At 33.7% G+C, this 72,089-nt stretch overlaps 19 non-coding genes across 19 annotated transcripts; all 19 read left to right on the top strand.

Moving 5' to 3' along the window:
- The first annotated feature begins 15,491 nt into the window (after positions 1-15,491).
- Trnad-guc (transfer RNA aspartic acid (anticodon GUC)) lies at positions 15,492-15,563 on the top strand. Its single transcript has one exon. It is a non-coding gene; the product is annotated as a tRNA-Asp (tRNA).
- Positions 15,564-17,039: 1,476 nt separating this feature from the next.
- Positions 17,040-17,111, top strand: Trnad-guc (transfer RNA aspartic acid (anticodon GUC)). The gene has a single exon. It is a non-coding gene; the product is annotated as a tRNA-Asp (tRNA).
- Positions 17,112-19,397: 2,286 nt separating this feature from the next.
- Trnad-guc (transfer RNA aspartic acid (anticodon GUC)) lies at positions 19,398-19,469 on the top strand. Its single transcript has one exon. It is a non-coding gene; the product is annotated as a tRNA-Asp (tRNA).
- Positions 19,470-21,018: 1,549 nt separating this feature from the next.
- Positions 21,019-21,090, top strand: Trnad-guc (transfer RNA aspartic acid (anticodon GUC)). The gene has a single exon. It is a non-coding gene; the product is annotated as a tRNA-Asp (tRNA).
- Positions 21,091-23,307: 2,217 nt separating this feature from the next.
- On the top strand, positions 23,308-23,379 carry Trnad-guc (transfer RNA aspartic acid (anticodon GUC)). The gene has a single exon. It is a non-coding gene; the product is annotated as a tRNA-Asp (tRNA).
- Positions 23,380-24,945: 1,566 nt separating this feature from the next.
- Positions 24,946-25,017, top strand: Trnad-guc (transfer RNA aspartic acid (anticodon GUC)). Its single transcript has one exon. It is a non-coding gene; the product is annotated as a tRNA-Asp (tRNA).
- Positions 25,018-27,231: 2,214 nt separating this feature from the next.
- Trnad-guc (transfer RNA aspartic acid (anticodon GUC)) lies at positions 27,232-27,303 on the top strand. The gene has a single exon. It is a non-coding gene; the product is annotated as a tRNA-Asp (tRNA).
- Positions 27,304-28,897: 1,594 nt separating this feature from the next.
- On the top strand, positions 28,898-28,969 carry Trnad-guc (transfer RNA aspartic acid (anticodon GUC)). The gene has a single exon. It is a non-coding gene; the product is annotated as a tRNA-Asp (tRNA).
- Positions 28,970-31,169: 2,200 nt separating this feature from the next.
- Positions 31,170-31,241, top strand: Trnad-guc (transfer RNA aspartic acid (anticodon GUC)). Its single transcript has one exon. It is a non-coding gene; the product is annotated as a tRNA-Asp (tRNA).
- Positions 31,242-32,767: 1,526 nt separating this feature from the next.
- Trnad-guc (transfer RNA aspartic acid (anticodon GUC)) lies at positions 32,768-32,839 on the top strand. Its single transcript has one exon. It is a non-coding gene; the product is annotated as a tRNA-Asp (tRNA).
- A 2,207-nt stretch (positions 32,840-35,046) lies between these two features.
- On the top strand, positions 35,047-35,118 carry Trnad-guc (transfer RNA aspartic acid (anticodon GUC)). The gene has a single exon. It is a non-coding gene; the product is annotated as a tRNA-Asp (tRNA).
- A 1,563-nt stretch (positions 35,119-36,681) lies between these two features.
- On the top strand, positions 36,682-36,753 carry Trnad-guc (transfer RNA aspartic acid (anticodon GUC)). Its single transcript has one exon. It is a non-coding gene; the product is annotated as a tRNA-Asp (tRNA).
- Positions 36,754-38,952: 2,199 nt separating this feature from the next.
- Positions 38,953-39,024, top strand: Trnad-guc (transfer RNA aspartic acid (anticodon GUC)). The gene has a single exon. It is a non-coding gene; the product is annotated as a tRNA-Asp (tRNA).
- A 1,493-nt stretch (positions 39,025-40,517) lies between these two features.
- Trnad-guc (transfer RNA aspartic acid (anticodon GUC)) lies at positions 40,518-40,589 on the top strand. The gene has a single exon. It is a non-coding gene; the product is annotated as a tRNA-Asp (tRNA).
- Positions 40,590-42,885: 2,296 nt separating this feature from the next.
- Trnad-guc (transfer RNA aspartic acid (anticodon GUC)) lies at positions 42,886-42,957 on the top strand. The gene has a single exon. It is a non-coding gene; the product is annotated as a tRNA-Asp (tRNA).
- A 2,107-nt stretch (positions 42,958-45,064) lies between these two features.
- Trnad-guc (transfer RNA aspartic acid (anticodon GUC)) lies at positions 45,065-45,136 on the top strand. The gene has a single exon. It is a non-coding gene; the product is annotated as a tRNA-Asp (tRNA).
- A 12,771-nt stretch (positions 45,137-57,907) lies between these two features.
- On the top strand, positions 57,908-57,979 carry Trnad-guc (transfer RNA aspartic acid (anticodon GUC)). The gene has a single exon. It is a non-coding gene; the product is annotated as a tRNA-Asp (tRNA).
- Positions 57,980-58,792: 813 nt separating this feature from the next.
- Trnad-guc (transfer RNA aspartic acid (anticodon GUC)) lies at positions 58,793-58,864 on the top strand. The gene has a single exon. It is a non-coding gene; the product is annotated as a tRNA-Asp (tRNA).
- Positions 58,865-63,192: 4,328 nt separating this feature from the next.
- On the top strand, positions 63,193-63,264 carry Trnad-guc (transfer RNA aspartic acid (anticodon GUC)). Its single transcript has one exon. It is a non-coding gene; the product is annotated as a tRNA-Asp (tRNA).
- The last annotated feature ends 8,825 nt before the right edge of the window (positions 63,265-72,089 follow it).

Below are 72,089 nucleotides of genomic sequence, written 5' to 3'. Positions count from 1 at the left end.
GCGTTCTAATTACGCATTAAGCACTGTCGAAGTAAATACTGAAAATAATAATCTAATATATAAAAAGACTGTATGTCGGTCTGTCTATATTTTCAAACTCTATCTCCGCTGTAGCTAAAAGTAGCAGAGTGGCGCTAGGGGGCTCAAATGATTGGTTTTTTACGGACCGTTCTTTAATGTTTTTTAGCCGGTTAAAATATTTTTAAGGGGTGAAAAATCGGTCAAAACTGAAAAAAAAATCGTTATATATTTTTATTTATTAATCTTAGTTTATTTTAAATTTTTAATCGGTTCATATGCGTGTTACGTTGATACAGTGGTAACGTTATCAGCCTTGAATGTTTCGGTTTCTATTCTAGCTGATGGCACCCAAATGCATATTTTTTTTTAACTTTTGAAATCACGACTCTATAATGATATATACGAAATCTGGACAAATTAAAATATCATATTTAAGCGTATTTTACGTCCGGGCGAAGCTGGCTGCACCTCCACGCTAGTATTTATATATGGCAGAGAAAAAGAGAAAGTTGTGAAAGAAAGAAAAGTAGCAGAGACCGAAAATATTATTACGTATCGACTAGATGATGATCGAACACCATTGTGACATGAACCGTAAAAACCCATTTCACAACTTAAATTAGAAATTAAGTTTTATTCATAACAAAATTGTTATGTCAACTTACATCGGGGTCACCAGTTTGTACCTGAAGTGATGGAACTGGTGACAATGCCCAGAGCGGAACAACCCAGCTTACACAAAAAAAAAATTAATGAATACGTGTGATGACAACAAATGGATGATAAACTCGAATTAGGGTTGCGGTAGCGAGAAAATAGAGTGATTTTTTTTATTTTCTGGGAAAAATATATATAATAAGTTTTGTTTTTTTTAATCTCAATTTTCACCCCAAACAAAGCACAATGCCACTTTGAAGTAGGGGGCTACTATCGGAGACATAAGTTGCAGGGGCATTATGAAGGGAGATGAGTAGCAAGATGTCTGTTCACATTACACTTTAACTTATGCATTGCAGTACAGTTGGGAAAGTAGAATCCCGGAAGAGAGTTCCAAAGTCTAGTGGTTCTGGGGAAGAAACTATTAGAGTAGAAGGCTTTCTTACACCTAGGGGTCTCTACTGTGAAGGGGTGGGATTTAGCTGCTTGTCGGGTTTGTTGGGGTAGTCACGTCGAGGGGGTACAAGTACTTGCAGTTCGTAAGTTCATTAAAGTACTTGTAGAACAGGCAGAGGGATGCAACATTTCGTCGCTGGGACAGGGGCTGAAACCTAGATGACAGTTTCAACAACCATCTCGATATGAACTTCATATAAAAAAGAGCTCATTGAATGAACTTAAATTAGAAATTAACTTTTATTCGTGACAAAAGCAATAATATTCACGTTAATGATTTCTGTATTATGGATAGCATGCATAATATTAAAGTGATGAGTTGTGTGTAAGGATCGTTTTTTTTTTACTAGGGTATCCCCACTTATCAAAGTTCAAATGTCATTCGAGGATAAAGGTTAAATGAGTGTCAAGTGGGCAGTGAATCAATGCAATCATAATTGATGATTAGAATTTGATTATTTTGAGGGAGACTCAACGAAAATTTGTTTACATTGAACTTGAAAACGACCATGTTTTAGTCAACTGAAAAACAGCCCCGCGGTATTGTGTTTCACAGACGGACAGTATAGTATAGAAATTTTATTCATGGAAGTTTCGTTTAGTTTTCGATTGAGAAAGAAATTGGAAGCAATTGACAGTGGTTGTAGTTATACGAGTTTTGTGGTGAATACTTTATATGGGAAGAGCATATATTGAAGCTGTCGAACTACTTTAACCAACGATTTCCATTTTTTATAAAGGAATCAAATGACTTCAATGATAGTTCAGGGAAAACTTTCTCAATATATATAACCACTGCATTATAGTTTTTGAGTACTTTTTTCATGTAACGTAAATTTTGATGTCTTCAAGTCCAATATAAACAAGTTCCTGATGAACTGCCTCCTTAAGTAAGACAGTTATCTCCATTACTATCGATTACTACGATTTTGTCCCATTGACACGCAATAACCCTTATCCCCGAGTGGCCTCTGGGTCTTGATAAGTGGTAACATTATTGCAAAAAAAAAAGAAAAAAAAGTAAAGTTAATAGTAACACAACGTGGAAAAAATGGTTCAACAAGGTACACAATGGTTACCTGAAATTGAATTGTTAATCAATAACGAAATGATATGACAAAAAACTGGACAATTTATTTTGAGTTTACAATCAGTTTTAGTAGTAGGAGCAAGTTTTGCGACAGTTTGCGAGTTTACAGACAGTGTTTCGTTTGCTACTGCTTACGGGAGGTCTTAAATTTGGGACTGTTGACGACAGCTAACAGTTGGGGACAGTTGAAGATGTGGGCACTGGGATTTAGAAGGTCGATGGTATCACACATCCAGATTCAGATTACAACGAATATCTACAGAATGTGTTGAAATCTTTTGTTTCTCTTGGGTTTGCGTTTTGAGTTGTTGTTTTTTGTTTGTTTGTTTTTTGTTTTTTTTGTTTGTTTTTTTTTTTGTTTGTTTTTTTTTTACTCGTGAGCCAATTTGAGTGACAGCGATACGCCCAGAAGAGAAGATGAAAGAAAAGACGACCACAGGAAAAACGTTCGGGTTGGCAAATGTTGCCGAGCAGGGGAGTGCGTAGTGTCACACAACTTACAGAAATTTAAATGAAATGTGAACAGACTTGTCACCAAACACAATCGCACGCACACATACGCAGGTACACACACACACACACACACACACATACACATGCACACAGTTTGGTTGGTTGATTAGTTGGTTGGTTGGTTGGTTTTTGTTTTACGGCATATCAACTCTTTTCCGGTTAAATAATGCCGAATCCAGTGATTTTGAAGAAAAAACATTTTAATAGAATATATTTGCTGTTTTCAGGTCGGTTTCTATTTAACCCATAGTTGAGACCCTAACAAGTACTACCACTCCGGGTCAGAGTGGACCTGGGAGCAATGGCAATTAAAGGGTGGCTCCACACTCCCCAAAGCCCACAAGTTGGGGCCTCACTATCGGATACAGTTTAAGGTCATATCCAGGACCTCACACAGTTTGGATGCAATTATAAATATGGCATTGGTTCACAGTGGTCACTCATGTAACAATGGCATCGTGCCTTGCTTTGATTGGTTTGTTTTACGGCATATCAACCTCTTTCGAGTTATTTAATGAAGAATTCAGTAATTTTGGAAAAATTACATGCTTCAGTTTCTTTATATCTTCAAATCTTTATTCATGTTGTTTAGTTTAGTTTGTTTTACGGCATTTCAACCATTTTCGGGTTATATAATGCGGAATCCATTAATTTTGGAAAAATTTCTTCTTCAAGTTCTTTATATCTTCAAATATTTATTTATGGTGTTTGGTTCGATTGTTTTGTAGAAGAAAATTCTTGTTTTTGTTTTTAACTTTGCAGAACATGATTGAGTTTTTCAAAGGGAAAGAATAGCATCAATGTTTGGTGCATTTTAGGTCAGAAAGCCAGTATCTTCAGACAGCCAGATATGATAATCCCAGATAACCTAACAGGTATTACTACTTTGGGAGCAATAGTAGGTAAGAGGCAACTCCGCATTCCCTACAGCCACCAAACAGGGTTTTATCACTTAATATTCTTTAACCATAACCAGGCTTTTGTTTTGGATGAATAAAAAAAAAAGAAGCGAATGGAAATTTAGAGAAAATGTTCGACATTGGTTCCCTGCGCATCATCGCCCCGGAAGACGATCCAACTTCGATTATCGCAAAAAAAAATTTAATTTCACTGAATCTTCCACCCATTAATAAAGATCAATATATATTTATTTATTTATTTATATTTATATCTATATAACTATCCAAGTTAGCTTATAAGTAAAAAAAAAAAAAAATGCTGGGCGAACCCATCCCAAGTATTTAAGGAAATGGAGAAAAGAAATTATAAGCTAAACAATCCCATCTGTGTGAAATAAGTTTCAAAAGGAAATCATTAACTCCATAATGGAGCGAGGGGAAAGTATAAAACACGTGTGGAGTTTGTACATTCAGAAAATGGGGATAATGGGAAAAATAGCAGCCCGGTTGGAAGTGCCCGAGGTGTGGACGTAAGAATTAATGACGTCTGATTAAGCAATGATTATCTCTCCCCTGTGCACTGGTCAGTGATGTGGGTGACAGTCAAATGAATAAATCTTTTCTGTCTTCCGTCAGTCTTGAGAATTCATCTTCCCTTTGAAAATCTAAATAAGGGAATTTGATTTCGGGCAGAAATTTCTCAGTGAAGGGGAATCACCACAGAAGCACGTACAGGAAGAACCCCCGGAAACGAACGTTTGAATAGAATTTATTTTGATGTTCTTTTTACGATTGCGAGAACTTGATTCTCAGCATGTATGACGCAAGGTTTAAACCCAGTTCTGTTGGATATTGGCAGGCGAACCGGAGAAGAGAAGCATCCGATGAGTTGCACACACGCATATAGATTCCATGTGTGGAATGCAGGACTGTCCACTGTTGTCCATTGGAATGCATAATTTGACTCAGAAGTATGTGATAGGATAGCGGTAAAGGACTGAAACAATAGACAATGGGAAATATTGGACATTCCAATGAGAAAAGAATTTTTATATAAATCGTTACAACGAGTAAGCGGGTCAGTCGATCAGAGATAGAGCAATTTTGACGTTTCTTCACCGCCAACATCCACTATCACTTCACAGAGATGTCAAAATACCAGATATAACTTTAAATCTGAAGCTGATTGTGGGTGTGACAGAAAAACAAAATATTGTATATATAGACGACGATAGTGATGATGACGACGAAAATGATGATGATGATGATGATGACGATGATGACGATGACGACGATGACGACGATGACGATGATGACGATGATGATGACGATGATGATGACGATGACGATGACGATGATGATGACGATGACGATGATGATGATGATGATCTGCTAATAAACCTGCTGAATTCAATTTTTGTTTCTGGCTTTAAAATATTGCCACAAAGTTTTCATAAAAAGGCCTTTACACAATAATTTCATTTATTAGTGATAACTTCCGTAAATTAAATTAAGAAATGATACGTTAAATGTCAGAATTTTTAAAAGTCGAATAACACTTGCTGCCAAACTGTGTTTCCTTGTCCCACCTGCGCCACTTCTTTTATCACACATCATAACATGTGACTCATTTTCCGAAGGGAATAAGGAAGAAATATTTAATAACTTGTGTTAACTGTCAAAAGAAAGGCTATATAAGAGGAAAATAGCAATGCCTATTTATACAAAAATATTGTAATTCTTATATCAATGTATAAGACGCCTGTACCAATGTATTGAAGTGATTAATAGTATTGAAATGATTAAAAGTATAAAAGTGATTTAAAGTATTGAAGTAATTAAAAGTATTGAAGTGATAAAAAGTTTAAAGTGATTAAAGGTATTGAAATAATCAAAAGTATTCGAGTGATCAAAAGTATTGAAGTGATTAAAAGTATAGAAGCGAACAAAAGTATTAGAGTGATTAAAAGTATTGAAATAATCAAAAGTACTCGAGTGATTAAAAGTATTGAAATGATCAAAAGTATTGAAGTGATTAAAAGAATTGAACTTATTAAAAGTATTGAAGTGATGAAAAGTATTGAAGTGAATAAAAGTATTCCAGTGATAAAAAGTTTAAAGTGATTTAAATACCTTATGTATTTATTTTTATCACCAAGATTTTTTCAGGCTGTTTACATGTAATCGTTTACAAGAAGTAGAATCTCGTTTTGTTTTTCCTTGAACTAAGTGCGGAATTACAGTTATACTAAACAAGCAGTTCAGCCCGGCTTTGCTCGAGACCTATGTATATTTACAACTTTATATGCATAGGTATATATATATATATATATATATATATATATATATATATATATATATATATATATATATATTAAAATGTTTGACTCATGTCCAGGTAACCTACATCTAAAATTTCAAGTGTTTAGACACAAAATTGGCGAAGGAGTTGGGTAGTGTCCGCAAAGATAAACTCTTTCAACTTTTACCTCTTGGCAGCCAAATTTTCGTCCAAAAACTGATTTAAAAGCGTGCCGCATATCTTAATATGCTTTGTGTAAAATTTAAAAATTTCAGACCCAAAATTGGCTGAATAGTTTGCTAGAGACGGCAAAGGTCAAATCTTTTGAATTTGTACCCTTTGGAAGACAAGTGTTTAGACCAAAAATTGGCTGATTAAATTGGTAGTGACTGTAGAGTTGTTTTTTTTTTAATTTGACCCTTATTTCGACCTCTTAACATTTATTGTTTTGAACTAAAATAAAATTAAAAAGTTTGATCCATCTCTAAGTAACCTACATCTAAAATTTCATATGTTTAGACCCAAAATTGGCTGGGGAGTTTGGTAGAGTTTTCAAAGGTCAAATCGTCGAACTTTGACCTCTTAACAGCCAAATTTCTAGCCGGAAACCGATTAAAAAGATTTTCCCAAATCTCAATACCCCTTATGTCAAATCTCGAGTCTGTAGACTGAAAATTGACAGAGTAGTTTGGTAGGGAAATCTACACAGACACATAGAAATCGTATGTATAATTTCGTACGATATACTTATATACGTATATGTTTATCGATGTCAGTATATGTGCCCGTAGGAATTTATATATATATATATATATATATATATATATATATATATATATATATATATATATATAAAAGCCTGAAAATTGTGGGGTCTGCGTTCGCGCCTGGTCCACAAAGTATAGAAATAAAAATTTTAAATATTAAAAAAAAAAAACGTTTACAAGTGTTTTTGATATAGATGTACATAAGAATACTTTGATAAGTATGTTTTAACTTAAATAGGGATGGTATAATAAAATTGTGAAGTCTGCGTTGGTATTATAGTAAATTCGAGAGCGAGTTGATACAGTTATTGCAGGTGATTAAATGACTTACTGACTAGATGGTTTTCTAACGAATGATAAAAAATATTTTTTGTATAGTTTTAAAGGTTAAAAACTTCAAAGACTATATATATATATATATATATATATATATATATATATATATATATATATATATATATATATGCAAATACAGTTTTTAGAAAAATATGCCTTAAGAATGTGTTTTCAAACAAATATTTGTAGAGTCAAAACCTATTCTTTTAAATTATAAAAGTAATGTGAAGATAACAACATTTTATTTTCATGTAAAGAAAAATAAAATACACTATAAGGCATTAAACATCACACAAAACAGTGTGCTCTCCCCGGCGGGGAATTGAACCCCGGTCTCCCGCGTGACAGGCGGGGATACTTACCACTACAGTGGGGGTCAAAAGAGTTTGCAGACCTATTTTTCCTCGGTTTCTTTATACATTTTGCTTTATTTTTCATTTTGGACTCTTCAATCATTTGCTATATTACTACATTTTACGATAAAAGCCAGAATTTAATTTAAGTTTATGCAGGTAATCTTAATTTATTGATAATGGCTAAAGGAAAGATGTTGGCGAATAGGGAAAAGGGTGAAATTGTTACATTTCTTGCTGCAAAGAAGTCTACATTGGAAATTTCGAAAATTTTGAAACAAGATCATCGAACTGTGAAACGTTTCGTCATGAACGGCAAAGATGGAAGAAAAAAGCATAAAAGTGGCAGACCAAAGATGACTTCACCATGAGATATTAGAAAAATCAAGAGGAGTTTGCTAGCAAACCCACACAGCACAAGCAAAGCTATTTTCGACCATGCAGGAGTGTCTGGCATCTCTAAAAGGACCCGAAATCGGATTTTGAAACAGATAGCCGACCAGAGAACATAGACAAAATGTCTTCCTTTGAGTAATATAAACTGTCAGAAGCAACTAGCATGGGCCACTAAATATTTGAAAACTAATTTTCAAAATGTTCTCTGGACTGACGAGGCCAGAGCAACCCTCGACGGCCCTGACGGTTGGGCCAAGGGATGGTTTCTTAAAGGCAATAGCCCACGCTTGCAATTCAGACGTCAACAGGGAGGAGTGATGATTTGGGCTGGTATTCTTTTCTTGTCCCTGACTGTGTCAAAATGAATTTTGTGAACTACTGCAAGTTTTTGGGAGCAAATTTAATGCCCTGGTTGAATTCACAAAATGATGCTCTCAACCAGAATCTAATTATCCAACAAGACAATGCTCCAAGCCATGCTTCTCAGTTCACAAAAGCTTGGTTTTTAGACAAGGGGATCTCTGGTGAACGTCTGATGGACTGGCCACCTCAGAGCCCGGATTTGAATCCGATAGAGAACCTCTGGTCGATTCTGAAGAGGAAGGTTTACGAAAACGGGCATCAATTCCATAGTAAAAAAGACATTTGGGAGAGAATCAAGAAGATATCTTCTGAAATCACACCTCAGCAAGTGCATACATTATATCTGTTGATTGGAGGCTGATTGATTTGATTAAAAATGGAGGAAAGCGAATAAAGGGTTAAATAGTTTCATAAATTTGTATTGTTCTCTTAATTGTTATTTGAGTAATAACTGTTTTCCTGTAATATGTTATCAATATATGGTACTATAATCATGATGACACAATTTTTCGAATTATATCATGTTTAAAAATGGTATTTGTTGCCGATTAATGAGTGCTTGCAAGCTCTTTTGGCCCATATTCCTTCCTGAAATTATTTAAAGATCGATACCCCCTCCCGAATATGATTATTTGGTTTCCGTTTCTATGAATTTACTTCATATATTTGCATATCAAACCGTGAGTAACATAGTTATTCTATTGGAAAATATTGAAGCATAAATTTATCAATTTATACAATTTGCAAACACTTTTGACCCCCACTGTATACTACCGAGGAGTAGCTACAGTTTCGCTAAGACAATATGTATTTATAAGCAGTCTAGTATAAAACTGAGCCACTTAGAGTAATTGATATTTTTGCTGAAAAAGGTTTTTAGTGGGAGCTAAAAATACACTGTTGTCGGCGATTGTATTTTGCCCACAAAACAACCAAATTTACACAATTGAGTTCGAAGTTGCTGAAAAATATATATCACATGAAGGGTAAACGTAAAAAGGTAAATCCGCAGTTTAGCGGCCTGAACAGAATGTGATGAAAAAGTGTGCGCATGTGTTAAAATAGGGTTTATGTTTATTGTGATGGACTCTCCCGTCGACTTCGACATGATCTTCTGCCACAACTAAGTTGCTTGGAAATTCACACAAATGATTTGTTTATAGTGGTGAAGGCTTTGTGTAGAATCAACTACTATTTTTCGAATTACTGCTAATCTTTGTCGATGCAGATGACTGCCACAGGACAAAGCATACAGTACAACACAGGTTTTTATATCAGAGTTACCTTCTCCTAAATGTATGTCTTAACGAAGACTAGGACTGCATCTCTCCCAGCGCTCCCAGATACCAACCTGGAAATTTATACGACTCGGCGAGGTACGTACAGCGCCTAGTCTTCCCAAATGTTCACCCAGCTGGTACTGGCCAGAACTTTGACTTTGTGTGCATAAGTTTGTTTCCTATGGATTTTTATAAAATTCCACATAAATGTACTTTATGTATCTGGCAGTCTTCTGAAGTTTGGTATTGGAATGTGTTCGATAAGTGTCATAAATCGATAATTGAAAATCCGATGAAAGAACACGCGATATTGACCAAAGTTAACGTTTTATACGTCACTAACATCAAAAGTACATTTGAAGAGTTCCCCAGCCGAGTTTGTAGGACAATAATACAATACACAAACTCGACTAGGGATATTTATCCTAGGCACCCAAAATCAACAGAGATTAGACCATTCCTGCAATGATCAGGACTCTGTTGATTTTGTGGAGGGAGTTTAGTTCTGTGCAGTTCTAGAAGGTAAACCCTCCCTCGATCTTTCTTCTCTCTTTGAGAAGGAGTTAGTTTATTGCTAATCGTCTGAGGCGCCCTCGCTGGAGAATGCCGACGAGGCTACCCAACCACTTTTTTGCAGGTCAGAATGGCCCTCCTCGACGGCGCAGACTTTTTTTTTTCAATTTTCACCCCAAACAAGGCACAGTGCCACTTTGAAGTAGGGGGTGCGCGAGCCTTTTCTAGTCTCACACAAAAACATGCGTTCACATTTCAAGCCCTATTACTTGTCACATACATACGCGCACACAAACATACGCTCCCACGTCCACACACGTACAGATATTCACGTTAACGAATACATACACTCACATTCACGTGTATATACACACACGCTAAAGTACACACGTGTACTCACACACGCGCACACGTACGCACACAGATGGACGACGTCACTTCCTTTCAATGGAAGTCCACACATGCGCAAAAGACCACCGGAAACACCTATAAAAGAAAGAGCAACAAGCGGCTTCTTCCTTTTTCTGACCTGCCTTTCCGAGGTGGTTGGTCGGCGCACCAGCCGCCGCCGTTTCGGTAGGCGCACGCGCGTACCTCACGCCATTTACTACTATGTGGAACAAAAGGCCAACAGACGGTACGTACACTTTTTCTCTCTCTATCTACTACTTGCGCTAGAGAATACCACCGCGTAGCTGACGGCTAACATGGCGCACAGTTTAACTCTATCCTTTGTCCTTGTCTACACGCTGGACTATCATTCTCATTTCTACTATATTACTCACTTCTTTTCCCACGTGAGAACAAACGATAGCGACCCGAACGTGAGATGAAAACACATTTCATTTTTCCTTCTATAATATCAATCCCGCAACAAACGATGGTTACACCCGCGCGGACATGAACACATGTTATATCTAAAACATTCATTCTTTCAACAGTAAATAAACGACGTTTATCTTATCCCTGATGTAGTTTTTGTTTCCTTCAATTCCATTCGTTTCATTATTTTCTTGTGGCGAGTTAGGGTATTATTATATCCTGGTCCGCAATAGGGGCTACTATCGGGGACATAATTGGCGGGGGCATTGTGAAGGGAAATGAGTAGAAAGATGTTTGTTCATATTACACTTGAACTTCTGCATATCGGTACAGTTGGGAAAGTAGAATCCCGGAAAGGAGTTCCAAAGACTTGGAGTTCTGGGGAAGAAACTATCGGAGTAAAGGGCTTTCTTACACGTAGGTATCTCTGCTGTAAAGGGGTGGGACTTAGTTGCTTGTCGGGTTTGTTGGGGGTAATCACGTCAAGGATGTACAAGTGCTTGCGGTTCGTCAGAACATTCATCATTAAAGTATTTGTAGAACAGGCAGAGGGATGCAAGAAAGGGATGCAACATTTCTTAATCCCATTTTCCGACCTTGGTGTCTAAGTTCTTACAGTGTGCGAGAACTAAATGATCATATCATATGAACCGTATGTTATTTTGTACAGTAGAGACGTGCTCAAGATAAATGTTTCTGTTTAAAGCACAATTGAATTATGATTCTTGACTTTTTCATTTTAAACTTAATTTCAAGTCATTATACAGGGTGACCCCAAAAAAAACAAAGCTAAATGGAGGCCATCTAGAACATATGCTGTAGAACGGAGAAGAAAAGGCCAAAGACCCTTGTGTTTTGATGTGATGTTTTGAATATAATAAACTAGTTATGGCCAAAGTTTCATTTCATTCGGACAAAACACTAAGAAACGGGGCCTAATTAGAGTTGTCTTTTGGGTCACCCTGTATATAAAAATAATTTTATTTTAAAAAAGTAGGTTCTCTACAGTGCAACTACTAATGTATTGTGGAATAAATAATAGCTAGTAATATGTTAGTTTTTCCCGGTGCACCGCGAAAGGTCCCCAATCGATCAATCGATTTGATTGAAAAATGGACGATTTTACCGATTTCGATGAGAATAAAATATGGACGTGTGAAACATTCGTTGATCATCATTCATTCCCGGACAACTATGGGTCTCCCAACTAGTGTGTATATATATATATATATATATATGGGTGTGTGTGTGTGTGTACGGATATAGATATAGATACATATATATATTATTAGTAATAGTAGTTGTACTATCATAATCATTAGTAGTAGTATTAATAATTAATATGATCATTGGTAATAGTAGTAATAATACAATTATCATTAGTGGTAGTAGTAGTAGTAGTAGTAGTAGTAGTAGTAGTAGTAGTATATTTTACTTTTTTTATCTAATTTTATTTTTATTTTCCACTTTATTATCATTTAATATTTTATTGAGAACGTGAACAAACATTTTCAAATTTCTAAACAGCTATATGTGTGTGTGTGTGTGTGTGTGTGTGTGTGTGTGTGTGTGTGTGTGTGTGTGTGTGTGAGGGAGAGAGAGAGGGGAGAGGAGATTTGATATTTTATTTATATATTTTTACTATTTCAATATTTCAAACACGCTGCGTTCTTCGTTTGGGATTATTAGTGCCGCTAAACAAAAGGAAATACACGCGCGCACCCACACCCACACACACCCACACATACACACACACCCCACATACACATACACACACACACACACACATCTCTCTATATATATACATACATGAATTATATAGATAGATAGATAGATAGATAGATACATACATACATACATACATACATACATACATACATAGAGAGAAAGAGGTCAGTTTTTTTCTGTTTAAGAGCTGACATTTACTTGTTGATCACAACTTCGAGAAATGTTTACTTGATGTGGTGCCATCTCAAGTTGCTTTTTTATAAGTTCATAGAATTTCGTGTTTTGTGCATAGTGTCACGTAGAAGACCAGGATTCAATTAAAACAAACTATAAACTCCATAGCAGAGAACTGAACCCCAGCTTCCTGCATAACAGGTAGAGATACTTTTTTTTAATTTTCAAATAAATTTTGCTCTCATATACAGGCAATAAAATGCGTACTGCGTCTGAATAAACATTATCTAGAAGCATCGACCTCAGTTATGTCGGCCTGGTTGTTTTGTAAGGAAAATATTATCATCCATAGCAGTTTAGTTTTAGTTGAGGATCGGCACGTTAAATATTTACTCTTACTGACACAGTTTACTACTCTACTGGTTATAAATAAGTGGCGTCTTTCGACCTACATTGACTTTCCTCGGTAGTATAGTGGTAAGTATTCCCCGCCGAGGAGAGAAACTGTTTTTACATTAAGTATTTAGATTTGGACACAAAAATACCACGCAAGACATACTTTCGACGTCAGATTATCTCCCTTTTTAATAGATAATGGTAAATTATTTTTAATGCAAATACTTTCAGCATGTTATAATCTGTTAAAAATATATAATTCTGAAAAACTATTACAAATCGTCTTTCTATGATCAAAACTGGAAATGATATTCCAACTTAATGTAATAAAAAAGAAAACCAAAATTAGGCGTGTAAATTAAAAACACAAATGTTTTACATGTGAGATGTGATGTGAAAACGGTTTATTTTTTAATTTTTTTTTTTTTTTGTGATGTGAAAACGTTGCTTTTTGTTTTTGTTTGTTTTTTTTGTGATGTGAAAACGTTGTTTTTTGTGATGTGAAAACGGTTTTTTTGTGATGTGAAAACGTTGTTTGTTTGTGATGTGAAAACGTGTTTTTTTTTTTTTGTGAGTGAAAACGTGTTTTTTTTTGTGATGTGAAAACGTGTTTTTTTTTGTGATGTGAAAACGTGTTTTTTTTGTGATGTGAAAACGTTTTTTTCTTGTGAGGTGTAAACGGTTCTTTTTTTTGTGATGTGAAAACGATTTTTGTTGTTGTTGTTTTTTCATTCGTGCGGAAAATGTTTTTTAGAATTGAATATTAGTTCTCGCGCGAAAGAGCAGGGCACAAAATGTTATGAATAATAGAATAACAATAAGAAAGACTTTCGCTGGCGAGGACTACTATTGACCGTAACCAGTTATACAATCCTTTTGAAATTTTCATCTCTATTTTTCTCGTTATGTACTGAATATTTGTTAATGAAACATATATGAAATATGTTTCTTAATAAATTTTAAAGATTTTCTATATTGAAAGAATTTTAAAGAAATTTTATCTAAAAATGTTATTTTAAAGTTTTTGTTTAAAAAAATCAGATTTCTCATTATTCAGACCTGTATTACAAAGAGGGGGTAACAAAAAATGAGTTGTGGTGTGAGGAGAAATACAAACTGAAGCAGAGTTAATATTCAGACCTGTAATAATACAAAGAGGGGTTTTGCAAAAATAAATTGTGGTGTGAGGAGAAATACAAACTGATTTAGAGAGAAGGAGAGTTTTAAAATATAAACGTAAAAAGATAAGATACAAATTAGAAAAGCATTTCATTCAAGTAATGAAAATTTTAAACAATAAACAAATAACGGTACAAGATTCCATAACAAATAAAGGTACAAGATTCAATATGTAATTTATTTATCTTCAAAGTGCTATTTTATAAATTTTACAAAGTAAGGTATGAAAATCTGATTTAAATTGAATAAAAAAAAATTATCTTGGATTTATTTTATGTAATGTACATTTGGTTGCAATTTAAAAACATTATCTTTCATCTAGCAATTAATGATATAGATATAAAATTTTCGATGATTTTTTTTAAGTGCAACAAAATGTACATTACATAAAATAAACCCAAGGTAATTTTTTTATTCAATTTAAATTAAATTTTTATACCTTACTTTGTAAAATTTATAAAAGTGCACTTTGAAGATAAATAAATTTACACCTGAATGTTGTACCTTTATTTTTAAAGCCCATAGTAAAAACATTTTTTTTAACAATTTTGATGCCTTGGATGAAATGCTTTTCTAACTTGTATGTAATGTGGGTGTGTTGTGTTGAAAGTTTATATAATTTTTCAGCCAACTCATAGGTGGTCAAAATCAAAATGTGATGCAATTAAGACCTCTCTCTCTTACTCTCTCTCTCTCTCTCTCTCTCTCTCTCTTTCACTGTCTCTCTCTCTCACTCTCTCTCTCTCTCTCTCTTTCACTCTCTCTCTCTTTCACAAATTCCAGTGGAGACCAATAGCTGCTGCTAGTGAGAAATCGCCGGTAAGCTACTGTTGCGATAATGCAAATTAATGTGCAAATGTTATCAGAGGAGGTGGAGAGCACTGGAAAACTGGGGAGATTTGTTGTCACTCACTTTCCAGAGAACGATATAAGCAGTTTTTAAGGAGAGATCCCTTATGAACTGTGTGAAAGCTCCTTTGTGAGCCAATAATATTTTTTTTTATTTGTAAACTTATTTTTTTCTCAGTTAAGTAAATAGTTCCCGAACTAAATATATATAAAATAGTAAGGAACTCATTTGTGTAAGTCTTGGTAATTTTTATGTGAAATGCAATCGTCCGTAGCAATTTCTTTCCAGTTTCGGCGTGACAAGTACTTTACATCGTAGATATCGTTTACTTTTCATGGCACAGTTTTCAGTCATACTGATTATAAATTAATAGCGTGTCGCGTCGTTCATCACCGCTCCTCGGTAGTATAGTGGTAAGTATCCCCGCCTGTCACGCGGGAGACCGGGGTTCAATTCCCCGCCGGGGAGGTTTAACTTTTAATTAATTATTTACGTTTGGATACAGAAATGCGACGTAAAGCATTTTTTCGACATCAAATTTTCACCCTCTTTATAATAATGGTAAATTATTTTTAATGCAAATATGTTCAGTATGTCAGAATCTTTTAAAAATATATGATTCTTCAAAATTATTACAAATCGCTTTTTTATGATCCAAACTGGAAATGATATTCCAACGTAATGTAATAAAAAGAAAACCAAAATGAGGCGTGTAAATTAAAAACACAAATGTTTTAAATGTGAGATGTGATGTGAAAACGAGTGGGGTTTTTTTTTGGGGGGGGGGGAGAGGGCTTCTCTTTCGTGCGGAGAATGGTTTTTAGAACTGAATATATGTAATGTGGGTGTTGTGTTGAAAGGTCATATAGCTTTTAAGCAAGCTAATAGTTGGTAAGAATCATAATGTGATATACTTAAAGCATTTCTCTCTCTCTCTCTCTCTCTCTCTCTCTCTCTCTCTCTCTCTCTCTCTCTCTCTCTCACACACACACACACACACTCTCTCCATCTGTCTGTCTGTCTGACTCTCTCTCTTTCTCTAATTCCAGTTGACAGCAATGGCCGCTGCTAGCGAGAAATCGATGGTAAGCGACTGTTGCGATAATGCAAATAATTTGCAAATGTTATCAGAAGAGATGGGCTACACTGGAAAACTGGAGAGACTTTTCACTCAGCTTCCAGAGAACACCACAGGCTGTTTTCAAGGGGAGATCTTTCATGACCTTTTTGAAAACTCCTTGTGAGCCAATAATAAGGAGAGAGAGAATACCCCAGGAGAAAAAGTAAATCCCTGGGAACTAAATCATATAGCAGAAACCTAATAAAAGGTCTAAATAAATGGGCACTTGTAAGATACTCTGGACCGTTCATAGGGTGGACTAAAGAAGAACTGAGACAACTCGATCAGAAAACAAGGAAACTCATGACCATGCACAATGCACTATCCAAAAGGGCAATGTTTAATTGCAAATGTTATCGAAAGAGTACAAGAGTACTAGAAACCTAAGGAGACTTGTAATCACTCAGCTTCCAGGGAACAACACCGGCTGCTTTCAAGGAGAGATCTTTGATGGCCTGTTTGAAAGCTCCTTGTAAGCACCCAATAATAATAATACTAATAATAATAATAATAATAATAATAATAAACAACCCGATTTAGCGTATGTGCACACTTTTTCATCGCATTTTGTTCAGACACGGCCACAACTCGGTGGCCTCGGGTCAAGCTGCTTAACTGCGATTTACTTCTTTACGTTTAGTAACTTCAAAATCAATTGTGTAGACTTGGTTTTTCAACAGGCGAAATACAACCGCCAACAAGAGTTTATTTTTAGCTCAGAGTAGCAACCTACTTTTTCAATAGAAATATCACTTACTTTAAATGGCACAGTTTTATACTGGCCTTCTTATAAATAAATAGTGTCTCTATTAAATTCCAGGCGCTCCTCGGTAGTATAGTGGTAAGTATCCCCGCCTGTCACGCGGGAGACCGGGGTTCAATTCCCCGCCGGGGAGAAAAGTTCTTTTTTAATGAAGTATTTAGATTTGGACACAAAAATACCATGTAAGACATACTTTCGACCTCAAATTATCTCCCTTTTTAATAGATAATGGTAAATTGTTTTTAATGCAAATACTTTCAGCATGTTATAATCTATTAAATATACATAATTCTGAAAAACTATTACAAATCGTCTTTCTATGATAAAAACTGGAAAAGATATTCCAACGTAATGTAATAAAAAAGAAAACCTAAATAAGGCGTGTAAATTAAAAACACAAATGTTTTACATGTGAGATGTGATGTGAAAACGGTTTGTTTTTCATTTTTTATTTTTTTGTGATGTGAAAACGTTGCTTTTTGTTTTTGTTTGCTTTTTTTTGTGATGTGAAAACGTTGTTTTTTGTGACGTGAAAACAGTTTTTTTGTGATGTGAAAACGTTGTTTTTTGTTATGTGAAAACGTGTTTTTTTTTGTGTGATGTGAAAACGTTGTTTTTTTGTGATGTGAAAACGTGTTTTTTTTGTGATGTGAAAACGTGTTTTTCTTGTGAGGTGTAAACGGTTCTTTTTTTTGTGATGTGAAAACGGTTCTTTTTTATGTGATGTGAATGCGATTTTTGTTGTTGTTGTTTTTTCATTCGTGCGGAAAATGTTTTTTAGAATTGAATATTAGTTCTCGCGCGAAAGAGCAGGGCACAAAATGTTATGAATAATAGAATAACAATAAGAAAGACTTTCGCTGGCGAGGACTACTATTGACCGTAACCAGTTATACAATCCTTTTGAAATTTTCATCTCTATTTTTCTCGTTATGTACTGAATATTTGTTAATGAAACATATATGAAATATGCTTCTTAATAAATTTTAAAGATTTTCTATTCTGAAAGAATTTTAAAGAAATTTAATCTAAAAATGTTATTTTAAAGTTTTTGTTTAAAAAAATCAGATTTCTCATTATTCAGACCTGTATTACAAAGAGGGGGTTGCAAAAATGAGTTGTTGTGTGAGGAGAAATACAAACTGAAGCAGAGTTAATATTCAGACCTGTAATAATACAAAGAGGGGTTTGCAAAAATAAATTGTGGTGTGAGGAGAAATACAAACTGATTTAGAGAGAAGGAGAGTTTTAAATTATAAACTTAAAAAGATAAGATACAAATTAGAAAAGCATTTCATTCAAGTAATGAAAATTTTAAACAATAAACAAATAACGGTACAAGATTCCATAACAAATAAAGGTACAAGATTCAATATGTAATTTATTTATCTTCAAAGTGCTATTTTATAAATTTTACAAAGTAAGGTATGAAAATCTAATTTAAATTGAATAAAAAAAATTTATTTTGGATTTATTTTATGTAATGTACATTTGGTTGCAATTTAAAAACATTATCTTTCATCTAGCAATTAATGATATAGATATAAAATTTTCGATGATTTTTTTTAAGTGCAACAAAATGTACATTACATAAAATAAACCCAAGGTAATTTTTTTATTCAATTTAAATTAAATTTTTATACCTTACTTTGTAAAATTTATAAAAGTGCACTTTGAAGATGAATAAATATCAAACTGAATGTTGTACCTTTATTTTTAAAGCCCATAGTAAAAACATTTTTTTTAACAATTTTCATGCCTTGGATGAAATGCTTTTCTAACTTGTATGTAATGTGGGTGTGTTGTGTTGAAAGTTTATATAATTTTTCAGCCAACTCATAGGTGGTCAAAATCAAAATGTGATGCAATTAAGACCTCTCTCTCTTACTCTCTCTCTCTCTCTCTCTCTCTCTCTCTCTCTCTCTCTTTCACTCTCTCTCTCTTTCACAAATTCCAGTGGAGACCAATAGCTGCTGCTAGTGAGAAATCGCCGGTAAGCTACTGTTGCGATAATGCAAATTAATGTGCAAATGTTATCAGAGGAGGTGGAGAGCACTGGAAAACTGGGGAGATTTGTTGTCACTCACTTTCCAGAGAACGATATAAGCAGTTTTTAAGGAGAGATCCCTTATGAACTGTGTGAAAGCTCCTTTGTGAGCCAATAATATTTTGTTTATTTGTAAACTTATTTTGTTCTCAGTTAAGTAAATAGTTCCCGAACTAAATATATATAAAATAGCAAGGAACTCATTTGTGTAAGTCTTGTAGATATTTATGTGAAATGCAATCGTCCGTAGCAATTTCTTTTCAGTTGCGGCTTGACAAGTACTTTACATCGTAGATATCGTTTACTTTTCATGGCACAGTTTTCAGTCATACTGATTATAAATTAATAGCGTGTCGCGTCGTTCAACACCGCTCCTCGGTAGTATAGTGGTAAGTATCCCCGCCTGTCACGCGGGAGACCGGGGTTCAATTCCCCGCCGGGGAGATTTAACTTTTAATTAAATATTTACGTTTGGGTATAAAAATGCGACGTAAAGCATTTTTTCGACATCAAATTTTCACCCTCTTTATAATAATGGTAAATTATTTTTAATGCAAATATGTTCAGTATGTCAGAATCTTTTAAAAATATATGATTCTTCAAAATTATTACAAATCGCCTTTTTATGATCCAAACTGGAAATGATATTCCAACGTAATGTAATAAAAAGAAAACCAAAATGAGGCGTGTAAATTAAAAACACAAATGTTTTACATGTGAGATGTGATGTGAAAACGAGTGGGGTTTTTTTTTGGGGGGGGGAGAGGGCTTCTCTTTCGTGCGGAGAATGGTTTTTAGAAATGAATATATGTAATGGGGGTGTTGTGTTGAAAGGTCATATAGCTTTTAAGCAAGCTAATAGTTGGTAAGAATCAAAATGTGATATACTTAAAGCATTTCTCTCTCTCTCTCTCTCTCTCTCTCTCTCTCTCTCTCACACACACACACACACTCTCTCCATCTGTCTGTCTGTCTGACTCTCTCTCTTTCTCTAATTCCAGTTGAAAGCAATGGCCGCTGCTAGCGAGAAATCGATGGTAAGCGACTCTTGCGATAATGCAAATCATTTGCAAATGTTATCAGAAGAGATGGGCTACACTGGAAAACTGGAGAGACTTTTCACTCAGCTTCCAGAGAACACCACAGGCTGTTTTCAAGGGGAGATCTTTCATGACCTGTTTGAAAACTCCTTGTGAGCCAATAATAAGGAGAGAGGGAATACCCCAGGAGAAAAAGTAAATCCCTGGGAACTAAATCATATAGCAGAAACCTAATAAAAGGTCTAAATAAATGGGCACTTGTAAGATACTCTGGACCGTTCATAGGGTGGACTAAAGAAGAACTGAGACAGCTCGATCAGAAAACCAGGAAACTCATGACCATGCACAATTCACTATCCAAAGGGCAATGTTTAATTGCAAATGTTATCGAAAGAGTACAAGAGTACTAGAAACCTAAGGAGACTTGTAATCACTCAGCTTCCAGGGAACAACACCGGCTGTTTTCAAGGAGAGATCTTTGATGGCCTGTTTGAAAGCTCCTTGTAAGCACCCAATAATATTAATAATAATAATAATAATAATAATAATAATAATAATAAAAATAATAATAATAATAATAATAATAAAATAATAATAATAATAATAATAAAAATAATAATAATAATAATAATAATAATAATAATAATAATAATAATAAACCCGATTTAGCGTATGTGCACACTTTTTCATCGCATTTTGTTCAGACACGGCCACAACTCGGTGGCCTCGGGTCAAGCTGCTTAACTGCGATTTACTTCTTTACGTTTAGTAACTTCAAAATCAATTGTGTAGACTTGGTTTTTCAACAGGCGAAATACAACCGCCAACAAGAGTTTATTTTTAGCTCAGAGTAGCAACCTACTTTTTCAATAGAAATATCACTTACTTTAAATGGCACAGTTTTATACTGGCCTTCTTATAAATAAATAGTGTCTCTATTAAATTTCAGGCGCTCCTCGGTAGTATAGTGGTAAGTATCCCCGCCTGTCACGCGGGAGACCGGGGTTCAATTCCCCGCCGGGGAGAAAAGTTCTTTTTTAATTAAGTATTTAGATTTAGACACAAAAATACCACGTAAGACGTACTTTCGACCTCAAATTATCTCCCTTTTTAATAGATAATGGTAAATTGTTTTTAATGCAAATACTTTCAGCATGTTATAATCTATTAAAAATATATAATTCTTAAAAACTATTACAAATCGTCTTTCTATGATCAAAACTGGAAAAGATATTCCAACGTAATGTAATAAAAAAGAAAACCTAAATGAGGCGTGTAAATTAAAAATACAAATGTTTTACATGTGAGATGTGATGTGAAAACGGTTTGTTTTTCATTTTTGTTTTTTTTTTGTGATGTGAAAACGTTGCTTTTTGTCTTTGTTTGTTTTTTTTGTGATGTGAAATCGTTGTTTTTTGTGATGTGAAAACGGTTTTTTGTGATGTGAAAACGTATTTTTTTGTGATGTGAAAACGTGTTTTTTTGTGAGGTGTAAACGGTTCTTTTTTTTGTGATGTGAAAACGGTTCTTTTTTATGTGATGTGAAAACGATTTTTGTTGTTGTTGTTTTTTCATTCGTGCGGAAAATGTTTTTTAGAATTGAATATTAGTTCTCGCGCGAAAGAGCAGGGCACAAAATGTTATGAATAATAGAATAACAATAAGAAAGACTTTCGCTGGCGAGGACTACTATTGACCGTAACCAGTTATACAATCCTTTTGAAATTTTCATCTCTATTTTTCTCGTTGTGTACTGAATATATGTTAATGAAACATATATTAAATATGTTTCTTAATGAATTTTAAAGATTTTCTATTCTTAAAGAATTTTAAAGAAATTTAATCTAAAAATGTTATTTTAAAGTTTTGTTTTAAAAAAATCAGATTTCTCATTATTCAGACCTGTATTACAAAGAGGGGGTTGCAAAAAATGAGTTGTTGTGTGAGGAGAAATACAAACTGAAGCAGAGTTAATATTCAGACCTGTAATAATACAAAGAGGGGTTTGCAAAAATAAATTGTGGTGTGAGGAGAAATACAAACTGATTTAGAGAGAAGGAGAGTTTTAAAATATAAACTTAAAAAGATAAGATACAAATTAGAAAAGCATTTCATTCAAGTAATGAAAATTTTAAACAATAAACAAATAACGGTACAAGATTCCATAACAAATAAAGGTACAAGATTCAATATGCAATTTATTTATCTTCAAAGTGCTATTTTATAAATTTTACAAAGTAAGGTATGAAAATCTAATTTAAATTGAATAAAAAAAATTTATCTTGGATTTATTTCAAGTAATGTACATTTGGTTGCAATTTAAAAACATTATCTTTCATCTAGCAATTAATGATATGGATCTAAAATTTTCGATGATTTTTTTAAATGCAACAAAATGTACATTACATAAAATAAACCCAAGGTAATTTTTTTATTCAATTTAAATTAAATTTTTATACCTTACATTGTAAAATTTATAAAAGTGCACTTTGAAGATAAATAAATTTACACCTGAATGTTGTACCTTTATTTTTAAAGCCCATAGTAAAAACATTTTTTTAACAATTTTCATGCCTTGGATGAAATGCTTTTCTAACTTGTATATAATGTGGGTGTGTTGTGTTGAAAGTTTATATAATTTTTCAGCCAACTCATAGGTGGTCAAAATCAAAATGTGATGCAATTAAGACCTCTCTCTCTCTCTCTCTCTCTCTCTCTCTCTCTCTCTCTCTCTCTCTCTCACTCTCTCTCTCTCTCTCTCTCTCTTTCACAAATTCCAGTGGAGACCAATAGCTGCTGCTAGTGAGAAATCGCCGGTAAGCTACTGTTGCGATAATGCAAATTAATGTGCAAATGTTATCAGAGGAGGTGGAGAGCACTGGAAAACTGGGGAGATTTGTTGTCACTCACTTTCCAGAGAACGATATAAGCAGTTTTTAAGGAGAGATCCCTTATGAACTGTGTGAAAGCTCCTTTGTGAGCCAATAATATTTTGTTTATTTGTAAACTTATTTTGTTCTCAGTTAAGTAAATAGTTCCCGAACTAAATATATATAAAATAGCAAGGAACTCATTTGTGTAAGTCTTGTAGATTTTTATGTGAAATGCAATCGTCCGTAGCAATTTCTTTTCAGTTGCGGCTTGACAAGTACTTTACATCGTAGATATCGTTTACTTTTCATGGCACAGTTTTCAGTCATACTGATTATAAATTAATAGCGTGTCGCGTCGTTCAACACCGCTCCTCGGTAGTATAGTGGTAAGTATCCCCGCCTGTCACGCGGGAGACCGGGGTTCAATTCCCCGCCGGGGAGATTTAACTTTTAATTAAATATTTACGTTTGGGTATAAAAATGCGACGTAAAGCATTTTTTCGACATCAAATTTTCACCCTCTTTATAATAATGGTAAATTATTTTTAATGCAAATATGTTCAGTATGTCAGAATCTTTTAAAAATATATGATTCTTCAAAATTATTACAAATCGCCTTTTTATGATCCAAACTGGAAATGATATTCCAACGTAATGTAATAAAAAGAAAACCAAAATGAGGCGTGTAAATTAAAAACACAAATGTTTTACATGTGAGATGTGATGTGAAAACGAGTGGGGTTTTTTTTTTGGGGGGGGGAGAGGGCTTCTCTTTCGTGCGGAGAATGGTTTTTAGAACTGAATATATGTAATGGGGGTGTTGTGTTGAAAGGTCATATAGCTTTTAAGCAAGCTAATAGTTGGTAAGAATCAAAATGTGATATACTTAAAGCATTTCTCTCTCTCTCTCTCTCTCTCTCTCTCTCTCTCTCTCTCTCTCTCTCACACACACACACACACTCTCTCCATCTGTCTGTCTGTCTGACTCTCTCTCTTTCTCTAATTCCAGTTGAAAGCAATGGCCGCTGCTAGCGAGAAATCGATGGTAAGCGACTCTTGCGATAATGCAAATCATTTGCAAATGTTATCAGAAGAGATGGGCTACACTGGAAAACTGGAGAGACTTTTCACTCAGCTTCCAGAGAACACCACAGGCTGTTTTCAAGGGGAGATCTTTCATGACCTGTTTGAAAACTCCTTGTGAGCCAATAATAAGGAGAGAGGGAATACCCCAGGAGAAAAAGTAAATCCCTGGGAACTAAATCATATAGCAGAAACCTAATAAAAGGTCTAAATAAATGGGCACTTGTAAGATACTCTGGACCGTTCATAGGGTGGACTAAAGAAGAACTGAGACAGCTCGATCAGAAAACCAGGAAACTCATGACCATGCACAATTCACTATCCAAAGGGCAATGTTTAATTGCAAATGTTATCGAAAGAGTACAAGAGTACTAGAAACCTAAGGAGACTTGTAATCACTCAGCTTCCAGGGAACAACACCGGCTGTTTTCAAGGAGAGATCTTTGATGGCCTGTTTGAAAGCTCCTTGTAAGCACCCAATAATATTAATAATAATAATAATAATAATAATAATAATAATAATAAAAATAATAATAATAATAATAATAATAAAATAATAATAATAATAATAATAAAAATAATAATAATAATAATAATAATAATAATAATAATAATAATAATAATAATAAACCCGATTTAGCGTATGTGCACACTTTTTCATCGCATTTTGTTCAGACACGGCCACAACTCGGTGGCCTTGGGTCAAGCTGCTTAACTGCGATTTACTTCTTTACGTTTAGTAACTTCAAAATCAATTGTGTAGACTTGGTTTTTCAACAGGCGAAATACAACCGCCAACAAGAGTTTATTTTTAGCTCAGAGTAGCAACCTACTTTTTCAATAGAAATATCACTTACTTTAAATGGCACAGTTTTATACTGGCCTTCTTATAAATAAATAGTGTCTCTATTAAATTTCAGGCGCTCCTCGGTAGTATAGTGGTAAGTATCCCCGCCTGTCACGCGGGAGACCGGGGTTCAATTCCCCGCCGGGGAGAAAAGTTCTTTTTTAATTAAGTATTTAGATTTAGACACAAAAATACCACGTAAGACGTACTTTCGACCTCAAATTATCTCCCTTTTTAATAGATAATGGTAAATTGTTTTTAATGCAAATACTTTCAGCATGTTATAATCTATTAAAAATATATAATTCTTAAAAACTATTACAAATCGTCTTTCTATGATCAAAACTGGAAAAGATATTCCAACGTAATGTAATAAAAAAGAAAACCTAAATGAGGCGTGTAAATTAAAAATACAAATGTTTTACATGTGAGATGTGATGTGAAAACGGTTTGTTTTTCATTTTTGTTTTTTTTTTGTGATGTGAAAACGTTGCTTTTTGTCTTTGTTTGTTTTTTTTGTGATGTGAAATCGTTGTTTTTTGTGATGTGAAAACGGTTTTTTGTGATGTGAAAACGTATTTTTTTGTGATGTGAAAACGTGTTTTTTTGTGAGGTGTAAACGGTTCTTTTTTTTGTGATGTGAAAACGGTTCTTTTTTATGTGATGTGAATGCGATTTTTGTTGTTGTTGTTTTTTTCATTCGTACGGAAAATGGTTTTTAGAATTGAATATTAGTTCTCGCGTGAAAGAGCAGGGCACAAAATGTTATGAATAATAGAATAACAATAAGAAAGACTTTCGCTGGCGAGGACTACTATTGACCGTAACCAGTTATACAATCCTTTTGAAATTTTCATCTCTATTTTTCTCGTTGTGTACTGAATATATGTTAATGAAACATATATTAAATATGTTTCTTAATTAATTTTAAAGATTTTCTATTCTTAAAGAATTTTAAAGAAATTTAATCTAAAAATGTTATTTTAAAGTTTTGTTTTAAAAAAATCAGATTTCTCATTATTCAGACCTGTATTACAAAGAGGGGGTTGCAAAAAATGAGTTGTTGTGTGAGGAGAAATACAAACTGAAGCAGAGTTAATATTCAGACCTGTAATAATACAAAGAGGGGTTTGCAAAAATAAATTGTGGTGTGAGGAGAAATACAAACTGATTTAGAGAGAAGGAGAGTTTTAAAATATAAACTTAAAAAGATAAGATACAAATTAGAAAAGCATTTCATTCAAGTAATGAAAATTTTAAACAATAAACAAATAACGGTACAAGATTCCATAACAAATAAAGGTACAAGATTCAATATGCAATTTATTTATCTTCAAAGTGCTATTTTATAAATTTTACAAAGTAAGGTATGAAAATCTAATTTAAATTGAATAAAAAAAATTTATCTTGGATTTATTTCAAGTAATGTACATTTGGTTGCAATTTAAAAACATTATCTTTCATCTAGCAATTAATGATATGGATCTAAAATTTTCGATGATTTTTTTAAATGCAACAAAATGTACATTACATAAAATAAACCCAAGGTAATTTTTTTATTCAATTTAAATTAAATTTTTATACCTTACATTGTAAAATTTATAAAAGTGCACTTTGAAGATAAATAAATTTACACCTGAATGTTGTACCTTTATTTTTAAAGCCCATAGTAAAAACATTTTTTTAACAATTTTCATGCCTTGGATGAAATGCTTTTCTAACTTGTATATAATGTGGGTGTGTTGTGTTGAAAGTTTATATAATTTTTCAGCCAACTCATAGGTGGTCAAAATCAAAATGTGATGCAATTAAGACCTCTCTCTCTCTCTCTCACTCTCTCTCTCTCTCTCTCTCACTCTCTCTCTCTCTCTCTCTCTCTCTCTCTTTCACAAATTCCAGTGGAGACCAATAGCTGCTGCTAGTGAGAAATCGCCGGTAAGCTACTGTTGCGATAATGCAAATTAATGTGCAAATGTTATCAGAGGAGGTGGAGAGCACTGGAAAACTGGGGAGATTTGTTGTCACTCACTTTCCAGAGAACGATATAAGCAGTTTTTAAGGAGAGATCCCTTATGAACTGTGTGAAAGCTCCTTTGTGAGCCAATAATATTTTTTTTTTATTTGTAAACTTATTTTGTTCTCAGTTAAGTAAATATTTCCCGAACTAAATATATATAAAATAGCAAGGAACTCATTTGTGTAAGTCTTGTAGATTTTTATGTGAAATGCAATCGTCCGTAGCAATTTCTTTTCAGTTGCGGCTTGACAAGTACTTTACATCGTAGATATCGTTTACTTTTCATGGCACAGTTTTCAGTCATACTGATTATAAATTAATAGCGTGTCGCGTCGTTCAACACCGCTCCTCGGTAGTATAGTGGTAAGTATCCCCGCCTGTCACGCGGGAGACCGGGGTTCAATTCCCCGCCGGGGAGATTTAACTTTTAATTAAATATTTACGTTTGGGTATAAAAATGCGACGTAAAGCATTTTTTCGACATCAAATTTTCACCCTCTTTATAATAATGGTAAATTATTTTTAATGCAAATATGTTCAGTATGTCAGAATCTTTTAAAAATATATGATTCTTCAAAATTATTACAAATCGCCTTTTTATGATCCAAACTGGAAATGATATTCCAACGTAATGTAATAAAAAGAAAACCAAAATGAGGCGTGTAAATTAAAAACACAAATGTTTTACATGTGAGATGTGATGTGAAAACGAGTGGGGTTTTTTTTTTGGGGGGGGGAGAGGGCTTCTCTTTCGTGCGGAGAATGGTTTTTAGAACTGAATATATGTAATGGGGGTGTTGTGTTGAAAGGTCATATAGCTTTTAAGCAAGCTAATAGTTGGTAAGAATCAAAATGTGATATACTTAAAGCATTTCTCTCTCTCTCTCTCTCTCTCTCTCTCTCTCTCTCTCTCTCTCTCTCTCTCACACACACACACACTCTCTCTCCATCTGTCTGTCTGTCTGACTCTCTCTCTTTCTCTAATTCCAGTTGAAAGCAATGGCCGCTGCTAGCGAGAAATCGATGGTAAGCGACTCTTGCGATAATGCAAATCATTTGCAAATGTTATCAGAAGAGATGGGCTACACTGGAAAACTGGAGAGACTTTTCACTCAGCTTCCAGAGAACACCAAAGGCTGTTTTCAAGGGGAGATCTTTCATGACCTGTTTGAAAACTCCTTGTGAGCCAATAATAAGGAGAGAGGGAATACCCCAGGAGAAAAAGTAAATCCCTGGGAACTAAATCATATAGCAGAAACCTAATAAAAGGTCTAAATAAATGGGCACTTGTAAGATACTCTGGACCGTTCATAGGGTGGACTAAAGAAGAACTGAGACAGCTCGATCAGAAAACCAGGAAACTCATGACCATGCACAATTCACTATCCAAAGGGCAATGTTTAATTGCAAATGTTATCGAAAGAGTACAAGAGTACTAGAAACCTAAGGAGACTTGTAATCACTCAGCTTCCAGGGAACAACACCGGCTGTTTTCAAGGAGAGATCTTTGATGGCCTGTTTGAAAGCTCCTTGTAAGCACCCAATAATATTAATAATAATAATAATAATAATAATAATAATAATAATAATAAAAATAATAATAATAATAATAATAATAATAATAAAATAATAATAATAATAATAATAATAAAAATAATAATAATAATAATAATAATAATAATAATAATAATAATAATAATAATAATAATAATAATAAACCCGATTTAGCGTATGTGCACACTTTTTCATCGCATTTTGTTCAGACACGGCCACAACTCGGTGGCCTCGGGTCAAGCTGCTTAACTGCGATTTACTTCTTTACGTTTAGTAACTTCAAAATCAATTGTGTAGACTTGGTTTTTCAACAGGCGAAATACAACCGCCAACAAGAGTTTATTTTTAGCTCAGAGTAGCAACCTACTTTTTCAATAGAAATATCACTTACTTTAAATGGCACAGTTTTATACTGGCCTTCTTATAAATAAATAGTGTCTCTATTAAATTTCAGGCGCTCCTCGGTAGTATAGTGGTAAGTATCCCCGCCTGTCACGCGGGAGACCGGGGTTCAATTCCCCGCCGGGGAGAAAAGTTCTTTTTTAATTAAGTATTTAGATTTAGACACAAAAATACCACGTAAGACGTACTTTCGACCTCAAATTATCTCCCTTTTTAATAGATAATGGTAAATTGTTTTTAATGCAAATACTTTCAGCATGTTATAATCTATTAAAAATATATAATTCTTAAAAACTATTACAAATCGTCTTTCTATGATCAAAACTGGAAAAGATATTCCAACGTAATGTATTAAAAAAGAATACCTAAATGAGGCGTGTAAATTAAAAATACAAATGTTTTACATGTGAGATGTGATGTGAAAACGGTTTGTTTTTCATTTTTGTTTTTTTTTTGTGATGTGAAAACGTTGCTTTTTGTCTTTGTTTGTTTTTTTTGTGATGTGAAATCGTTGTTTTTTGTGATGTGAAAACGGTTTTTTGTGATGTGAAAACGTATTTTTTTGTGATGTGAAAACGTGTTTTTTTGTGAGGTGTAAACGGTTCTTTTTTTTGTGATGTGAAAACGGTTCTTTTTTATATGATGTGAAAACGATTTTTGTTGTTGTTGTTTTTTCATTCGTGCGGAAAATGTTTTTAGAATTGAATATTAGTTCTCGCGTGAAAGAGCAGGGCACAAAATGTTATGAATAATAGAATAACAATAAGAAAGACTTTCGCTGGCGAGGACTACTATTGACCGTAACCAGTTATACAATCCTTTTGAAATTTTCATCTCTATTTTTCTCGCTGTGTACTGAATATATGTTAATGAAACATATATTAAATATGTTTCTTAATGAATTTTAAAGATTTTCTATTCTTAAAGAATTTTAAAGAAATTTAATCTAAAAATGTTATTTTAAAGTTTTGTTTTAAAAAAATCAGATTTCTCATTATTCAGACCTGTATTACAAAGAGGGGGTTGCAAAAAATGAGTTGTTGTGTGAGGAGAAATACAAACTGAAGCAGAGTTAATATTCAGACCTGTAATAATACAAAGAGGGGTTTGCAAAAATAAATTGTGGTGTGAGGAGAAATACAAACTGATTTAGAGAGAAGGAGAGTTTTAAAATATAAACTTAAAAAGATAAGATACAAATTAGAAAAGCATTTCATTCAAGTAATGAAAATTTTAAACAATAAACAAATAACGGTACAAGATTCCATAACAAATAAAGGTACAAGATTCAATATGCAATTTATTTATCTTCAAAGTGCTATTTTATAAATTTTACAAAGTAAGGTATGAAAATCTAATTTAAATTGAATAAAAAAAATTTATCTTGGATTTATTTCAAGTAATGTACATTTGGTTGCAATTTAAAAACATTATCTTTCATCTAGCAATTAATGATATGGATCTAAAATTTTCGATGATTTTTTTAAATGCAACAAAATGTACATTACATAAAATAAACCCAAGGTAATTTTTTTATTCAATTTAAATTAAATTTTTATACCTTACATTGTAAAATTTATAAAAGTGCACTTTGAAGATAAATAAATTTACACCTGAATGTTGTACCTTTATTTTTAAAGCCCATAGTAAAAACATTTTTTTAACAATTTTCATGCCTTGGATGAAATGCTTTTCTAACTTGTATATAATGTGGGTGTGTTGTGTTGAAAGTTTATATAATTTTTCAGCCAACTCATAGGTGGTCAAAATCAAAATGTGATGCAATTAAGACCTCTCTCTCTCTCTCTCTCACTCTCTCTCTCTCTCTCTCACTCTCTCTCTCTCTCTCTTTCACAAATTCCAGTGGAGACCAATAGCTGCTGCTAGTGAGAAATCGCCGGTAAGCTACTGTTGCGATAATGCAAATTAATGTGCAAATGTTATCAGAGGAGGTGGAGAGCACTGGAAAACTGGGGAGATTTGTTGTCACTCACTTTCCAGAGAACGATATAAGCAGTTTTTAAGGAGAGATCCCTTATGAACTGTGTGAAAGCTCCTTTGTGAGCCAATAATTTTTTTTTTTTATTTGTAAACTTATTTTGTTCTCAGTTAAGTAAATATTTCCCGAACTAAATATATATAAAATAGCAAGGAACTCATTTGTGTAAGTCTTGTAGATTTTTATGTGAAATGCAATCGTCCGTAGCAATTTCTTTTCAGTTGCGGCTTGACAAGTACTTTACATCGTAGATATCGTTTACTTTTCATGGCACAGTTTTCAGTCATACTGATTATAAATTAATAGCGTGTCGCGTCGTTCAACACCGCTCCTCGGTAGTATAGTGGTAAGTATCCCCGCCTGTCACGCGGGAGACCGGGGTTCAATTCCCCGCCGGGGAGATTTAACTTTTAATTAAATATTTACGTTTGGGTATAAAAATGCGACGTAAAGCATTTTTTCGACATCAAACTTTCACCCTCTTTATAATAATGGTAAATTATTTTTAATGCAAATATGTTCAGTATGTCAGAATCTTTTAAAAATATATGATTCTTCAAAATTATTACAAATCGCCTTTTTATGATCCAAACTGGAAATGATATTCCAACGTAATGTAATAAAAAGAAAACCAAAATGAGGCGTGTAAATTAAAAACACAAATGTTTTACATGTGAGATGTGATGTGAAAACGAGTGGGGTTTTTTTTTTGGGGGGAGAGGGCTTCTCTTTCGTGCGGAGAATGGTTTTTAGAACTGAATATATGTAATGGGGGTGTTGTGTTGAAAGGTCATATAGCTTTTAAGCAAGCTAATAGTTGGTAAGAATCAAAATGTGATATACTTAAAGCATTTCTCTCTCTCTCTCTCTCTCTCTCTCTCTCTCACACACACACACACACACTCTCCATCTGTCTGTCTGTCTGACTCTCTCTCTTTCTCTAATTCCAGTTGAAAGCAATGGCCGCTGCTAGCGAGAAATCGATGGTAAGCGACTCTTGCGATAATGCAAATCATTTGCAAATGTTATCAGAAGAGATGGGCTACACTGGAAAACTGGAGAGACTTTTCACTCAGCTTCCAGAGAACACCACAGGCTGTTTTCAAGGGGAGATCTTTCATGACCTGTTTGAAAACTCCTTGTGAGCCAATAATAAGGAGAGAGGGAATACCCCAGGAGAAAAAGTAAATCCCTGGGAACTAAATCATATAGCAGAAACCTAATAAAAGGTCTAAATAAATGGGCACTTGTAAGATACTCTGGACCGTTCATAGGGTGGACTAAAGAAGAACTGAGACAGCTCGATCAGAAAACCAGGAAACTCATGACCATGCACAATTCACTATCCAAAGGGCAATGTTTAATTGCAAATGTTATCGAAAGAGTACAAGAGTACTAGAAACCTAAGGAGACTTGTAATCACTCAGCTTCCAGGGAACAACACCGGCTGTTTTCAAGGAGAGATCTTTGATGGCCTGTTTGAAAGCTCCTTGTAAGCACCCAATAATATTAATAATAATAATAATAATAATAATAATAATAATAATAATAAAAATAATAATAATAATAATAATAATAATAAAATAATAATAATAATAATAATAATAATAATAATAATAATAATAATAATAAACCCGATTTAGCGTATGTGCACACTTTTTCATCGCATTTTGTTCAGACACGGCCACAACTCGGTGGCCTCGGGTCAAGCTGCTTAACTGCGATTTACTTCTTTACGTTTAGTAACTTCAAAATCAATTGTGTAGACTTGGTTTTTCAACAGGCGAAATACAACCGCCAACAAGAGTTTATTTTTAGCTCAGAGTAGCAACCTACTTTTTCAATAGAAATATCACTTACTTTAAATGGCACAGTTTTATACTGGCCTTCTTATAAATAAATAGTGTCTCTATTAAATTTCAGGCGCTCCTCGGTAGTATAGTGGTAAGTATCCCCGCCTGTCACGCGGGAGACCGGGGTTCAATTCCCCGCCGGGGAGAAAAGTTCTTTTTTAATTAAGTATTTAGATTTAGACACAAAAATACCACGTAAGACGTACTTTCGACCTCAAATTATCTCCCTTTTTAATAGATAATGGTAAATTGTTTTTAATGCAAATACTTTCAGCATGTTATAATCTATTAAAAATATATAATTCTTAAAAACTATTACAAATCGTCTTTCTATGATCAAAACTGGAAAAGATATTCCAACGTAATGTAATAAAAAAGAAAACCTAAATGAGGCGTGTAAATTAAAAATACAAATGTTTTACATGTGAGATGTGATGTGAAAACGGTTTGTTTTTCATTTTTGTTTTTTTTTGTGATGTGAAAACGTTGCTTTTTGTCTTTGTTTGTTTTTTTTGTGATGTGAAATCGTTGTTTTTTGTGATGTGAAAACGGTTTTTTGTGATGTGAAAACGTATTTTTTTGTGATGTGAAAACGTGTTTTTTTGTGAGGTGTAAACGGTTCTTTTTTTTGTGATGTGAAAACGGTTCTTTTTTATATGATGTGAAAACGATTTTTGTTGTTGTTGTTTTTTCATTCGTGCGGAAAATGTTTTTAGAATTGAATATTAGTTCTCGCGTGAAAGAGCAGGGCACAAAATGTTATGAATAATAGAATAACAATAAGAAAGACTTTCGCTGGCGAGGACTACTATTGACCGTAACCAGTTATACAATCCTTTTGAAATTTTCATCTCTATTTTTCTCGCTGTGTACTGAATATATGTTAATGAAACATATATTAAATATGTTTCTTAATGAATTTTAAAGATTTTCTATTCTTAAAGAATTTTAAAGAAATTTAATCTAAAAATGTTATTTTAAAGTTTTGTTTTAAAAAAATCAGATTTCTCATTATTCAGACCTGTATTACAAAGAGGGGGTTGCAAAAAATGAGTTGTTGTGTGAGGAGAAATACAAACTGAAGCAGAGTTAATATTCAGACCTGTAATAATACAAAGAGGGGTTTGCAAAAATAAATTGTGGTGTGAGGAGAAATACAAACTGATTTAGAGAGAAGGAGAGTTTTAAAATATAAACTTAAAAAGATAAGATACAAATTAGAAAAGCATTTCATTCAAGTAATGAAAATTTTAAACAATAAACAAATAACGGTACAAGATTCCATAACAAATAAAGGTACAAGATTCAATATGCAATTTATTTATCTTCAAAGTGCTATTTTATAAATTTTACAAAGTAAGGTATGAAAATCTAATTTAAATTGAATAAAAAAAATTTATCTTGGATTTATTTCAAGTAATGTACATTTGGTTGCAATTTAAAAACATTATCTTTCATCTAGCAATTAATGATATGGATCTAAAATTTTCGATGATTTTTTTAAATGCAACAAAATGTACATTACATAAAATAAACCCAAGGTAATTTTTTTATTCAATTTAAATTAAATTTTTATACCTTACATTGTAAAATTTATAAAAGTGCACTTTGAAGATAAATAAATTTACACCTGAATGTTGTACCTTTATTTTTAAAGCCCATAGTAAAAACATTTTTTTAACAATTTTCATGCCTTGGATGAAATGCTTTTCTAACTTGTATATAATGTGGGTGTGTTGTGTTGAAAGTTTATATAATTTTTCAGCCAACTCATAGGTGGTCAAAATCAAAATGTGATGCAATTAAGACCTCTCTCTCTCTCTCTCACTCTCTCTCTCTCTCTCTCTCACTCTCTCTCTCTCTCTCTCTCTCTCTTTCACAAATTCCAGTGGAGACCAATAGCTGCTGCTAGTGAGAAATCGCCGGTAAGCTACTGTTGCGATAATGCAAATTAATGTGCAAATGTTATCAGAGGAGGTGGAGAGCACTGGAAAACTGGGGAGATTTGTTGTCACTCACTTTCCAGAGAACGATATAAGCAGTTTTTAAGGAGAGATCCCTTATGAACTGTGTGAAAGCTCCTTTGTGAGCCAATAATTTTTTTTTTTTATTTGTAAACTTATTTTGTTCTCAGTTAAGTAAATATTTCCCGAACTAAATATATATAAAATAGCAAGGAACTCATTTGTGTAAGTCTTGTAGATTTTTATGTGAAATGCAATCGTCCGTAGCAATTTCTTTTCAGTTGCGGCTTGACAAGTACTTTACATCGTAGATATCGTTTACTTTTCATGGCACAGTTTTCAGTCATACTGATTATAAATTAATAGCGTGTCGCGTCGTTCAACACCGCTCCTCGGTAGTATAGTGGTAAGTATCCCCGCCTGTCACGCGGGAGACCGGGGTTCAATTCCCCGCCGGGGAGATTTAACTTTTAATTAAATATTTACGTTTGGGTATAAAAATGCGACGTAAAGCATTTTTTCGACATCAAATTTTCACCCTCTTTATAATAATGGTAAATTATTTTTAATGCAAATATGTTCAGTATGTCAGAATCTTTTAAAAATATATGATTCTTCAAAATTATTACAAATCGCCTTTTTATGATCCAAACTGGAAATGATATTCCAACGTAATGTAATAAAAAGAAAACCAAAATGAGGCGTGTAAATTAAAAACACAAATGTTTTACATGTGAGATGTGATGTGAAAACGAGTGGGGTTTTTTTTGGGGGGGGAGAGGGCTTCTCTTTCGTGCGGAGAATGGTTTTTAGAACTGAATATATGTAATGGGGGTGTTGTGTTGAAAGGTCATATAGCTTTTAAGCAAGCTAATAGTTGGTAAGAATCAAAATGTGATATACTTAAAGCATTTCTCTCTCTCTCTCTCTCTCTCTCTCTCTCTCTCTCTCTCTCTCTCTCACACACACACACACACTCTCTCCATCTGTCTGTCTGTCTGACTCTCTCTCTTTCTCTAATTCCAGTTGAAAGCAATGGCCGCTGCTAGCGAGAAATCGATGGTAAGCGACTCTTGCGATAATGCAAATCATTTGCAAATGTTATCAGAAGAGATGGGCTACACTGGAAAACTGGAGAGACTTTTCACTCAGCTTCCAGAGAACACCACAGGCTGTTTTCAAGGGGAGATCTTTCATGACCTGTTTGAAAACTCCTTGTGAGCCAATAATAAGGAGAGAGGGAATACCCCAGGAGAAAAAGTAAATCCCTGGGAACTAAATCATATAGCAGAAACCTAATAAAAGGTCTAAATAAATGGGCACTTGTAAGATACTCTGGACCGTTCATAGGGTGGACTAAAGAAGAACTGAGACAGCTCGATCAGAAAACCAGGAAACTCATGACCATGCACAATTCACTATCCAAAGGGCAATGTTTAATTGCAAATGTTATCGAAAGAGTACAAGAGTACTAGAAACCTAAGGAGACTTGTAATCACTCAGCTTCCAGGGAACAACACCGGCTGTTTTCAAGGAGAGATCTTTGATGGCCTGTTTGAAAGCTCCTTGTAAGCACCCAATAATATTAATAATAATAATAATAATAATAATAATAATAATAATAAAAATAATAATAATAATAATAATAATAATAAAATAATAATAATAATAATAATAATAATAATAATAATAATAATAATAATAATAATAATAATAATAATAATAATAAACCCGATTTAGCGTATGTGCACACTTTTTCATCGCATTTTGTTCAGACACGGCCACAACTCGGTGGCCTCGGGTCAAGCTGCTTAACTGCGATTTACTTCTTTACGTTTAGTAACTTCAAAATCAATTGTGTAGACTTGGTTTTTCAACAGGCGAAATACAACCGCCAACAAGAGTTTATTTTTAGCTCAGAGTAGCAACCTACTTTTTCAATAGAAATATCACTTACTTTAAATGGCACAGTTTTATACTGGCCTTCTTATAAATAAATAGTGTCTCTATTAAATTTCAGGCGCTCCTCGGTAGTATAGTGGTAAGTATCCCCGCCTGTCACGCGGGAGACCGGGGTTCAATTCCCCGCCGGGGAGAAAAGTTCTTTTTTAATTAAGTATTTAGATTTAGACACAAAAATACCACGTAAGACGTACTTTCGACCTCAAATTATCTCCCTTTTTAATAGATAATGGTAAATTGTTTTTAATGCAAATACTTTCAGCATGTTATAATCTATTAAAAATATATAATTCTTAAAAACTATTACAAATCGTCTTTCTATGATCAAAACTGGAAAAGATATTCCAACGTAATGTAATAAAAAAGAAAACCTAAATGAGGCGTGTAAATTAAAAATACAAATGTTTTACATGTGAGATGTGATGTGAAAACGGTTTGTTTTTCATTTTTGTTTTTTTTTTGTGATGTGAAAACGTTGCTTTTTGTCTTTGTTTGTTTTTTTTGTGATGTGAAATCGTTGTTTTTTGTGATGTGAAAACGGTTTTTTGTGATGTGAAAACGTATTTTTTTGTGATGTGAAAACGTGTTTTTTTGTGAGGTGTAAACGGTTCTTTTTTTTGTGATGTGAAAACGGTTCTTTTTTATTTGATGTGAAAACGATTTTTGTTGTTGTTGTTTTTTTCATTCGTGCGGAAAATGTTTTTAGAATTGAATATTAGTTCTCGCGTGAAAGAGCAGGGCACAAAATGTTATGAATAATAGAATAACAATAAGAAAGACTTTCGCTGGCGAGGACTACTATTGACCGTAACCAGTTATACAATCCTTTTGAAATTTTCATCTCTATTTTTCTCGTTGTGTACTGAATATATGTTAATGAAACATATATTAAATATGTTTCTTAATTAATTTTAAAGATTTTCTATTCTTAAAGAATTTTAAAGAAATTTAATCTAAAAATGTTATTTTAAAGTTTTGTTTTAAAAAAATCAGATTTCTCATTATTCAGACCTGTATTACAAAGAGGGGGTTGCAAAAAATGAGTTGTTGTGTGAGGAGAAATACAAACTGAAGCAGAGTTAATATTCAGACCTGTAATAATACAAAGAGGGGTTTGCAAAAATAAATTGTGGTGTGAGGAGAAATACAAACTGATTTAGAGAGAAGGAGAGTTTTAAAATATAAACTTAAAAAGATAAGATACAAATTAGAAAAGCATTTCATTCAAGTAATGAAAATTTTAAACAATAAACAAATAACGGTACAAGATTCCATAACAAATAAAGGTACAAGATTCAATATGCAATTTATTTATCTTCAAAGTGCTATTTTATAAATTTTACAAAGTAAGGTATGAAAATCTAATTTAAATTGAATAAAAAAAATTTATCTTGGATTTATTTCAAGTAATGTACATTTGGTTGCAATTTAAAAACATTATCTTTCATCTAGCAATTAATGATATGGATCTAAAATTTTCGATGATTTTTTTAAATGCAACAAAATGTACATTACATAAAATAAACCCAAGGTAATTTTTTTATTCAATTTAAATTAAATTTGTATACCTTACATTGTAAAATTTATAAAAGTGCACTTTGAAGATAAATAAATTTACACCTGAATGTTGTACCTTTATTTTTAAAGCCCATAGTAAAAACATTTTTTTAACAATTTTCATGCCTTGGATGAAATGCTTTTCTAACTTGTATATAATGTGGGTGTGTTGTGTTGAAAGTTTATATAATTTTTCAGCCAACTCATAGGTGGTCAAAATCAAAATGTGATGCAATTAAGACCTCTCTCTCTCTCTCTCACTCTCTCTCTCTCACTCTCTCTCTCTCTCTCTCTCTCTTTCACAAATTCCAGTGGAGACCAATAGCTGCTGCTAGTGAGAAATCGCCGGTAAGCTACTGTTGCGATAATGCAAATTAATGTGCAAATGTTATCAGAGGAGGTGGAGAGCACTGGAAAACTGGGGAGATTTGTTGTCACTCACTTTCCAGAGAACGATATAAGCAGTTTTTAAGGAGAGATCCCTTATGAACTGTGTGAAAGCTCCTTTGTGAGCCAATAATATTTTTTTTTTATTTGTAAACTTATTTTGTTCTCAGTTAAGTAAATATTTCCCGAACTAAATATATATAAAATAGCAAGGAACTCATTTGTGTAAGTCTTGTAGATTTTTATGTGAAATGCAATCGTCCGTAGCAATTTCTTTTCAGTTGCGGCTTGACAAGTACTTTACATCGTAGATATCGTTTACTTTTCATGGCACAGTTTTCAGTCATACTGATTATAAATTAATAGCGTGTCGCGTCGTTCAACACCGCTCCTCGGTAGTATAGTGGTAAGTATCCCCGCCTGTCACGCGGGAGACCGGGGTTCAATTCCCCGCCGGGGAGAATTAACTTTTAATTAAATATTTACGTTTGGGTATAAAAATGCGACGTAAAGCATTTTTTCGACATCAAATTTTCACCCTCTTTATAATAATGGTAAATTATTTTTAATGCAAATATGTTCAGTATGTCAGAATCTTTTAAAAATATATGATTCTTCAAAATTATTACAAATCGCCTTTTTATGATCCAAACTGGAAATGATATTCCAACGTAATGTAATAAAAAGAAAACCAAAATGAGGCGTGTAAATTAAAAACACAAATGTTTTACATGTGAGATGTGATGTGAAAACGGGTGGGTTTTTTTTTGGGGGGGGGTCTCTTTCGTGCGGAGAATGGGTTTTAGAACTGAATATATGTAATGGGGGTTTTGTGTTGAAAGGTCATATAGCTTTTAAGCAAGCTAATAGTTGGTAAGAATCAAAATGTGATATACTTAAAGCATTTCTCTCTCTCTCTCTCTCTCTCTCTCTCTCTCTCTCTCTCTCTCTCTCTCTCTCTCTCTCTCTCACACACACTCACACACACACACACACACACACACTCTCTCCATCTGTCTGTCTGTCTGACTCTCTCTTTTTCTCTAATTCCAGTTGAGAGCAATGGCCGCTGCTAGCGAGAAATCGATGGTAAGCGACTGTTGCGATAATGCAAATAATTTGCAAATATTATCAGAAGATGGGCTACACTGGAGAACTGGAGAGACTTTTCACTCAGCTTTCAGAGAACACCACAGGCTGTTTTCAAGGGGAGATCTTTCATGACCTTTTTGAAAACTCCTTGTGAGCCAATAATAAGGAGAGAGAGAATACCCCAGGAGAAAAAGTAAATCCCTGGGAACTAAATCATATAGCAGAAACCTAATAAAACGTCTAAATAAATGGGCACTTGTAAGATACTCTGGACCGTTCATAGAGTGGACTAAAGAAGAACTGAGACAGCTCGATCAGAAAACAAGGAAACTCATGACCATGCACAATGCACTATCCAAAGGGCAATGTTTAATTGCAAATGTTATCGAAAGAGTACAAGAGTACTAGAAACCTAAGGAGACTTGTAATCACTCAGCTTCCAGGGAACAACACCGGCTGTTTTCAAGGAGAGATCTTTGATGGCCTGTTTGAAAGCTCCTTGTAAGCACCCAATTATTATTATAATAATAATAATAATAATAATAATAATAATAATAATAATAATAAACCCGATTTAGCGTATGTGCACACTTTTTCATCGCATTTTGTTCAGACACGGCCACAACTCGGTGGCCTCGGGTCAAGCTGCTTAACTGCGATTTACTTCTTTACGTTTAGTAACTTCAAAATCGATTGTGTAGACTTGGTTTTTCAACAGGCGAAATACAACCGCCAACAAGAGTTTATTTTTAGCTCAGAGTAGCAACCTACTTTTTCAATAGAAATATCACTTACTTTAAATGGCACAGTTTTATACTGGCCTTCTTATAAATAAATAGTGTCTCTATTAAATTTCAGGCGCTCCTCGGTAGTATAGTGGTAAGTATCCCCGCCTGTCACGCGGGAGACCGGGGTTCAATTCCCCGCCGGGGAGAAAAGTTCTTTTTTAATTAAGTATTTAGATTTAGACACAAAAATACCACGTAAGACGTACTTTCGACCTCAAATTATCTCCCTTTTTAATAGATAATGGTAAATTGTTTTTAATGCAAATACTTTCAGCATGTTATAATCTATTAAAAATATATAATTCTTAAAAACTATTACAAATCGTCTTTCTATGATCAAAACTGGAAAAGATATTCCAACGTAATGTAATAAAAAAGAAAACCTAAATGAGGCGTGTAAATTAAAAACACAAATGTTTTACATGTGAGATGTGATGTGAAAACGGTTTGTTTTTCATTTTTTTTTTTTTTTGTGATGTGAAAACGTTGCTATTTGTTTTTGTTTTGTTTTTTTTTGTGATGTGAAAACGTTGTTTTTGTGATGTGAAAACGGTTTTTTTGTGATGTGAAAACGTTGTTTTTTTGTGATGTGAAAACGTTGTTTTTTGTGATGTGAAAACGGTTTTTTGTGATGTGAAAACGTATTTTTTTGTGATGTGGAAACGTGTTTTTTTGTGAGGTGTAAACGGTTCTTTTTTTTGTGATGTGAAAACGGTTCTTTTTTATGTGATGTGAATGCGATTTTTGTTGTTGTTGTTTTTTTCATTCGTACGGAAAATGGTTTTTAGAATTGAATATTAGTTCTCGCGTGAAAGAGCAGGGCACAAAATGTTATGAATAATAGAATAACAATAAGAAAGACTTTCGCTGGCGAGGACTACTATTGACCGTAACCAGTTATACAATCCTTTTGAAATTTTCATCTCTATTTTTCTCGTTGTGTACTGAATATATGTTAATGAAACTTATATTAAATATGTTTCTTAATGAATTTTAAAGATTTTCTATTCTTAAAGAATTTTAAAGAAATTTAATCTAAAAATGTTATTTTACAGTTTTGTTTTAAAAAAATCAGATTTCTCATTATTCAGACCTGTATTACAAAGAGGGGGTTGCAAAAAATGAGTTGTTGTGTGAGGAGAAATACAAACTGAAGCAGAGTTAATATTCAGACCTGTAATAATACAAAGAGGAGTTTGCAAAAATAAATTGTGGTGTGAGGAAAAATATAAACTGAAATAGAGAGAAGGAGAGTGTTAAAATATAAACTTAAAAAGATAAGATACAAATTAGAAAAGCATTTCATTCAAGTAATGAAAATTTTAAACAATAAACAAATAACGGTACAAGATTCGATAACAAATAAAGGTACAAGATTCAATATGTAAGTTATTTATCTTCAAAGTGCTATTTTATAAATTTTACAAAGTAAGGTATGAAAATCTAATTTAAATTGAATAAAAAAAATTTATCTTGTATTTATTTCATGTAATGCACATTTGGTTGCAATTTAAAAACATTATCTTTCATCTAGCAATTAATGATAAAGATATAAAATTTTCGATGATTTTTTTTAAGTGCAACAAAATGTACATTATATAAAATAAACCCAAGGTAATTTTTTTTATTCAATTTAAATTAAATTTGTATACCTTACTTTGTAAAATTTATAAAAGTGCACTTTGAAGATAAATAAATTTACACCTGAATGTTGAACCTTTATTTTTAAAGCCCATAGTAAAAACATTTTTTTTTTACAATTTTCATGCCTTGGATGAAATGCTTTTCTAACTTGTATGTAATGTGGGTGTGTTGTGTTGAAAAGTTATATAATTTTTCAGCCAACTCATAGTTGGTCAAATCAAAATGTGATGCAATTAAGATCTCTCTCTCTCTCGCTCTCTCTCTCTCTCTCTCTCTCTCACTCTCTCACTCTCTCTCTCTCTCTTTCACTCTCTCTGTCTTTTTCACAAATTCCAGTGGAGACAAATAGCTGCTGCTAGTGAGAAATCGCCGGTAAGCTACTGTTGCGATAATGCAAATTAATGTGCAAATGTTATCAGAGGAGGTGGAGAGCACTGGAAAGCTGGGGAGATTTGTTGTCACTCACTTTCCAGAGAACGATATAAGCAGTTTTTAAGGAGAGATCCCTTATGAACTGTGTGAAAGCTCCTTTGTGAGCCAATAATATTTTTTTATTTGTAAACTTATTTTGATCTCAGTTAAGTAAATAGTTCCCGAACTAAATATATATAAAATAGCAAGGAACTCATTTGTGTAAGTCTTGTAGATTTTTTATGTGAAATGCAATCGTCCGTAGCAATTTCTTTTCAGTTGCGGCTTGACAAGTACTTTACATCGTAGATATCATTTACTTTTCATGGCACAGTTTTCAGTCATACTGATTATAAATTAATAGCGTGTCGCGTCGTTCAACACCGCTCCTCGGTAGTATAGTGGTAAGTATCCCCGCCTGTCACGCGGGAGACCGGGGTTCAATTCCCCGCCGGGGAGATTTAACTTTTAATTAAATATTTACGTTTGGATACAGAAATGCGACGTAAAGCATTTTTTCGACATCAAATTTTCACCCTCTTTATAATAATGGTAAATTATTTTTAATGCAAATATGTTCAGTATGTCAGAATCTTTTACAAATATATGATTCTTCAAAATTATTACAAATCGCCTTTTTATGATCCAAACTGGAAATGATATTCCAACGTAATGTAATAAATAGAAAACCAAAATGAGGCGTGTAAATTAAAAACACAAATGTTTTACATGTGAGATGTGATGTGAAAACGGGTGGGGTTTTTATTTTTTTGGGGGGGGGGTCTCTTTCGTGCGGAGAATGGGTTTTAGAACTGAATATATATAATGGGGGTGTTGTTTTAAAAGGTCCTATAGCTTTTAAGCAAGCTAATAGTTGGTAAGAATCAAAATGTGATATACTTAAAGCATTTCTCTCTCTCTCTCTCTCTCTCTCTCTCTCTCTCTCTCTCTCTCTCTCTCTCTCACACACTCACACACACACACACACACACACACACTCTCTCCATCTGTCTGTCTGTCTGACTCTCTCTTTTTCTCTAATTCCAGTTGAGAGCAATGGCCGCTGCTAGCGAGAAATCGATAGTAAGCGACTGTTGCGATAATGCAAATAATTTGCAAATGTTATCAGAAGAGATGGGCTACACTGGAAAACTGGAGAGACTTTTCACTCAGCTTCCAGAGAACACCACAGGCTGTTTTCAAGGGGAGATCTTTCATGACCTTTTTGAAAACTCCTTGTGAGCCAATAATAAGGAGAGAGAGAATACCCCAAGAGAAAAAGTAAATCCCCGGGAACTAAATCATATAGCAGAAACCTAATAAAAGGTCTAAATAAATGGGCACTTGTAAGATACTCTGGACCGTTCATAGGGTGGACTAAAGAAGAACTGAGACAGCTCGATCAGAAAACCAGGAAACTCATGACCATGCACAATGCACTATCCAAAGGGCAATGTTTAATTGCAAATATTATCGAAAGAGTACAAGAGTACTAGAAACCTAAGGAGACTTGTAATCACTCAGCTTCCAGGGAACAACACCGGCTGTTTTCAAGGAGAGATCTTTGATGGCCTGTTTGAAAGCTCCTTGTAAGCACCCAATAATAATAATAATAATAATAATAATAATAATAATAATAATAATAATAAACCCGATTTAGCGTATGTGTACACTTTTTCATCGCATTATGTTCAGACACGGCCACAACTCGGTGGCCTCGGGTCAAGCTGCTTAACTGCGATTTACTTCTTTACGTTTAGTAACTTCAAAATCAATTGTGTAGACTTGGTTTTTCAACAGGCGAAATACAACCGCCAACAAGAGTTTATTTTTAGCTCAGAGTAGCAACCTACTTTTTCAATAGAAATATCACTTACTTTAAATGGCACAGTTTTATACTGGCCTTCTTATAAATAAATAGTGTCTCTATTAAATTTCAGGCGCTCCTCGGTAGTATAGTGGTAAGTATCCCCGCCTGTCATGCGGGAGACCGGTGGAGAAAAGTTCTTTTTTAATTAAGTATTTTGATTTGGACACAAAAATACCACGTAAGACATACTTTCGCCCTCAAATTATCTCCCATTTTAATAGATAATGGTAAATTGTTTTTAATGCAAATACTTTCAGCATGTTATAATCTATTAAAAATATATAATTCTTAAAAACTATTACAAATCGTCTTTCTATGATCAAAACTGGAAAAGATATTCCAACGTAATGTAATAAAAAAGAAAACCTAAATGAGGCGTGTAAATTAAAAATACAAATGTTTTACATGTGAGATGTGATGTGAAAACGTTGTTTTTTATTTTTGTTTTTTGTTTTTTTGTGATGTGAAAACGGTTCTTTTCTTTTGTGATGTGAAAACGTTTTTTTTGTGTTGTGAAAACGTGTTTTTTATGATGTGATAATTTTTTTTGTTTTATGAAAACAGTTTTTTTAGGATGTGTAAACGGTTCTTTTTTTGTGATGTGAAAATAGAATAGAAATATCACTTACTTTAAATGGCACAGTTTTATACTGGCCTTCTTATAAATAAATAGTGTCTCTATTAAATTCCAGGCGCTCCTCGGTAGTATAGTGGTAAGTATCCCCGCCTGTCACGCGGGAGACCGGGGTTCAATTCCCCGCCGGGGAGAAAAGTTCTTTTTTAATTAAGTATTTGGACACAAAAATACCCCGTAAGACGTACCTTCGACCTCAAATCATCTCCCTTTTTAATAGATAATGGTAAATTGTTTTTAATGCAAATACTTTCAGCATGTTATAATCTATTAAAAATATATAATTCTTAAAAACTATTACAAATCGTCTTTCTATGATCAAAACTGGAAAAGATATTCCAACGTAATGTAATAAAAAAGAAAACCTAAATGAGGCGTGTAAATTAAAAACACAAATGTTTTACATGTGAGATGTGATGTGAAAACGGTTTGTTTTTCATTATTGTTTTTTTTTTTGTGATGTGAAAACTTTGCTTTTTGTTTTTGTTTGTTTTTTTTTCTGTGAAAAACGGTTTTTTTGTGATGTGAAAACGTATTTTTTTTTGTGATGTTAAAACGTGTTTTTTTTGTGAGGTGTAAACGGTTCTTTTTTTGTGATGTGAAAACGGTTCTTTTTTATATTATGTGAAAACGATTTTTGTTGTTGTTGTTTTTTCATTCGTGCGGAAAATGTTTTTTAGAATTGAATATTAGTTCTCGCGCGAAACTGTCACTCTAGTAAGCCATATGCTAGCTAACAGTTGATAAAAAAACCGCTGGCGGAATCTCTAGTGCAAAAACGTTAAGTATTTTTATTTTTTATTTTTATTTTTTAATTTTTTTTCTTCTAAACTAATCCTAAATGTTTTGTTACATTGTTTTAAATTTACTTTTCGTGTTTTATGTATTTTGTCTGTATTTCTCCTGTCTTTTTGTCTGTATTCCGTCTTATCCGTCCCCCCTCCTGCTACAAAGCTGAACGATGAAAACAAACAATCAAAATGCCGGCAACTAACGAAAAAAAAAATGCCGGAAATTATTCTCTAGAGTAGATAAACTTAGGACTTTATAAAAAAACATAAAAAGCTAGAATTTTTTTTAATAAAAAAAAAAAAAAAAAAAAAAAAAAAATGTAAATTAGATATTGTTTACACATAGAAGCGTTACGACTTTTATTCTATAGATAGGCACTCGACCAAGTCATCCGGAAGTAGAAATCTCCTGTCACTCTAGTAAGCCATATGCTAGCTAACAGTTGATAAAAAAAACCGCTGGCGGAATCTCTAGTGCAAAAACGTTAAGTATTTTTATTTTTTATTTTTATTTTTTTATTTTTTTTCTTCTAAACTAATCCTAAATGTTTTGTTACATTGTTTTAAATTTACTTTTCGTGTTTTATGTATTTTGTCTGTATTTCTCCTGTCTTTTTGTCTGTATTCCGTCTTATCCGTCCCCCCTCCTGCTACAAAGCTGAACGATGAAAACAAACAATCAAAATGCCGGCAACTAACGAAAAAAAAAATGCCGGAAATTATTCTCTAGAGTAGATAAACTTAGGACTTTATAAAAAAAAATAAAAAGCTAGAATTTTTTTTAATAAAAAAAAAAAAAAAAAAAAATGTAAATTAGATATTGTTTACACATAGAAGCGTTACGACTTTTATTCTATAGATAGGCACTCGATCAAGTCATCCGGAAGTAGAAATCTCCTGTCACTCTAGTAAGCCATATGCTAGCTAACAGTTGATAAAAAAACCGCTGGCGGAATCTCTAGTGCAAAAACGTTAAGTATTTTTATTTTTTATTTTTATTTTTTTTTCTAATCTAATCCTAAATGTTTTGTTACATTGTTTTAAATTTACTTTTCGTGTTTTATGTATTTTGTCTGTATTTCTCCTGTCTTTTTGTCTGTATTCCGTCTTATCCGTCCCCCCTCCTGCTACAAAGCTGAACGATGAAAACAAACAATCAAAATGCCGGCAACTAACGAAAAAAAAAATGCCGGAAATTATTCTCTAGAGTAGATAAACTTAGGACTTTATAAAAAAAAAAAAAGCTAGAATTTATTTTAATAAAAAAAAAAAAAATGTAAATTAGATATTGTTTACACATAGAAGCATTACGACTTTTATTCTATAGATAGGCACTCGACCAAGTCATCCGGAAGTAGAAATCTCCTGTCACTCTAGTAAGCCATATGCTAGCTAACAGTTGATAAATAACCGCTGGCGGAATCTCTAGTGCAAAAATGTTAAGTATTTTTATTTTTTATTTTTATTTTTTTTATTTTGTTTTTCTAAACTAATCCTAAATGTTTTGTTACATTGTTTTAAATTTACTTTTTGTGTTTTATGTATTTTGTCTGTATTTCTCCTGTCTTTTTGTCTGTATTCCGTCTTATCCGTCCCCCCTCCTGCTACAAAGCTGAACGATGAAAACAAACAATCAAAATGCCGGCAACTAACGAAAAAAAAATGCCGGAAATTATTCTCTAGACTAGATAAACTTAGGACTTTATAAAAAAAAAAAAAGCTAGAATTTTTTTTAATAAAAAAAAAAAAAAAATGTAAATTAGATATTGTTTACACATAGAAGCGTTACGACTTTTATTCTATAGATAGGCACTCGACCAAGTCATCCGGAAGTAGAAATCTCCTGTCACTCTAATAAGCCATATGCTAGCTAACAGTTGATAAAAAAAACCGCTGGCGGAATCTCTAGTGCAAAAACGTTAAGTATTTTTATTTTTTATTTTTATTTTTTTTTCTAATCTAATCCTAAATGTTTTGTTACATTGTTTTAAATTTACTTTTCGTGTTTTATGTATTTTGTCTGTATTTCTCCTGTCTTTTTGTCTGTATTCCGTCTTATCCGTCCCCCCTCCTGCTACAAAGCTGAACGATGAAAACAAACAATCAAAATGCCGGCAACTAACGAAAAAAAAAATGCCGGAAATTATTCTCTAGAGTAGATAAACTTAGGACTTTATAAAAAAAAAAAGCTAGAATTTTTTTTAATAAAAAAAAAAAAAAAAAAAAAATGTAAATTAGATATTGTTTACACATAGAAGCGTTACGACTTTTATTCTATAGATAGGCACTCGATCAAGTCATCCGGAAGTTGAAATCTCCTGTCACTCTAGTAAGCCATATGCTAGCTAACAGTTGATAAAAAAACCGCTGGCGGAATCTCTAGTGCAAAAACGTTAAGTATTTTTATTTTTTATTTTATTTTTTTTTTTTTTTTTCTAAACTAATCCTAAATGTTTTGTTACATTGTTTTAAATTTACTTTTCGTGTTTTATGTATTTTGTCTGTATTTCTCCTGTCTTTTTGTCTGTATTCCGTCTTATCCGTCCCCCCTCCTGCTACAAAGCTGAACGATGAAAACAAACAATCAAAATGCCGGCAACTAACGAAAAAAAAAATGCCGGAAATTATTCTCTAGACTAGATAAACTTAGGACTTTATAAAAAAAAAAAAGCTAGAATTTTTTTTAATAAAAAAAAAAAAATGTAAATTAGATATTGTTTACACATAGAAGCGTTACGACTTTTATTCTATAGATAGGCACTCGACCAAGTCATCCGGAAGTAGAAATCTCCTGTCACTCTAGTAAGCCATATGCTAGCTAACAGTTGATAAAAAAACCGCTGGCGGAATCTCTAGTGCAAAAACGTTAAGTATTTTTATTTTTTTTTTTTATTTTTTTATTTTTATTTTTCTAAACTAATCCTAAATGTTTTGTTACATTGTTTTAAATTTACTTTTCGTGTTTTATGTATTTTGTCTGTATTTCTCCTGTCTTTTTGTCTGTATTCCGTCTTATCCGTCCCCCCTCCTGCTACAAAGCTGAACGATGAAAACAAACAATCAAAATGCCGGCAACTAACGAAAAAAAAAAATGCCGGAAATTATTCTCTAGACTAGATAAACTTAGGACTTTATAAAAAAAAAAAAAGCTAGAATTTTTTTTAATAAAAAAAAAAAAAAATGTAAATTAGATATTGTTTACACATAGAAGCGTTACGACTTTTATTCTATAGATAGGCACTCGACCAAGTCATCCGGAAGTAGAAATCTCCTGTCACTCTAATAAGCCATATGCTAGCTAACAGTTGATAAAAAAACCGCTGGCGGAATCTCTAGTGCAAAAACGTTAAGTATTTTTATTTTTTATTTTTATTTTTTTTTCTAATCTAATCCTAAATGTTTTGTTACATTGTTTTAAATTTACTTTTCGTGTTTTATGTATTTTGTCTGTATTTCTCCTGTCTTTTTGTCTGTATTCCGTCTTATCCGTCCCCCCTCCTGCTACAAAGCTGAACGATGAAAACAAACAATCAAAATGCCGGCAACTAACGAAAAAAAAATGCCGGAAATTATTCTCTAGAGTAGATAAACTTAGGTCTTTATACAAAAAAAAAGCTAGAATTTTTTTTAATAAAAAAAAAAAAAAAAAAAAAAATGTAAATTAGATATTGTTTACACATAGAAGCGTTACGACTTTTATTCTATAGATAGGCACTCGATCAAGTCATCCGGAAGTAGAAATCTCCTGTCACTCTAGTAAGCCATATGCTAGCTAACAGTTGATAAAAAAACCGCTGGCGGAATCTCTAGTGCAAAAACGTTAAGTATTTTTATTTTTTATTTTTATTTATTTTTTTTTTCTAAACTAATCCTAAATGTTTTGTTACATTGTTTTAAATTTACTTTTCGTGTTTTATGTATTTTGTCTGTATTTCTCCTGTCTTTTTGTCTGTATTCCGTCTTATCCGTCCCCCCTCCTGCTACAAAGCTGAACGATGAAAACAAACAATCAAAATGCCGGCAACTAACGAAAAAAAAAAATGCCGGAAATTATTCTCTAGACTAGATAAACTTAGGACTTTATAAAAAAAAAAAAAAGCTAGAATTTTTTTTAATAAAAAAAAAAAAATGTAAATTAGATATTGTTTACACATAGAAGCGTTACGACTTTTATTCTATAGATAGGCACTCGACCAAGTCATCCGGAAGTAGAAATCTCCTGTCACTCTAGTAAGCCATATGCTAGCTAACAGTTGATAAAAAAACCGCTGGCGGAATCTCTAGTGCAAAAATGTTAAGTACTTTTATTTTTTATTTTTATTTTTTTTATTTTTTTTTTCTAAACTAATCCTAAATGTTTTGTTACATTGTTTTAAATTTACTTTTCGTGTTTTATGTATTTTGTCTGTATTTCTCCTGTCTTTTTGTCTGTATTCCGTCTTATCCGTCCCCCCTCCTGCTACAAAGCTGAACGATGAAAACAAACAATCAAAATGCCGGCAACTAACGAAAAAAAAAAATGCCGGAAATTATTCTCTAGACTAGATAAACTTAGGACTTTATAAAAAAAAAAAAAAGCTAGAATTTTTTTTAATAAAAAAAAAAAAATGTAAATTAGATATTGTTTACACATAGAAGCGTTACGACTTTTATTCTATAGATAGGCACTCGACCAAGTCATCCGGAAGTAGAAATCTCCTGTCACTCTAATAAGCCATATGCTAGCTAACAGTTGATAAAAAAACCGCTGGCGGAATCTCTAGTGCAAAAACGTTAAGTATTTTTATTTTTTATTTTTATTTTTTTTTCTAATCTAATCCTAAATGTTTTGTTACATTGTTTTAAATTTACTTTTCGTGTTTTATGTATTTTGTCTGTATTTCTCCTGTCTTTTTGTCTGTATTCCGTCTTATCCGTCCCCCCTCCTGCTACAAAGCTGAACGATGAAAACAAACAATCAAAATGCCGGCAACTAACGAAAAAAAAATGCCGGAAATTATTCTCTAGAGTAGATAAACTTAGGTCTTTATACAAAAAAAAAGCTAGAATTTTTTTTAATAAAAAAAAAAAAAAAAAAAAAATGTAAATTAGATATTGTTTACACATAGAAGCGTTACGACTTTTATTCTATAGATAGGCACTCGATCAAGTCATCCGGAAGTAGAAATCTCCTGTCACTCTAGTAAGCCATATGCTAGCTAACAGTTGATAAAAAAACCGCTGGCGGAATCTCTAGTGCAAAAACGTTAAGTATTTTTATTTTTTATTTTTATTTATTTTTTTTTTCTAAACTAATCCTAAATGTTTTGTTACATTGTTTTAAATTTACTTTTCGTGTTTTATGTATTTTGTCTGTATTTCTCCTGTCTTTTTGTCTGTATTCCGTCTTATCCGTCCCCCCTCCTGCTACAAAGCTGAACGATGAAAACAAACAATCAAAATGCCGGCAACTAACGAAAAAAAAAATGCCGGAAATTATTCTCTAGACTAGATAAACTTAGGACTTTATAAAAAAAAAAAAAGCTAGAATTTTTTTTAATAAAAAAAAAAAATGTAAATTAGATATTGTTTACACATAGAAGCGTTACGACTTTTATTCTATAGATAGGCACTCGACCAAGTCATCCGGAAGTAGAAATCTCCTGTCACTCTAGTAAGCCATATGCTAGCTAACAGTTGATAAAAAAACCGCTGGCGGAATCTCTAGTGCAAAAATGTTAAGTATTTTTATTTTTTATTTTTATTTTTTTTATTTTTTTTTTCTAAACTAATCCTAAATGTTTTGTTACATTGTTTTAAATTTACTTTTCGTGTTTTATGTATTTTGTCTGTATTTCTCCTGTCTTTTTGTCTGTATTCCGTCTTATCCGTCCCCCCTCCTGCTACAAAGCTGAACGATGAAAACAAACAATCAAAATGCCGGCAACTAACGAAAAAAAAAAATGCCGGAAATTATTCTCTAGACTAGATAAACTTAGGACTTTATAAAAAAAAAAAAAGCTAGAATTTTTTTTAATAAAAAAAAAAAAATGTAAATTAGATATTGTTTACACATAGAAGCGTTACGACTTTTATTCTATAGATAGGCACTCGACCAAGTCATCCGGAAGTAGAAATCTCCTGTCACTCTAGTAAGCCATATGCTAGCTAACAGTTGATAAAAAAACCGCTGGCGGAATCTCTAGTGCAAAAATGTTAAGTATTTTTATTTTTTATTTTTATTTTTTTTATTTTTTTTTTCTAAACTAATCCTAAATGTTTTGTTACATTGTTTTAAATTTACTTTTCGTGTTTTATGTATTTTGTCTGTATTTCTCCTGTCTTTTTGTCTGTATTCCGTCTTATCCGTCCCCCCTCCTGCTACAAAGCTGAACGATGAAAACAAACAATCAAAATGCCGGCAACTAACGAAAAAAAAAAATGCCGGAAATTATTCTCTAGACTAGATAAACTTAGGACTTTATTTAAGTAGTATACTTAATATATACTATTGCTGCAAGCTTGCCTGTATTGAAAATACTTTCTTCTTGTTTTCGAATCCTACCTTATATAGTTAGCCTTATGTTCAAGTACATTCGAAATATAATACAGTGCAAAGAAAGTCACTCATGAAAACGGACCTCCTAAACTAAAACCTTGAATAATTATTTAAACTCTAATTTAAATTAATATTAAGCAGTCTTTACAAATTGATAATAGTTAATTATTGGATTTTAATTAATTATAAGATGAAACTTTAATGATTCAAACTAGATAGATAACCGACAAACTTCCACCCATTAATATGGGAGGGGAGATTATCACCAAAAGTGTCATGAATTATTAACTTCGCACCGGACTTACTACTTAGATATAAGTCACTTGTACCCATTCCCCTTTCTCCTCCCCCCCCCCTTTTTTTTTTTTTTTTTTTTTTTTAAATGGAGAGTAGATAATACAGTGGATGTGTTATCGGCAGCTCCAGTAACTCTCGCTTCTCCTATTTTGTCATTCAGTCCTCATTCAATGAGTGATGTTTCTGACAAAGGGTGAAGAAAAAGCTGCTTAAAGGTCGGTACTACTTGGTGACCAGTAGTCTGAGATGTCGGATATTTTTCTGTCTTTGTCTGTCCTTGTTGCCATGTCACTAGTAAAGGTGCTGGAGGTAAACGTTTTGTCTAGGCTGACGTTATCCGCCTGATAGTCAGGGACCCGAACCTTGGATTAACCACTAAGGAGGCTGTCCTATCAGCAGGCGCAAAGTACTGGGACTGCTGTATTGCCATTTGGTGAGTGGATCTGGACCATGCAGTAGTCTCTGGTGGGGCCTCTCGATGCCATACTAGTGGGTAATTGTTACGGCTTTACCTTTTCGTGTGCTACAAATAAAAAAAAAATTTTCCTGTCTTTTTCTCTCTTACTTTCCCTCTCTGTACTGCTCTAACCAAGTATGCCGACCTATTCCACAAATCCCAAAACCTCAACATGAAATATCTCCAGAATAAAAACTCGATTAAACCTAGAACCCCATCTTCCAGCGTAGACCCTACTACCAGGTCTCCTTCTCCAATATCAGGGGTCTACGTTCCAACCTTCCAGAGGTTGAAAGCCAATTACAGGAGACGAAACCGGACATATTATTTCTATGTGAAACTGGAATAGGGCCGACCACTTCCCTAGATGAGTTCATAATTAATGGATACTCCAATTTAACAGCTAAATCTGACTCCCAAGATCGCCATGGGCATGGAATATGTGCCTACATTAAGGATGGCTTCCCATGTGGCAGGGATATCTCTAGAGAAGATCCTAATTTACCCTATATGTGCTTCAGGGTTGCACTTGCTAACACCACTGTATTTATATTTGCCCTCTATAGGCCCCACAACAGCGGAGTTACTATCTTTAAGAGCATATCTGAGAAAATAGACCACATACTGTCTTCACATCCCTCGGCTAACATCCACATCTGTGGTGACTTCAACGTCCATAACGTGGAATAGCTGACCCATTCAAATAAGACAGATGATGAGGGGAGGTTTTGTCATGATTTTGCCATTGCTTATGACCTCACGCAGATTGTTCGCGAACCCACCCGTGTGCCCGATACACCCAATCAATATGCAAGCCTCTTAGACCTTTTTCTTTCAACTTCCCCTGAGCTATGTTCATGTACCGTTCATTCTCCTTTAGGATCCTCCGACCACTCCGTCGTATCAGTTAAGATAAAAACAAAATGTAAGAAGCCATCAGACGTACCCCTCCACCGTACTGTATACCGATACTCTATGGATGACTGGGATAGCTTCCGTACATTCATATCTGATTTACCTCTGCACTCCATGTTTAAAAAGGAAGTGTCCTCTATAGTATCAGATCTGACCGAATGGTTAATTGTAGGCATAGACCAATTCATACCATCTAAAAAATTCCAACAAAAACCTAACAGCCAGCCATGGTTCTCCCCAGAATGTGCTGCTGCTATCGCGCACAGAAATCACTTTTTCCATAACTACCAACGTAATAGATGCACTGAGACTAAAGCTGCTTTCAGGACTGCCAGCAACCACTGTAAAAGAGTAATAAAAAATGCAAGAGAGCTATATGCCCAGTCTGTTAAATCCAAGGTAGCTGATCAGCGGCTTGGTTCCCACCAGTTTTGGCAAATAACAAATAGGATCTTGAACAGAAGTGTGCGTTCTATCCCAACCATTATCAATGGACCAGAGGTTATCTCGTCAGCGTCAGACAAGGCCAAACTATTTGCAAAGAACTTTGCAGCTAATTCTACCCTATGCGACGAAGGCCATCAACTCCCCATATTTCCTCCTATAACACAGAACAAGCTAGGTAACATACAAATATCCGTGCATGAGGTCGCCAAGCTAATAAAAAACCTAGATTCCAGTAAAGCAACTGGCCCTGATGGCATCCCAATTATAGTGTTAAAAAAGCTTCAACCAGAACTTGCTCCCATACTTACGAAACTATTTAAGCGCTGCCTTAAGGAGAAGTGCTTTCCGACCCCCTGGAAGACCTCCTCAGTTTGCCCTGTATTTAAGAATTCAGGTGATAAGTCATCTCCCTCTCAATACAGACCAATAAGTCTTCTCTGTGTTATGAGTAAGTTACTGGAATCAATATTAAATAGAGAAATAGTAAACCACCTCAGCAGGAATAACCTTCTTAGTGACACACAATATGGTTTCCGCTCTGCAAGATCTACCGCAGATGTGCTGACGGTTATATCCCACAGGATTAGTGAATCTCTTGACAAAGGCTTCCTTTCTAGGGCAATTGCTCTCGACATATCAAAGGCCTTTGACAAAGTATGGCATAAGGGTCTACTTCACAAGATTTCCAGCTACGGTATAACTGGAAATGTTTTCTCAATCATTAAATCATTTCTCTCTGATAGGCTCATAAGAGTAGTGGTAGATGGACAAAAATCGGAGGCCTGCAATATAAATGCTGGAGTCCCTCAGGGGTCAATCCTGGGCCCAACTCTCTTCCTGATCTACATCAATGACCTCCCTAAACACATACTTAAATCATTTGTTGACATCTATGCTGATGACACGACCATCTACGGCAACACATCAAAGGCTGTAAATGACGAAGTTCTCTCGGATTCTCTCTCCTCTGATCTCGAGCGCGTGGTTCAGTGGGGGAAGATGTGGCTAGTTACCTTTAATGCATCCAAAACCAAACTCCTATCCTTACATCATCAACGCTCTGATCCCCAGCTGGCATCAATTGTGATGGATGGCTCTCGTCTGGGTGAGGCCCCGTGTTTTGACAAGCTTCTGGGTTTGACCTTTACTCCTGATCTGAAATGGAACACGTACATCAAGTCTGTTGCCAAGGTCGCAGGAAAGATGGTGGGATCCTTCTACCGCTCCAGAAGATATCTCACTACTGATGCAATTCTCTATCTATATAAAAGCCAAGTACGGCCAAGGATGGAATACTGTTGCCATATCTGGGCAGGAGCTGCCAAAAACAGCCTATCATGCCTTGACAGAGTACAAAACAGACTTCGTGGTTTAGTGGGGGATGCCCTTTTCTCTACCCTGCAACCCCTCTCCCACAGAAGAGATGTTGCGAGCCTATCCTTGTTTTATCGTTATTTTCATGGCAGGTGCTCGTCTGAACTCCAATCCCTGGTCCCCCCTCGCCAATCTTTCACGAAAAACACCCGTCTAGCTGAATCCACTGTGAAAAATTTCCCCCACTCTATATCTGTGCCTAAATCAAAACGCGGATTTCATGAGCAAAGCTTCTTTCTTAGAACTGCACGCCTGTGGAACTCTGTTCCGTCTGCCTGCTTCCCTCCGGACTACAACTTGGATGTCTTCAAGTCTAATGTTAAAAAATTCCTAATGAACCGCCCCCCTAATTAAACACTTCATAGAATCTCCTCACTAACGTGATGTACGTGCAATAACCCTTATCCCTGAGTGGCTTCCGGGCCTTGATAAGTGGTGATCACTGTGTAAAAAAAAAAAAAAAAAAAAAAAAAAAAAAGAAAGAGCAGGGCACAAAATGTTATGAATAATAGAATAACAATAAGAAAGACTTTCGCTGGCGAGGACTACTATTGACCGTAACCAGTTATACAATCCTTTTGAAATTTTCATCTCTATTTTTCTCGTTATGTACTGAATATTTGTTAATGAAACATATATGAAATATGTTTCTTAATAAATTTTAAAGATTTTCTTTTCTGAAAGAATTTTAAAGAAATTTAATCTAAAAATGTTATTTTAAAGTTTTTGTTTAAAAAAATCAGATTTTCTCATTATTCAGACCTGTATTACAAAGAGGGGGTTGCAAAAAATTATTTGTGGTGTGAGGAGAAATACAAACTGACGCAGAGTTAATGTTAAGACCTGTAATAATACAAAGAGGGGGTTGCAAAAATGAGTTGTGGTGTGAGGAGAAATACAAACTGAAATAGAGAGAAGGGGAGTTTTAAAATATAAACTTAAAAAGATAAGATACAAATTAGAAAAGCATTTCATTCAAGTAATGAAAATTTTAAACAATAAACAAATAACGGTACAAGATTCGATAACAAATAAAGGTACAAGATTCAATATGTAATTTATTTATCTTCAAAGTGCTATTTTATAAATTTTACAAAGTAAGGTATGAAAATCTAATTTAAATTGAATAAAAAAAATTATCTTGGATTTAATTTAATGTAATGTACATTTGGTTGCAATTTAAAAACATTATCTTTCATCTAGCAATTAATGATATAGATATAAAATTTTCGATGATTTTTTTTAAGTGCAACAAAATGTACATTACATAAAATAAACCCAAGGTAATTTTTTTATTCAATTTAAATTAAATTTTAATACCTTACTTTGTAAAATTTATAAAAGTGCACTTTGAAGATAAATAAATATCAAACTGAATGTTGTACCTTTATTTTTAAAGCCCATAGTAAAAACATTTTTTTTAACAATTTTCATGCCTTGGATGAAATGCTTTTCTAACTTGTATGTAATGTGGGTGTGTTGTGTTGAAAGTTTATATAATTTTTCAGCCAACTCATAGTTGGTCAAATCAAAATGTGATGCAATTAAGATCTCTCTCTCTCTCTCTCTCTCGCTCTCTCTCTCTCTCTCACTCTCTCTGTCTCTTTCACAAATTCCAGTGGAGACCAATAGCTGCTGCTAGTGAGAAATCGCCGGCAAGCTACTGTTGCGATAATGCAAATTAATGTGCAAATGTTATCAGAGGAGGTGGAGAGCACTGGAAAACTGGGGAGATTTGTTGTCACTCACTTTCCAGAGAACGATATAAGCAGTTTTTAAGGAGAGATCCCTTATGAACTGTGTGAAAGCTCCTTTGTGAGCCAATAATATTTTTTTTTTTATTTGTAAACTTATTTTGTTCTCAGTTAAGTAAATAGTTCCCGAACTAAATATATATAAAATAGCAAGGAACTCATTTGTGTAAGTCTTGTAGATTTTTTTATTTGAAATGCAGTCGTCCGTAGCAATTTCTTTTCAGTTGCGGCTTGACAAGTACTTTACATCGTAGATATCGTTTACTTTTCATGGCACAGTTTTCAGTAATACTGATTATAAATTAATAGCGTGTCGCGTCGTTCAACACCGCTCCTCGGTAGTATAGTGGTAAGTATCCCCGCCTGTCACGCGGGAGACCGGGGTTCAATTCCCCGCCGGGGAGAAAAGTTATTTTTTAATTAAGTATTTAGATTTGGACACAAAAATACCACAATTTATTAAAGTGCACTTTGAAGATAAATAAATTTACACCTGATTGTTGTACCTTTATTTTAAAAGTCCATAGTAAAAACATTTTTTTTAACAATTTTCATGCCTTGGATGAAATGCTTTTCTAACTTGTATGTAATGTGGGTGTGTTGTGTTGAAAGTTTATATAATTTTTCAGCCAACTTTTAGTTGGTCAAAATCAAAATGTGATGCAATTAAGACCTCTCTCTCTCTCTCTCTCTCTCTCTCTCTCTCTCTCTCTCTCTCTCTCTCTCTCTCTCCCTTTCACAAATTCCAGTGGAGACCAATAGCTGCTGCTAGTGAGAAATCGCCGGTAAGCTACTGTTGCGATAATGCAAATTAATGTGCAAATGTTATCAGAGGAGGTGGAGAGCACTGGAAAACTGGGGAGATTTGTTATCACCCACTTTCCAGAGAACGAACGACATAAGCAGTTTTTAAGGGGAGATCCCTTATGAACTGTGTGAAAGCTCCTTTGTGAGCCAATAATATTTTTTTTTTATTTGTAAACTTATTTTGTTCTCAGTTAAGTAAATAGTTCCCGAACTAAATATATATAAAATAGCAAGGAACTCATTTGTGTAAGTCTTGTAGATTTTTATGTGAAATGCAATCGTCCGTAGCAATTTCTTTTCAGTTGCGGCGTGACAAGTACTTTACATCGTAGATATCGTTTACTTTTCATGGCACAGTTTTCAGTCAAACTGATTATAAATTAATAGCGTTCCGCACTGTACAACACCGCTCCTCGGTAGTATAGTGGTAAGTATCCCCGCCTGTCACGCGGGAGACCGGGGTTCAATTCCCCGCCGGGGAGAATTAACTTTTAATTAAATATTTACATTTGGATACAAAAATGCGACGTAAAGCATTTTTTCGACGTCAAATTTTCACCCTCTTTATAATAATGGTAAATTATTTTTAATGCAAATATGTTCAGTATGTCAGAATCTTTTAAAATTATATGATTCTTCAAAATTATTACAAATCGGCTTTTTATGATCCAAACTGGAAATGATATTCAGACGTAATGTAATAAAAAGAAAACCAAAATGAGGCGTGTAAATTAAAAACACAAATGTTTTACATGTGAGATGTGATGTGAAAACGGGTGGGTTTTTTATTTTTTTGGGGGGGTTCTTTCGTGCGGAGAATGGTTTTTGGAACTGAATATATGTAATGGAGGTGTTGTGTTGAAAGGTCATATAGCTTTTAAGCAAGCTAATAGTTGGTAAGAATCAAAATGTGATATACTTAAAGCATTTCTCTCTCTCTCTCTCTCTCTCACACACACACACACACACACACTCTCTCCATCTGTCTGTCTGTCTGACTCTCTCTCTTTCTCTAATTCCAGTTGAAAGCAATGGCCGCTGCTAGCGAGAAATCGATGGTAAGCGACTGTTGCGATAATGCAAATCATTTGCAAATGTTATCAGAAGAGATGGGCTACACTGGAAAACTGGAGAGACTTTTCACTCAGCTTCCAGAGAACACCACAAGCTGTTTTCAAGGGGAGATCTTTCATGACCTTTTTGAAAACTCCTTGTGAGCCAATAATAAGGAGAAAAAGTAAATCCCTGGGAACTAAATCATATAGCAGAAACCTAATAAAAGGTCTAAATAAATGGGCACTTGTAAGATACTCTGGACCGTTCATAGGGTGGACTAAAGAAGAACTGAGACAGCTCGATCAGAAAACCAGGAAACTCATGACCATGCACAATGCACTATCCAAAAGGGCAATGTTTAATTGCAAATGTTATCGAAAGAGTACAAGAGTACTAGAAACCTAAGGAGACTTGTAATCACTCAGCTTCCAGGGAAAAACACCGGCTGTTTTCAAGGAGAGATCTTTGATGGCCTGTTTGAAAGCTCCTTGTAAGCACCCAATAATAATAATAATAATAATAATAATAATAATAATAATAATAATAAACCCGATTTAGCGTATGTGCACACTTTTTCATCGCATTTTGTTCAGACACGGCCACAACTCGGTGGCCTCGGGTCAAGCTGCTTAACTGCGATTTACTTCTTTACGTTTAGTAACTTCAAAATCAATTGTGTAGACTTGGTTTTTCAACAGGCGAAATACAACCGCCAACAAGAGTTTATTTTTAGCTCAGAGTAGCAACCTACTTTTTCAATAGAAATATCACTTACTTTAAATGGCACAGTTTTATACTGGCCTTCTTATAAATAAATAGTGTCTCTATTAAATTCCAGGCTGTGAAAGCGGTTTTTTTGTGATGTGAAAACGTTTTTATTTTTGTGTTGTTAAAACGTTTTCTTGTGTGATGTGAAACCGGTTTTTTTCTTGTGTGATGTGAAAACAGTTTGATTTTTGTAATGTGATAACGCTTCTTTTTTGTGATGTGAAAACGGTTTTTGTTTGTGATGTGTAAACGATTTCTGTTGTTGTTGTTGTTGTTGTTGTTGTTGTTTCATTCCTGCGGAAAATTGTTTTTAGAACTGAATATTTGTTCTCGCGCTAAAGAGCAGGGCACAAAATGTTATAAATAGTAATAATAGAATAATAGAATTTTTTTTTTTCACAAAGGCATCACCACATTATCAAGGCCCAGAGGCCACTCAAGGATAAGGGTTAAAGAGTGTACAGTAGAAATTGGTCAATATAGTAATCATTAGTAATGAAAATTTGGTAAATTTAATAGCTTATATGGAACGGCTCATCAAGAACTTATTTACTTTAGACTTGAACACAACCATATTGTAGTCAGCCGGAAAGCAGGAAAACGGAAGACAATTCCACAGGCGTGCAGTTCGAAGAAAGAAGCTTTGTTCATGGAATCTACGTTTAGGTTTAGGCACAGATAAAGAGTGGGGGAAATTATTGATAGTGTTTACAGCTAGACGAGTGTTTCTTGTGAAAGTTTGGCGAGGGGGAACCATAGATTGAAGCTCAGTTGAACACTTTCCATGAAAATAACGATACATCAGAGACAAACTCGCAACATCTCTTCTGTGAGATAGAGGTTGCAAGGAGGAGAAAAAGACATCTCCTACGAGGCTACGAAGTCTATTTTGAACTCTATCAAGGCAGGACAAGTCCTTTCTAGCAGCTCCTGCCCAGATGTGGCAACAGTATTCCATCCTTGGACGTACCTGGCTCTTATATAGATAGAGAATAGCATCAGTAGTGAGATATCTACTGGATCGATAGAAAGATCCCACCATTTTTCCAGCGGCCTTGGCAACAGATTTGATATATGTGTTCCATTTAAGATCAGGAGTAATGGTCAAGCCCAGAAGCTTGTCAAAACTTGAGGCCTCCTGAAGACGAGAGCCATTCATTTCAATTGATGACAAATGTGGATTAGAATGTTGATGATGTAAAGAGAGAAGCTTGGTTTTAGATGGATTAAAAGTAATCAGCCACTCCTTTCCCCATTGTACTACGTGCTCAAGATCAGAAGAGAGAATTGGAGAGAACTTGGTCGTTTACTGTCTTAGATGTGGTACCATAAATGGTAGTGTCGTCAGCATAAATGTCTACAAATGATGTAAGGATATGATTTGGAAGATCATTAATGTAGATCAGGAAAAGAGTTGGGCCCAGGATTGATCCCTGAGGGACACCGGCATTAATACTGTGAGCTTCTGATTTTTGCCCCTCAACTTCTACTCTTATGAACCTATCAGAAAGAAATGATTTAATAATTGAGAAGACTTTTCCAGCTATACCATAGCTAGCGATCTTATGAAGTAAACCTTTATGCCATACCCTATCAAAGGCTTTAGATATGTCAAGAGCAATTGCCCTAGAAAGATTGCCACCGTCGAGAGATTTGCTAATCCTATGCGATATAACTGTAAGGACATCTGCTGTAGATCTAGCAGAACGGAAACCATATTGAGTGTCACAAAGAAGGTTACTTTTGTTGAGATGTTTGATTACTTCTGTATTTAACACAGATTCTAGCAACTTACTCATGACGCACAGGAGACTTATTGGCCTGTACTGAGAGGGGGATGAGCGATCACCTGAATTCTTAAATACAGGGCATACTGATGAGATTTTCCAGGGAGATGGGAAACTATTCTCCTTAAGACAACGTTTAAACAGTTTTGTAAGTATGGGCGCTAGTTCAGGTTGAAGTTTTTTGAGTACTATTGAATAACAATAACAAAGACTTTCGCTGGCGAGGACTACTATTGACCGTAACCAGTTATACAATTCTTTTTGAAATTTTCATCTCTATTTTTCTCGTCATGTACTTGTTAATGAAACCTATATGAAATATGTTTATTATTAAATTTTAAAGATTTTCTATTCTAAAAGAAGCTTTTAAAAATGTAATCTAAAAATGTTATTTTAAAGTTTTTGTTAAAAAAAATCAGATTTTCTCATTATTCAGGCCTGTATTACAAAGAGGGAGGTTGTAAAAAATGAGTTATGGTGTGAAGAGAAATACAAACTGAAACAGAGAGAATATTCAGACCTGTAATAATACAAAGAGGGGGTTGCAAAAATGAGTTGTGGTGTGAGGAGAAATACAAACTGAAATAGAGAGAAGGAGAGTATTAAAATATAATCTTAAAAAGATAAATTGTTAAATATTTTTTTTTTACTATAGGCTTTAAAAATAAAGGTACAAGATTCAATTTGAAATTTATTTATCTTCAAAGTGCACTTTTATAAATTTTACAAAGTAAGGTATAAAAATCTAATTTAAATTAAATGAAAAAATACCTTGGATTTATTTTATGTAATGTACATTTGGTTGCAATTTAAAAACATTATCTTTCATCTAGAAAATAATGATATAGATATAAAATTTTCAATGATGTTTTGTTTAAGTCCAACAGAATGTGCATTACATAAAATAAATCCAAGGTGTGAAAGCTCCTTGTGAGCCAATAATAATCTTTTTTTTATTTGTAAACTTATTTTTTTCTCAGTTAAGTAAATAGTGCCCGAACTAAATATATATAAAATAGCAAGGAACTTATTTGTGTAAGTCTTGTACGTTTTTTATGTGAAATGCAATCGTCCGTAGCAATTTCTTTTCAGTTTCGGCTTGACAAGTACTTTACATCGTAGTATCGTTTACTTTTCATGGCAGAGTTTTCAGTCATACTGATTATAATTTAATAGCGTGTCGCACTGTACAACACCGCTCCTCGGTAGTATAGTGGTAAGTATCCCCGCCTGTCACGCGGGAGACCGGGGTTCAATTCCCCGCCGGGGAGAATTAACTTTTAATTAAATATTTACATTTGGATACAAAAATGCGACGTAAAGCATTTTTTCGACGTCAAATTTTCACCCTCTTTATAATAATGGTAAATTATTTTTAATGCAAATATGTTCAGTATGTCAGAATCTTTTAAAATTATATGATTCTTCAAAATTATTACAAATCGGCTTTTTATGATCCAAACTGGAAATGATATTCAGACGTAATGTAATAAAAAGAAAACCAAAATGAGGCGTGTAAATTAAAAACACAAATGTTTTACATGTGAGATGTGATGTGAAAACGGGTGGGTTTTTTATTTTTTTGGGGGGGTTCTTTCGTGCGGAGAATGGTTTTTGGAACTGAATATATGTAATGGAGGTGTTGTGTTGAAAGGTCATATAGCTTTTAAGCAAGCTAATAGTTGGTAAGAATCAAAATGTGATATACTTAAAGCATTTCTCTCTCTCTCTCTCTCTCTCACACACACACACACACACACACACTCTCTCCATCTGTCTGTCTGTCTGACTCTCTCTCTTTCTCTAATTCCAGTTGAAAGCAATGGCCGCTGCTAGCGAGAAATCGATGGTAAGCGACTGTTGCGATAATGCAAATCATTTGCAAATGTTATCAGAAGAGATGGGCTACACTGGAAAACTGGAGAGACTTTTCACTCAGCTTCCAGAGAACACCACAAGCTGTTTTCAAGGGGAGATCTTTCATGACCTTTTTGAAAACTCCTTGTGAGCCAATAATAAGGAGAAAAAGTAAATCCCTGGGAACTAAATCATATAGCAGAAACCTAATAAAAGGTCTAAATAAATGGGCACTTGTAAGATACTCTGGACCGTTCATAGGGTGGACTAAAGAAGAACTGAGACAGCTCGATCAGAAAACCAGGAAACTCATGACCATGCACAATGCACTATCCAAAAGGGCAATGTTTAATTGCAAATGTTATCGAAAGAGTACAAGAGTACTAGAAACCTAAGGAGACTTGTAATCACTCAGCTTCCAGGGAAAAACACCGGCTGTTTTCAAGGAGAGATCTTTGATGGCCTGTTTGAAAGCTCCTTGTAAGCACCCAATAATAATAATAATAATAATAATAATAATAATAATAATAATAATAATAATAAACCCGATTTAGCGTATGTGCACACTTTTTCATCGCATTTTGTTCAGACACGGCCACAACTCGGTGGCCTCGGGTCAAGCTGCTTAACTGCGATTTACTTCTTTACGTTTAGTAACTTCAAAATCAATTGTGTAGACTTGGTTTTTCAACAGGCGAAATACAACCGCCAACAAGAGTTTATTTTTAGCTCAGAGTAGCAACCTACTTTTTCAATAGAAATATCACTTACTTTAAATGGCACAGTTTTATACTGGCCTTCTTATAAATAAATAGTGTCTCTATTAAATTCCAGGCTGTGAAAGCGGTTTTTTTGTGATGTGAAAACGTTTTTATTTTTGTGTTGTTAAAACGTTTTCTTGTGTGATGTGAAACCGGTTTTTTTCTTGTGTGATGTGAAAACAGTTTGATTTTTGTAATGTGATAACGCTTCTTTTTTGTGATGTGAAAACGGTTTTTGTTTGTGATGTGTAAACGATTTCTGTTGTTGTTGTTGTTGTTGTTGTTGTTGTTTCATTCCTGCGGAAAATTGTTTTTAGAACTGAATATTTGTTCTCGCGCTAAAGAGCAGGGCACAAAATGTTATAAATAGTAATAATAGAATAATAGAATTTTTTTTTTTTCACAAAGGCATCACCACATTATCAAGGCCCAGAGGCCACTCAAGGATAAGGGTTAAAGAGTGTACAGTAGAAATTGGTCAATATAGTAATCATTAGTAATGAAAATTTGGTAAATTTAATAGCTTATATGGAACGGCTCATCAAGAACTTATTTACTTTAGACTTGAACACAACCATATTGTAGTCAGCCGGAAAGCAGGAAAACGGAAGACAATTCCACAGGCGTGCAGTTCGAAGAAAGAAGCTTTGTTCATGGAATCTACGTTTAGGTTTAGGCACAGATAAAGAGTGGGGGAAATTATTGATAGTGTTTACAGCTAGACGAGTGTTTCTTGTGAAAGTTTGGCGAGGGGGAACCATAGATTGAAGCTCAGTTGAACACTTTCCATGAAAATAACGATACATCAGAGACAAACTCGCAACATCTCTTCTGTGAGATAGAGGTTGCAAGGAGGAGAAAAAGACATCTCCTACGAGGCTACGAAGTCTATTTTGAACTCTATCAAGGCAGGACAAGTCCTTTCTAGCAGCTCCTGCCCAGATGTGGCAACAGTATTCCATCCTTGGACGTACCTGGCTCTTATATAGATAGAGAATAGCATCAGTAGTGAGATATCTACTGGATCGATAGAAAGATCCCACCATTTTTCCAGCGGCCTTGGCAACAGATTTGATATATGTGTTCCATTTAAGATCAGGAGTAATGGTCAAGCCCAGAAGCTTGTCAAAACTTGAGGCCTCCTGAAGACGAGAGCCATTCATTTCAATTGATGACAAATGTGGATTAGAATGTTGATGATGTAAAGAGAGAAGCTTGGTTTTAGATGGATTAAAAGTAATCAGCCACTCCTTTCCCCATTGTACTACGTGCTCAAGATCAGAAGAGAGAATTGGAGAGAACTTGGTCGTTTACTGTCTTAGATGTGGTACCATAAATGGTAGTGTCGTCAGCATAAATGTCTACAAATGATGTAAGGATATGATTTGGAAGATCATTAATGTAGATCAGGAAAAGAGTTGGGCCCAGGATTGATCCCTGAGGGACACCGGCATTAATACTGTGAGCTTCTGATTTTTGCCCCTCAACTTCTACTCTTATGAACCTATCAGAAAGAAATGATTTAATAATTGAGAAGACTTTTCCAGCTATACCATAGCTAGCGATCTTATGAAGTAAACCTTTATGCCATACCCTATCAAAGGCTTTAGATATGTCAAGAGCAATTGCCCTAGAAAGATTGCCACCGTCGAGAGATTTGCTAATCCTATGCGATATAACTGTAAGGACATCTGCTGTAGATCTAGCAGAACGGAAACCATATTGAGTGTCACAAAGAAGGTTACTTTTGTTGAGATGTTTGATTACTTCTGTATTTAACACAGATTCTAGCAACTTACTCATGACGCACAGGAGACTTATTGGCCTGTACTGAGAGGGGGATGAGCGATCACCTGAATTCTTAAATACAGGGCATACTGATGAGATTTTCCAGGGAGATGGGAAACTATTCTCCTTAAGACAACGTTTAAACAGTTTTGTAAGTATGGGCGCTAGTTCAGGTTGAAGTTTTTTGAGTACTATTGAATAACAATAACAAAGACTTTCGCTGGCGAGGACTACTATTGACCGTAACCAGTTATACAATTCTTTTTGAAATTTTCATCTCTATTTTTCTCGTCATGTACTTGTTAATGAAACCTATATGAAATATGTTTATTATTAAATTTTAAAGATTTTCTATTCTAAAAGAAGCTTTTAAAAATGTAATCTAAAAATGTTATTTTAAAGTTTTTGTTAAAAAAAATCAGATTTTCTCATTATTCAGGCCTGTATTACAAAGAGGGAGGTTGTAAAAAATGAGTTATGGTGTGAAGAGAAATACAAACTGAAACAGAGAGAATATTCAGACCTGTAATAATACAAAGAGGGGGTTGCAAAAATGAGTTGTGGTGTGAGGAGAAATACAAACTGAAATAGAGAGAAGGAGAGTATTAAAATATAATCTTAAAAAGATAAATTGTTAAATATTTTTTTTTTACTATAGGCTTTAAAAATAAAGGTACAAGATTCAATTTGAAATTTATTTATCTTCAAAGTGCACTTTTATAAATTTTACAAAGTAAGGTATAAAAATCTAATTTAAATTAAATGAAAAAATACCTTGGATTTATTTTATGTAATGTACATTTGGTTGCAATTTAAAAACATTATCTTTCATCTAGAAAATAATGATATAGATATAAAATTTTCAATGATGTTTTGTTTAAGTCCAACAGAATGTGCATTACATAAAATAAATCCAAGGTGTGAAAGCTCCTTGTGAGCCAATAATAATCTTTTTTTTATTTGTAAACTTATTTTTTTCTCAGTTAAGTAAATAGTGCCCGAACTAAATATATATAAAATAGCAAGGAACTTATTTGTGTAAGTCTTGTACGTTTTTTATGTGAAATGCAATCGTCCGTAGCAATTTCTTTTCAGTTTCGGCTTGACAAGTACTTTACATCGTAGTATCGTTTACTTTTCATGGCAGAGTTTTCAGTCATACTGATTATAATTTAATAGCGTGTCGCACTACTTCCCACAGCTCCTCGGTAGTTTTGTGGTAAGTATCCCCGCCTCAATAAGATCAGGGAAACATTCATCAATAATGGTTATCCTGTTGACCTTATTGATGACTGTATTTTCAAAAAGGTTGCGGATTTTAAATCCCCTAGAAGTTTGGACCTTTGAAATGCCCGGTTTATTTATAATTACCTGGGATTGGGGAAAAGAGTAATAGACTTTCCAAACAGATTCGCAGAAGTATTTATGACTGCTTTTATTGTGTGTCCTTGCGTTTGGTATATACTACGAGACCTGCATTTCCTTCTTTCCGCAAGGATAGTTTGCCTTACATCCAAAATAGCAATATTGTATATCAATTCAAATGCCTGTGCGATGCTGGTTGTGTTGGCCGAACATCCTTGCATCTTTTGACTAGTATAAACCAGCATGTTCCATCGAAGATCAGACAAGGAAGGATGGGGTCTGGTAGTCTCCCTCCTTCTGCAGCCTTGGACTCTGCTATTGGTTGACAACCCGTGCTGTGCCGACAGATATAAAATTGAATGGTTCGAGGTGTTACATAAAGCGGACTCCAGAAACCATTTAAAGATTTTGGAGTCCGTCTCTATTGCGGTGCGGAAACCTTCTTTGTGCCGGCAGAAAGAAACATCTAACGCATTGTTTCTCTTTGGGGAACTGTGAATCTTTTCTCCCGTTTTTTTTTTGTTTGTTTTTCTCTCGTTGTGCCATTATTTTAATCGTTTTTTAAACATTAATAAACTTTATTTTAGTGTCCCCTAATTTTTGGCACATTCAATAGTTCCCCATAGAACTCTTTACTTTCGATATAATATTATTATTTTTACGCTATCGATTTTCTCCTGATGAGATGATAGCTGAAAGAGCTCTCGAGAGACTTCCGCCCATTATATTAAAAACTTCGTTTGAATTCTGTACCTCTAAACATTTATTTACACACATATATATATATATCTATATATATAAAAATGTAAAGTTGGTTCATTCTAAACAACTAAAACCATGTTTATACGTTACCAATTTATTTGAAATTTTCAGACAACCCATTTTTAGAGTCGAGGTATGTTTTTATGTTATTAAAATAAATTTACCTAATTAAAATTAAAATATTAAATAAAATAAATATATTTATTTAATCGTTTCTGCGAATCTGTTCTGTTGATAAAACTGAACTTCCGGTTCGATTCATTTCACAGCCACGAATTGACGAAAGGTTTCATTTTCTGTTAACTCGATAAGTAAAAAAAAAAACAAAAAAAACATATTTCATTTGTTTATCTTCCAATTTTTTTAATTTACACATCTTTTCTTTGTTATATAAGGCCAAAAAAAAAAGTTTGTTGCTTGCTTTTGAGTTTTTTTTTTTGTTTTTCTATATAAGATTACTCATGCAGAGAGTGATCCGTGCTGAAATAATGTTATTATTTAAAAAGTCATTCTTAACATGGGGAGGTAAGGATGTTTTGTACCTATTCTGTACTTTAACCTTACAACTGAACAAACAAAAAAAACATCATAAAACGTTATTTAAACGTGGAAATATGATTTAAAAAATAGCGCGGATCGCTCTCTGCATTAGCACCATTTTTATTTATTGCGGACTATTATTCTCATCTTTATTAGTTGTTGTTTCACGAATTTTCGGCCAACTATTCCTCTGGCCTTCATGAAAAGAAGTCCTTTTATAAATGTTCAGTAACTTTTTCCTTTTATTATTCTTAAAGAGTAAAACTTTTCTTATTCATGAAAGGAGTTAAGCCTACGTCAATAAATAAATGTTTGTACACGTGACAAATTATCAATAAATGGTTTAGTTACTTTTTTAAAAAATGTTTGTAAAAGTGCGAAAGGCGACGTTGAATTAAACAGATTATTAAAAAAAAATGTAAAAAAGAAATCATTATTTCGACATTTGAAAGTGGTGCTCACTTTTTAGTTACAATGTTCTGATAAATCAGTCACCCATTTTGTAAGCAATAAAAACGCGGTATATCAAAACCATAGAAAGTAAAAATAATGAGTCTCTACCGCATTTGTAAGTCAGAAATATATTTGTTTCTCAAAGAAAAAAAAATAGAGAGAACAGGACTTTTTTTTATTGTTTTCATGAAAATAAAGTTTCGAGATTTTTAATTATTTTTTTTTTTTTTACTTATTTAGTCAGTTTGTGTTTTTTTTTTAAATTGTTTTTGTGAAAGGTGAGTTTTTTTTTCAAAACTTTTTTGTTTCTTTTAATTTTTTTTAAAGTATTATAAATTTCACTAACATGCTCGAGAAATGTTTAATAATTTGGTATTTTTTTAGATTAGGTCCACCTCCACAATTTTCCTTTCAATGACGACATTTATAGGTTTCCGAGTATGCTGAACACGCAAATTGCATTGAAATTTTGCGGAAATAAATAGTTGTATTATGCATTGTATTCTTCGGCGGCCATCTTTTTACGTGCACACGCGCCATAAACAAATACACACACGTAAAAAAGATGGCCGCCAAAGATTACAATGCATAATACAACTTTTTATATCTTGATAACTACTAATTTCTGCAAAATTTCGATGCGATTTTCGTATTCAGCATAGTCGAAAACCATTTAAAGTCGTCATTTAAAAGAAAATTGAGGAGGTGGAGGTGGACCTAATCTAAAAATTTACCAATAATTTTTAATCCCGTACGCCTCCCGATACATTGCTTCGTCAACATGCGACCATTTTATATCTCCCGAAGACACTTCCGTATTTAGAAAAAAAAAAAAAAATAAATAAATAAAAAGTGACCGATTTACCAGAACGTGGTAACTAAAAAGTGAGTACCCCTTTCAAATGTTGAAATGATTTTTTTTACAATTTTTTTTCATAATCTGGTTAGTGTTCAATCAATAATAATCCAGTGAAAAAATTTCAAAAAACCTATCAGTATAGAAACTCCACCATGTAAGTAAATAAATAAAAAATGTTACGTGCGCACGCGTTAGCCTTGACTAGGGGGGTACTAAGGGAACGACCATTAAATAATTCTGCGAGTCGCCATGGAACTCAACGCCCAAGGAGTACCAAAATAGTTTTCATGATCTGAAGAAATTTTTTTTTCCGAAAAGTGGGTGATCACTTTTCCATCTACATTTAACTTAAAATGAGCACCCACTTTCTGGCCACCTGAGGAAGGGGCATTTATTTTCGTGTTTATTGGCTTAAAGGTTTTTTTGACAAGGCAGTTTGGTACGCGAATGCATATTTAACAGTTTTCGTTTATGCTCACGCATAGCATAAACAAAGGCTACGTCTGTGAAATGGAAAATAGTCCCAGAGTTCAGGGGTTAATACCATGCAAAAGAAATCAAACAAAAAGACTTTTTAGCCAAGAAACACACAGAAAGAAAAAAAAAATAGCATCCATTTTTTTTCTATCGAATTCATTTGCTGTTTTTATAGAAAACTATTTTTCCCCGGATTTTTGATATAATTTTCCATTAAGGGCTGTGCGTCTCACGTTCGTAAATAACAAAAAAATTTTTGTAGATTTTGGTGTGCTAAAAACGAATCTGCAAACCGTTTCCGTCGCAAAAAAATTGTTTTTATGATATGAAGAAATTACTTTTTCGAAAAAGTGGCGATCACTTTTCCATGTAAATTTAACTTAAAATGAGCACCCACTTTCTAGCCACCTGAGAGAGGGGGGATTTTTTCCCATGTTTATTGGCTAAACAGCTTTCGTTTATGCTTACGCATAGCGTAAACGAAGGCTACGGCTGTTAAATGGAAAATAGTCCCAGAGTTCAGGGGTTATTTCCATGCAAAAGAAATTAAACAAAAAACTTTTTAGCCAAGAAACAGAAAAATGCCACTCTCTCAGGTGGCCAGAAAGTGGGTGCTCATTCTAAGTTAAATTTACATTGAAAAGTGATCACCCACTTTTCGAAAAAGTAATTTCATGAATGTCATGAAAACTTTTTTTTGCTACGTAAACGGTTTGCAGATTCGTTTTTAGCACACCGAAATCTACAATAAAATATTTCGTTATATATGAACGTGAAACGGGCCTTAAAGTAAAATAATACCGGATTTTTTTGAGCAAATTTGCCGTTTAGTTGTACAAATATCCTCAAACCAGGTTATCACTAAAAGGGATTTTTAAAAGTCGTCACCTGTATCGAGCAAAAGTTTAAAACCACCGATTATATGCCAGCCTACATCATGGTAACATATATTGAGTGAGTTCCTAACAATATTTTGTATAGTTTTTTAGTTTAGACTCATTTTCCCAAAATTTCCCCAAACTTAACGTGTTCGATACAGTCTGCCGCCATTTGTATTTTTCAGATATACCGATAAACATTGAATGTTTTTGAACCGATTATACATTACATAAAAACACTAAAATCTTATCCAGTTAGGTAGAACACTTACTTTTCTTGCCTTTGATAACATTTATTTGTTATATATTTATTTTTTGACAACTTCTTTGTATCTGTGTTTAGTAATATAAACCCT

Source organism: Euprymna scolopes, chromosome 14, assembly GCF_053919585.1.
Source record: "Euprymna scolopes isolate OS-2025 chromosome 14, ASM5391958v1, whole genome shotgun sequence".
Taxonomy (NCBI): Eukaryota; Metazoa; Mollusca; class Cephalopoda; order Sepiida; family Sepiolidae; genus Euprymna; species Euprymna scolopes.
This window is presented reverse-complemented; position numbering and strand designations above follow the sequence as displayed.